This window comes from Oncorhynchus tshawytscha, linkage group LG10 (genome assembly GCF_018296145.1).
Source record: "Oncorhynchus tshawytscha isolate Ot180627B linkage group LG10, Otsh_v2.0, whole genome shotgun sequence".
NCBI lineage: Eukaryota > Metazoa > Chordata > Actinopteri > Salmoniformes > Salmonidae > Oncorhynchus > Oncorhynchus tshawytscha.
Window position 1 is genome coordinate 14,637,993 of NC_056438.1, and position 71,441 is coordinate 14,709,433.

Here is a 71,441-nt window from a genome sequence, read left to right on the forward strand (position 1 = left end):
TAAGATCCCGCCCACGGCTCTGGCGTTGGCTGGGAGGAGCCGTCAATCATCTGTTGGCTCTGTTTCGGAACACTTCTGAGGCTGTTATCTGACAAGGGACTTTGAGAGATACTTCTGAAAAATACTACCTGTGTTGATGGACAGAACCAATGACATAAGCATAAAAGTTAAATTAAGATTTTGTATCCAGATTTGGTAGAATTGATTCTTATATTTCATAGCTTAATGCAAAACAGGTGTAACTAAAAATCACCTTGAGATTGTTTTCTTACTAGCTTTCTACATTTTGAGGAGAAAGAAAGAAATGAGAGGATAGAGAGAAAAGAAAGGAGTGTAGAACAGGTAGCCGGTTGCGGGCAAAACAAAACAGACGTTGTATGTGATGCTCGTGTATGTGATATGATTAAATGTCTGTTTGAACACAGGGGTTCCCTGAGAGAGAAAGAGAGCAGGGTTAGAAAGAGGGAAAGGAGGGAGAGAGAGATGTGAATGAGAGAAAGAGGGCAGGGTTAGAGAGAGGGAAACGAGAGTGAGGAAAGGAGGGAGAGAGACAGAGAGGTGTGAGAGAGCGCGAGGGTGGGGTGTAGAGAGCATGTGAGAGAAAGAGAATGCTAGACAGGGAGGGAAAAGTGAGAGAAAAGAAACAGAAAAAGGAGTAACTTCCTCGTTGCTACATGAAAACATAGAAATACAATTTATTGCAAAGGTAAGATTTAAGATTTAGATTTGAACTGTTGTAAAGTTTTAATTCCCAATGTTGTATCCTTAATTTGATCAAAATTGGTAATGTGGGGATAATGTTTTTGAAGACATTATTGTTATGATCATAATAGCATATTTCTGTCACTTTACTGCTCTGTTTGATTAACATCTTTCTGTAAAAAACTCACTTTGTGAATAAAGAGAATTTTCCCCAAGGTGCAAGTAGCCTTCTCTAGGATTGTACATTTGTACGTTTTTAAACAATGTACTTCTATGGTGGAGTCAGATAAAGTCACCCAGATATTATCTTTACAATCCATTAAGTTCCAAGGACATTAGTAATATAGACCAGTGGATGCAGTTTGGTGCAATTTCATATATACATGAATATATGGAATTGCCTACATGCTTGAATACACGCACAATAGTGTGTGCGGCACTATACTGTGTGTGTGTGTGTGTGTGTGTGTGTGTGTGTGTGTGTGTGTGTGTGAGCACATGTGTGTATGTGACGGGAGTGTGTATCCCACAGATGGTTGCTCAGTAGTGATGATGCATTCCTTTCCTCCCCCCTCCTCTCCTCCCTCTCTCATCCTCTTCTTCCCTCTCCTCCTTCTTGCCTCCCCTCTTCCTGTGTCCAGATGGCTTCGATAGCCTCAGCCACCTCCCCCCTCCCTCCCTCTCTCTTCAAGCCAATCCATTAGCTCATTTCTTCTTCAACCTCCTCCTTCTCTCCTCTGCATCCCTCACTTATATCTCAATCTATACAGCCTGTACAGTAGATGCTACTCATTAGAAGCTGCTTTAATATCATTACTTAACCCTGACATCAAACTATAAATTCCATCAATGCATTTAATTTCGGCCTGCTTCCAGGGTCAGTTTAGAATACTATGATTCTAAGACTATAGACTATCTTCCTCTGTAAATCAGAGTTCATTGTCAATCTCTCTTCTGAAGGGTTATTTAAGTGATAACGCCAGAGAAGCCGGTGTTTGGAGGATATGTTGGCATGGGTTAGGCCCGAGACGAGTCGAGGGTCGGCAAACCATGCCAATACTCTGCATCGTCCAAACACCGGCTTCACTTTTTCCACGTTTTGACAAGTTACAGCCTTATCTAAAATGGATTCAATAAAAGAAAATCCTCATCAATCTACACACAATACCCCATAATGACGAAGCAAAAACAGTTTTTTTTTGTCATTTTGGAAATGTATAATAAAAAAACAACAGAAATACCTAACAACAGAAAAAACGTTTTTGCTTCGTCATTATGGGGTATTGTGTGTAGATTGATGAGGAAAAAAATGTATTGAATCCAAAGACCTGTGTCTTTAATGGGGGCTGAGTTGAAAAACTACAAAACTCAGATTTTCCACTTCCTGGTTGGATTTTTCTCCGGTTTTCGCCTGCCATATGAGTTCTGTTAAACTCACAGACATCATTCAAACAGTTTTAGAAACTTCAGAGTTTCTATCCAATACTAATAATATTATGCATATATTAGCATCTGGGACAGAGTAGGAGGCAGTTCACTCTGGGAACACTATTCATCCAATAGTGAAAATGCTGCCCCCTATCCCAAAAAGGTTAACATAAGAATTCAGACCCTTTGCTATAAGACTCCAAATTGAGCTCAGGTGCATCCCGTTTCCAAAGATCATCCATGAGATGTTTATAAAACTTGATTGTAGTCCACCTGTGGGAAGTGCAATTGATTGGACATGATTTGGAAAGGCACACACCTGTCTGTATAAGGTCCCACAGTTGACAGTGCATGTGAGAGCAAAAACCAAGCCATGAGGTTGATGGTATTGATCTGTAGAGCTCCCGAAACAGGATTGTGTTCTGGCACAGATCAGGGTACAAAGACCTGTATTTCGCATTGAAATTCCCCAAGAACACAGTTGCCTCCATCATTCTTACATGGAAGAAGATTGGAACCACCAAGACTCTTCCTAAAGCTGGCCACCCAGCCAAACTGAGCAATCGGTGGAGAAGGGCCTTGGTAAGGTAGGTGACCAAGAACCCAATGATCACTCTGACATAGCTCCAGAGTTCCTCTGTGGAAATGGGAGAACCTTTCAGAAGGACAGCCATCTCTGCAGCACTCCACCAATCAGGCCTTTATGGTAGAGTGGCCAGACAGAAGCCACTTCTCAGTAAAAGATTGCCAAGTGCTAGGTAAAGGATGCTCAGACCATGAGAAACAAGATTCTCTGATCTGATGAAACCAAGATTGAACTCTTTGGCCTGAATGCCAAGTGTCACGTCTGGAGGAAACCAGGCACCGCTCATGACCTGGCCAATATCATCTATGGTAAAGCATGGTGGTAGCATCATGCTTTGGGGATGATTTTCAGCGGCAGGAACTGGGAGACTAGTCAGGATCGAGGGACAGATGAATGGAGCAAAGTACAGAGAGATCCTTGATGAATACCTGCTCTAGAGTTCTCAGGACCTCAGACTGCGGCGAAGATTCCTTTCACAGCCAAGACAATGCAGGAGTGGCTTCAGGACAAGTCTCTGAATGTTTTTGAGTGGCCCAGCCAGAGCCCAGATTTGAACCCGATCAAACACCTCTGGAGAGACCAGAAAATAGCTGTGCAGCGACGCTCCCTATCCAACCTGACAGAGCTTGAGAGGATATGCAGAGAAGAATGGAAGAAACTCCCCAAATACAGGTGTGCCAATCTTGTAGAGTCATAACCAAGAAGACCTGAGGCTGTATTCACTGCCAAAGATGCTTAAACAAAGTACTGTGTAAAGGGTCTGAATACTTATGTAAATGTGATATTTCCGTTTATTTATTTTTTTTGCAAAAAAAAACTGTTTTTGCTTTGTCATTACTGGGTAGTGTGTGTAGATTGATGAGGGGGGAAAATAATTTCATCCATTTTAGAATAAGGCTGTAACGTAACAAAATGTGGTCAAGGGGTCTGAATACTTTCCGAATGCACTGTATCCATAAAAATGATGCCATCTTATTCATGACTTCGACAGGCTGAGAAAAGCTGCGTGCCTGTCTGTCTCATCCCAACTCCCGACACGTTCATTACTATGGGACAGCTGGAGATTGTAGTTTAAAATTGAAACAATTTTACATATGTCGGAGAGACAGAAAGCAAGGTTTATACAAATCTGCACTGTTGAAAACTAAATGTTAGTCTAACAGAAATGGGAGATAATGTCTAGATGCTTATCATAGGGGAGATCAAGTTTATAACTTCTCTGACTGGGCTGATGGATTGTGCTGTGAGATGAAACAGAGTAAATAGGCATTTTAACATCATAGATTTAGACGGTGGTAGCTTGTGGCTAGAATGTGGCTAGAATGTGGATTAACCAATCAGCATCAAGGATTAAACCCAGCTGTTGTATAAATCTAGGATACTCTTGTTCATGATGTATTAGATGACTACAACAAGTGCATATACAGTGGGGAGAAGTATTTGATACACTGCCGATTTGTAGGTTTTCCTACTTACAAAGCATGTAGAGGTCTGTAATTTTTATCATAGGTACACTTAAACTGTGAGAGGCGGAATCTAAATCAAAAATCCAGGAAATCATAGTGTATGATTTTTAAGTAATTAATTTGCATTTTATTGCATGACATAAGTATTTGATACATCAGAAAAGCAGAACTTAATATTTGGTACAGAAACCTTTGTTTGCAATTACAGAGATCATTCGTTTCCTGTAGTTCTTGACCAGGTTTGCACACACTGCAGCAGGGATTTTGGCCCTCTCCTCCATACAGACCTTTTCCAGATCCTTCAGGTTTCGGGGCTGTCGCTGGGCAATAGGACTTTCAGCTCCCTCCAAGGATTTTCTATTTGGGTTCAGGTCTGGAGACTGGCTAGGCCACTCCAGGACCTTGAGATGCTTCTTACAGAGCCACTCCTTAGTTGCCCTGGCTGTGTGTTTTGGGTCGTTGTCATGCTGGAAGACCCAGCCACGACCCATCTTCAATGCTCATACTGAGGGAAGGAGGTTGTTGGACAAGATCTCGCGATACATGGCCCCATCCATCCTCCCCTCAATACGGTGCAGTTGTAACGGATGTGAAATGGCTAGCTAGTTAGCGGTGGTGTGCGCTAAATAGCGTCACTTTCTCTGAGACCTTGAAGTGGTAGTTCCCCTTGCTCTGCAAGGGCCGCAGCTTTTGTGGAGCGATGGGTAACGATGCTTCGAGGGGTGACTGTTGTTGATGTTTGCAGAGGGTCCCTGGTTCGCGCCCGGGTATGGGCGAGGGTACGGTCTAAAGTTATACTGTTACATTGATGCTGTTGACCCGGATCACTGGTTGCTGTGGAAAAGGAGGAGGTCTAAAGGGGGGTGAGTGTAACAGATGTAAATGGCTAGCTAGTTAGCGGTGTTCGCACTAAATAGCGTTTCAATCGGTTTCAATCAGTGATGTCTAAAGTTATACTGTTACACAGTCATCCTGTCCCCTTTGCAGAAAAGCATCCCCAAAGAATGATGTTTCCACCTCCATGCTTCACGGTTGGTATGGTGTTCTTGGGGTTGTACTCTTCCTTCTTCTTCCTCCAAACACAGAGAGTGGAGTTTAGCCCAAAAAGCTCTATTTTTGTCTCATCAGACCACATGACCTTCTCCCATTCCTCCTCTGGATCATCCAGATGGTAATTGGCAAACTTCAGACGGGCCTGGACATGCGCTGGCTTGAGCAGGGGGACCTTCATCTTGAACTTCTTCCATTTTCTAATAATTGCGCCAACAGTTGTTACCTTCTCACCAAGCTGCTTGCCTATTGTCCTGTAGCCCATCCCAGCCTTGTGCAGGTCTACAATTTTTTCTCTGATGTCCTTACTCAGCTCTCTGGTCTTGGCCATTGTGGAGAGGTTGGAGTCTGTTTGATTGAGTGTGTGGACAGGTGTCTTTTATACAGGTAACGAGTTCAAACAGGTGCAGTTAATACAGGTAATGAGTGGAGAACATGAGGGCTTCTTAAAGAAAAACTAACAGGTCTGTGAGAGCTGGAATTCTTACTGGTTGGTAGGTGATCAAATACTTATGTCATGCAATAAAATGCAAATGAATTACTTAGAAATCATACAATGTGATTTTCTGGATTTTTGTTTTAGATTCCGTCTCTCACAGTTGAAGTGTACCTATGATAAAAATGACAGACCTCTACATGCTTTGTAAGTAGGAAAACATGCAAAATCGGCAGTGTATCAAATACTTGTTCTCCCCACTGTATTTATCTACTACAGGGTCAAGGTTGGGGAGGACCACCTGACCACCTGACTCCACAGCTCCCAACTGACAGAGGGACAGAGAGAGATGCACACCTGTTCATTTGGAACACTCAGACATGTGTTACTAATCTGGTAACACAGGTTGGGGACCTGGACAAGTTTGGCTGCAAGAGGGGTTGGATCAAAGCCACAGCCCAAAGGTGGGTTCCAAGGGATCGGGCATCTACCATCCACTATTCAGATTCAGTGGGTTTGGATCAATTGACCCTCTGAGTTTCAACCTTCTCACAGATTCTGGAAGGATTTAAACTATGATTTAGCGTGGTTGAGACAAGAAGACTGCAAAGACAGACATTGGTTTCCTGGAATTTGTCATATCTTCACAAAGGATCGTTTTTTTTACTGAAACTGTGTGTGGAAACTGACATTTTCAATTGTCAAAACAGATAAACTAACATCCCCAGAACACCCAAGAGTTCACAACCATTTCAGACAATATGCACTGCCTTCCTCTTCCTTGTTCATCTTTGCCCCGCCCCATAATGTCCGTAAGCCCCACCTTGTTCCTTGGACTAATTCTGTTCCTCCAATTTGGTCCCCCGAGGGCCAGGGCTCAGAATGACACTGAGCCAATCGTGTTGGAGGGGAAGTGCCTGGTGGTTTGTGACTCCACCCCCTCATCGGAACCTTCGGGTAACGCTCTGGGGATGTCGGTGCGGTCGGGGACTGGTCGAGTGGCATTCTCCGCTGTCAGGAACACCAACCACGAACCCTCAGAGATGAGCAACCGTACTATGACCATATATTTTGACCAGGTTAGTGAGTGTGACAATAAAACATTAACATCCAGGATACTGAATACCTATACTGGCCAAAAGTGAGCGACAAATTTCACCACCAACTGTACGTCAATGAGAGGTTAAGGTAAACTGCTACACCAACTGATTCACCATCTCTCTCTTTCTCTCTGCCTCCGCCTGCTCCCTCTTTCTCTCTGTCTCTCTCTCCTTTACATCTTCTCCCCCCACCCCTCTCTGTCTCTCTCTCCTTTACATCTTCTCCCCCACCCCTCTCTGTCTCTCTTCTTTACATCTTCTCCCCCACCCCTCTCCGTCTCTCTTCTTTACATCTTCTCCCCCACCCCTCTCTGTCTCTATCTTCTTTACATCTTCTCCCCCACCCCTCTCCGTCTCTCTCTTTCTCTCCTTTACTCCTTCTCCCCCACCCCTCTCCGTCTCTCTCTTTCTCTCCTTTACTTCTTCTCCCCCACCCCTCTCTGTCTCTCTCTTCTTTACATCTTCTCCCCCACCCCTCTCCGTCTCTCTCTTTCTCTCCTTTACATCTTCTCCCCACCCCTCTCCGTCTCTCTCTTCTTTACATCTTCTCCCCCACCCCTCTCCGTCTCTCTCTTTCTCTCCTTTACTTCTTCTCCCCCACCCCTCTCCGTCTCTCTCTTTCTCTCCTTTACTTCTTCTCCCCACCCCTCTCTGTCTCTCTGTTCTTTACATCTTCTCCCCCACCCCTCTCTGTCTCTCTGTTCTTTACATCTTCTCCCCCACCCCTCTCCGTCTCTCTCTTTCTCTCCTTTACATCTTCTCCCCCACCCCTCTCTGTCTCTCTCTTCTTTACATCTTCTCCCCCACCCCTCTCCGTCTCTCTCTTTCTCTCCTTTACTTCTTCTCCCCCACCCCTCTCTGTCTCTCTGTTCTTTACATCTTCTCCCCCACCCCTCTCTGTCTCTCTCTTCTTTACATCTTCTCCCCCCACCCCTCTCCGTCTCTCTCTTTCTCTCCTTTACATCTTCTCCCCCACCCCTCTCTGTCTCTCTCTTTCTCTCCTTTACTTCTTCTCCCCACCCCTCTCTGTCTCTCTCTTCTTTACATCTTCTCCCCCACCCCTCTCTGTCTCTCTCTTCTTTACATCTTCTCCCCCACCCCTCTCTGTCTCTCTCTTTCTCTCCTTTACTTCTTCTCCCCCACCCCTCTCCGTCTCTCTCTTTCTCTCCTTTACTTCTTCTCCCCCACCCCTCTCTGTCTCTCTCTTTCTCTCCTTTACTTCTTCTCCCCCACCCCTCTCCGTCTCTCTCTTTCTCTCCTTTACATCTTCTCCCCATCCCTCTCCGTCTCTCTCTTTCTCTCCTTTATTCTTCTCCCCCACCCCTCTCCGTCTCTCTCTTCTTTACATCTTCTCCCCCACCCCTCTCCGTCTCTCTCTTTCTCTCCTTTACTTCTTCTCCCCCACCCCTCTCTGTCTCTCTGTTCTTTACATCTTCTCCCCCACCCCTCTCTGTCTCTCTCTTCTTTACATCTTCTCCCCCACCCCTCTCCGTCTCTCTCTTTCTCTCCTTTACATCTTCTCCCCCATCCCTCTCCGTCTCTCTCTTTCTCTCCTTTACTTCTTCTCCCCCACCCCTCTCTGTCTCTCTCTTCTTTACATCTTCTCCCCCACCCCTCTCTCTCTCTCTTCTTTACATCTTCTCCCCCACCCCTCTCCGTCTCTCTCTTTCTCTCCTTTACATCTTCTCCCCCACCCCTCTCTGTCTCTCTCTTTCTCTCCTTTACTTCTTCTCCCCACACCCCTCTCTCTCTCTCTTCTTTACATCTTCTCCCCCCACCCCTCTCCGTCTCTCTCTTTCTCTCCTTTACATCTTCTCCCCCACCCCTCTCTGTCTCTCTCTTTCTCTCCTTTACTTCTTCTCCCCACCCCTCTCTGTCTCTCTCTTCTTTACATCTTCTCCCCCACCCCTCTCTGTCTCTCTCTTCTTTACATCTTCTCCCCCACCCCTCTCTGTCTCTCTCTTTCTCTCCTTTACTTCTTCTCCCCCGCCCCTCTCTGTCTCTCTCTTTCTCTCCTTTACATCTTCTCCCCCACCCCTCTCTGTCTCTCTCTTTCTCTCCTTTACATCTTCTCCCCCACCCCTCTCTGTCTCTCTCTTTCTCTCCTTTACTTCTTCTCCCCACCCCTCTCTGTCTCTCTCTTCTTTACATCTTCTCCCCCAACCCTCTCTGTTTCTCTCTTCTTTACATCTTCTCCCCCACCCCTCTCTGTTTCTCTCTTCTTTACATCTTCTCCCCCCACCCCTTCTGTCTCTCTCTCCTTTCTTCTCCCCCACCCCTCTCTGTCTCTCTCTTCTTTACATCTTCTCCCCCCCCCCTCTCCGTCTCTCTCTTTCTCTCCTTTACTTCTTCTCCCCCACACCTGTCTGTCTCTCTCTCCTTTACTTCTTCTCCCCCACCCCTCTCTGTCTCTCTCTCCTTTATTTCTTCTCCCCCACCCCTCTCCGTCTCTCTCTTCTTTACATCTTCTCCCCCACCCCTCTCCGTCTCTCTCTTTCCCTTTCTCTCTCTCAGATCCTTGTGAATGTGGGCAGCCATTTTGATCCAGCACGGAGCATCTTCGTGGCACCTCGAACAGGAGTCTATAGTTTCTGTTTCAACGTGGTCAAGGTCTATAACCGACAGACCATTCAGGTGAGACAAACACGAGGACACAAATACAAAGTTGATGCCCTACACAAAACAATGTCAGGGTGTGCATAGGAAGGTAAGGTAATTTGAAAGACCATGATTAATCTTGTTCCTTGTCTCCTGCCCCCTCTATCTCTCTCTATTCTATATCGCTCTCTCTCCCTCTCTCCCTCTACCCCTCCACCTCCCTTTCCCCTCCCCCTCCCTCTATCCCTTTCTTTCAGGTGAGTCTGGTTTTAAATGGACATCCGATCATCTCAGCCTTTGCCGGGGACCAAGACGTGACCAGGGAAGCAGCCACCAATGCTGGCTTGGTCACCATGGAGAGAGGAGATAAGGCTTATCTCAAACTGGAGAGAGGGAACCTGATGGGGGGATGGAAATACTCCACCTTCTCTGGGTTTCTGGTGTTTCCTTTGTAAGAAGGGATGGGGGAAGGGGAGGGAGAGACGAGGGGGAGGAATGTGGGGAGATAGGAGTGAGAGAATAAGAGATGGGTAAGCAAGTGAGTAATTGGACAGATAGAGAGGATGTGAGAGATAGAGAGAGAGAGAGAGAGAGAGGATAGGATGGGAAAGAGATAGAGGACAAGACAGACTGAGGAGGAGTTCGTATAACAAAGGAGGAGGAATTTGTATTACAAATGAGGAGTTTGTATCACAAAGGGGGAGGGGTTTTGTATTACAAAGGAGGAGTTTGTATCACAAAGGGGGAGGGGTTTTGTATTACAAAGGAGGAGTTTGTATCACAAAGGGGGAGGGGTTTTGTATTACAAAGGAGGAGTTTTTATCACAAAATCCTGAATGGTACCATTTTGCAATAGACTTTTTTCTATACACTGCTCCAGCATATGAATGATACTGTAGATCGTACAGTAGGTGTCATGCTTGTGTAGTTATGTATTGTGGATCATATTCAACTTCCTTTGATGCATGAAATGCTAATAATGACATAATAATAATAATAATTACATAGAAATAATAATTGTTCTAAAGGTAATAAAAGACAATGGAATCTTTGTAGGTAAAGATCAATCAAGGACAGGCTTAACTGAATGAACAACAGAGACAGAATGTAATCTGGCATTTTATTGTATAGTTTTGGGGTATGGCCTCGTCGCTGAGGAATGCTACTTGGAGCAAGATGATGATGACAGGTAGCCCTATGATGGGCAGCTGGCATCGAACCACCCCACCCCCCTACTCTGATATACTTTATGAATGCAGGCCCAGATCACAAATGTAATCATAAGGGTGACACTGTAACTGTATAATAGAAGTTGACCTTACCACAGATCTAGGATCAGATTCTATGATTCTATGCTCCCTATGATAACCTCAACTGTTCGGGAGATCACATAAAATCTAACCCTGAATCAGTATTGAAAGGGATTACTTCCACCTTCTCCAAAGCTGTGCATGTGTTTGTGCTGTAAATAGTGCGGACACCTTCAACGCTTCGAGTGGAGGAGTCTGGGTAAGGACTCCTGCAGTTCACCCTGGTGGATCCGGCGGCAGATGGTATTTTTGGCGAGGTGTGTGTGTGTGTGTTGCCTATGGGTTTCATACCGTACACTGTCACAACCAATTTCTCTCGCTGCTTGAATACCGAGAGGAGGCATGTAAGAATATATAGGAGGGGGTGTTGGTTTATTCTTTAAAGATGTGTGTGTTTATAGAAGTGTTAATATAAGATTATAAGCTTAATATGTACTGATATACAGTTGAAGTCAGAAGTTTACATACACCTTAGCCAAATACATTTAAACTCAGTTTTTCACAAATCAAATCAAATCAAAATCAAATTTTATTTGTCACATACACATGGTTAGCAGATGTTAATGCGAGTGTAGCTAAATGCTTGTGCTTCTAGTTCCGACAATGCAGTAATAACGAACAAGTAATCTAACTAACAATTCCAAAAAAAAAAACTACTGTCTTATACACAGTGTAAGGGGATAAAGAATATGTACATAAGGATATATGAATGAGTGATGGTACAGAGCAGCATAGGCAAGATACAGTAGATGATATCGAGTACAGTATATACATATGAGATGAGTATGGCATAGTGGCATAGTTAAAGTGGCTAGTGATACATGTATTACATAAGGATGCAGTCGATGATATAGAGTACAGTATCTACGTATGCATATGAGATGAATAATGTAGGGTAAGTAACATTATATAAGGTAGCATTGTTTAAAGTGGCTAGTGATATATTTACATCATTTCCCATCAATTCCCATTATTAAAGTGGCTGGAGTAGAGTCAGTGTCATTGACAGTGTGTTGGCAGTAGCCACTCAATGTTAGTGGTGGCTGTTTAACAGTCTGATGGCCTTGAGATAGAAGCTGTTTTTCAGTCTCTCAGTCCCAGCTTTGATGCACCTGTACTGACCTCGCCTTCTGGATGACAGCGGGGTGAACAGGCAGTGGCTCGGGTGGTTGATGTCCGTGATGATCTTTATGGCCTTCCTGTAGCATCGGGTGGTGTAGGTGTCCTGGAGGGCAGGTAGTTTGCCCCCGGTGATGCGTTGTGCAGACCTCACTACCCTCTGGAGAGCCTTACGGTTGAGGGCGGTGTAGTTGCCATACCAGGCGGTGATACAGCCCGCCAGGATGCTCTCGATTGTGCATCTGTAGAAGTTTGTGAGTGCTTTTGGTGACAAGCCGAATTTCTTCAGCCTCCTGAGGTTGAAGAGGCGCTGCTGCGCCTTCCTCACGATGCTGTCTGTGTGAGTGGACCAATTCAGTTTGTCTGTGATGTGTATGCCGAGGAACTTAAAACTTGCTACCCTCTCCACTACTGTTCCATCGATGTGGATGGGGGTGTTCCCTCTGCTGTTTCCTGAAGTCCACAATCATCTCCTTAGTTTTGTTGACGTTGAGTGTGAGGTTATTTTCCTGACACCACACTCCGAGGGCCCTCACCTCCTCCCTGTAGGCCGTCTCGTCGTTGTTGGTAATCAAGCCTACCACTGTTGTGTCGTCCGCAAACTTGATGATTGAGTTGGAGGCGTGCGTGGCCACGCAGTCGTGGGTGAACAGGGAGTACAGGAGAGGGCTCAGAACGCACCCTTGTGGGGCCCCAGTGTTGAGGATCAGCGGGGAGGAGATGTTGTTGCCTACCCTCACCACCTGGGGGCGGCCCGTCAGGAAGTCCAGTACCCAGTTGCACAGGGCGGGGTCGAGACCCAGGGTCTCGAGCTTGATGACGAGCTTGGAGGGTACTATGGTGTTGAATGCCGAGCTGTAGTCAATGAACAGCATTCTCACATAGGTATTCCTCTTGTCCAGATGGGTTAGGGCAGTGTGCAGTGTGGTTGAGATTGCATCGTCTGTGGACCTATTTGGGCGGTAAGCAAATTGGAGTGGGTCAAGGGTGTCAGGTAGGGTGGAGGTGATATGGTCCTTGACTAGTCTCTCAAAGCACTTCATGATGACGGATGTGAGTGCTACGGGGCGGTAGTCGTTTAGCTCAGTTACCTTAGCTTTCTTGGGAACAGGAACAATGGTGGCCCTCTTGAAGCGTGTGGGAACAGCAGACTGGTATAGGGATTGGTTGAATATGTCCGTAAACACACCGGCCAGCTGGTCTGCGCATGCTCTGAGGGCGCGGCTGGGGATGCTGTCTGGGCCTGCAGCCTTGCGAGGGTTAACACGTTTAAATGTCTCACTCACTTCGGCTGCAGTGAAGGAGAGACCGCATGTTTTCGTTGCAGGCCGTGTCAGTGGCACTGTATTGTCCTCAAAGCGGGCAAAAAAGTTATTTAGTCTGCCTGGGAGCAAGACATCCTGGTCCGTGACTGGGCTGGGTTTCTTCCTGTAGTCCGTGATTGACTGTAGACCCTGCCACATGCCTCTTGTGTCTGAGCCGTTGAATTGGGATTCCTGAATCCCAATTCCTGAAATTTAATCCTAGTAAAAATTCCCTGTCTTAGGTCAGTTAGGATCACCACTTTATTTTAAGAATGTGAAATGTCAGAATAATAGCAGAGAGAATGATTTATTTCAGCTTTTATTTCTTTCATCACATTCCCAGTGGGTCAGCAGTTCACATACACTCAATTAGTATTTGGTAGCATTGCCATTAAACGTTTTGGGTAGCCTTCCACAAGCTTCCCACAATAAGTTGTGTGAATTTTGGCCCATTCCTCCTGACAGAGCTGCTGTAACTGAGTCAGGTTTGTAGACCTCCTTGGCTCGCACACGCTTTTTCAGTTCTGCCCACAAATTTTCTATAGCATAGAGGTCAGGGCTTTGTGATGGCCACTCCAATACCTTGACTTGTTGTCCTTAAGCCATTTTGTCACAACTTTGGATGTATGCTTGGGGTCATTGTCCATTTGGAAGACCCATTTGTAACCAAGCTTTCACTTCCTGACTGATGTCTTGAGATGTTGCTTCAATATATCATCATAATTTTCCTACCTCATGATACCATCCATTTTGTGAAGTGCACTAGGCCCTCCTGCAGCAAAGCACCCCCACAACTGCTTCACAGTTGGGATGGTGTTCTTCGGCTTGCAAGCCTCCCCCTTTTTCCTCCAAACATTACAATGGTCATTATGGCCAAACAGTTCTATTTTTGTTTCATCAGACCAGAGGATATATCTCCAAAAAGTATGATCTTTGTCCCCATGTGCAGATGCAAACCGTAGTCTGGCTTTTTTATGGCGGTTTTGGAGCAGTGGCTTCTTCCTTGCTGAGCGGTCTTTCAGGTTATGTCGATATAGGACTCGTTTTACTGTGGATATAGATACTTTTCTGTCAAGCAAAGAGACACGGAGTTTGAAGGTAGGCCTTGAAATACATCCACAGGTACAACTCCAATTCACTCAAATTATGTCAATTAGCCTATCAGAAGCTTCTAAAACCATGACATCATTTTGGGAATTTTCCAAGCTGTTTAAAGGCACAGTCAACTTAGTGTATGTAAACTTCTGACCCACTGGAATTGTGATACAGTGAAATAATCTGTCTGTAAACAATTGTTGGAAAAATTACTTGTGACATGCACAAAGTAGATGCCCTAACCAACTTGCCAAAACTATAGTTTGTTAACAAGAAATTTGTAGAGTGGTTGAAAAACAAGTTTTAATGACTACAACCAAAATGTATGTAAACTTCTGACTTCAACTGTATGAACCATACATACTTCATATCAATGTTATTGGAATGCCAATATATTCATAAATTCTATTGTCTCTGGATAAGGGTTACAAAAACACGATAAAGATTATAAAAGGGAAAAATAGACTTGTTCTAGTGGTAAGACAGATGAAAACACTGATGGTCATTCTGTAAATCTGAGCTTTTTATTGACTTTCCTGAAGCTCAACAAATTGAGAACTTTTTTAATGCAAAGATATTAAAGATAGTCTCTTTAGGATGTCAGTGCAGACCAGTCCCTCGTGGGCAAATTTAACAGAGTAAAAAGGACAAAGATGGATCAATCCATGCTTTCTAGCTGCACAGGATTTCATCATTCAAAATGTTACAAAAAAGTAATAAAAAAAGATAATTATCATTTATGGTTTCTTTTTTTTTTTTAAGGAGAGTGAATCTCAATATTTTGTGTTTTTATTACAGACAGACTATAAACAGAGGGGCTGACAGGTTAAGATGAGAGACAAAGAGTGAACCTCGGTCTCTGGCAGGGATTCGTACACGGGCATAGGGCTGGGAGTGTTGGCGACTTCACCATGGTTCTGGAGCTTTAGGGTTCCTTGGCTTCACTGGTGTGAAGTTAACTCTAGATGGGGCTGTGGGGTTTCTGTGGCGTTTACTGAGATGTGGCGACCTGATGAACATGTTGTTATTGTCACCAAACTGCAGTCCTTCCACATTGCTCATGTTGATGGAGAATCCCCCTGGATGAGAAAGGGGTTATGGGTGTATATTAATAGTCTGTCCTTGGTTCCTCACGTCATCCACAACAAGCATTGGAGAAGAAGGTCCCATGTCCCTCCCCTCAGACCTTCTCCTCCAATGCGTGCTTAGGAGGCAAGTAATAAAGGAAATACTTTTGATATTCACCCAGCTCTATCTCAATTGTCACTCATTTCTTCCTTTTCAAAATGTCTTCAAGAAGAGGAAATTCTTCCTTCTGACACTTAGCAGCATGGAAAGACTTGGGAAAAAGCCACAGATATTTTTAAACACCTCTTAAAGGGATGGTTCACCCAAATTACAAAATGGCGTATTGATTTCCTTACCTTGCAAGCAGGCTATGGACAAGATATGACAGCAATCAATGCTTTGGTTTAGTTTCCCTGGCACTGTTTCCACATGCTAACGTTTTAGCATTTGTGTCACAAATCCAATTCAAGTCATGGTACTGATATTAGCATTTTTCTGGCATCATGTCCAAATCATTCGACAGATTCTAAATTGATAGTGAAGCTCAAAAAAGTAACTTATTGATGATTTGAACATGATGCGCAGAAAATGCTAATATCGGTCTCATGACTTGAATGGTATTTGTGCCACAAATGCTAAAATGTTACCACGTGGAAACTAAACCAAAGCATGGATTCCTGTCATACGTTGTCCATGCAGTGCCTTCAGAAAGAATTCAGACCCCTTGACTTTTTGTGCATTTCGTTGCGTTACAACCTTATTCAAAAATGTATTCAATAGTTTTTTCCCCTCCTCAATCTACACACAATACCCCATAATGACAAAGCAAAAATAGGTTTTTAGAAATGTTAGCATTTTTATTACAAATAAAAAACTGAAATATCACATTTACATAAATATTCAGACCCTTTACTCAGTACTTTGTTGAAGCACCTTTGGCAGCAATTACAGCATCAAGTTTTCTTGGGTATGCTGCTACAAGCTTTGCACACCTGTATTTGGGGAGTTTCTCCCATTCCTATCTGGAGATCCTCCCAATCTCTGTCAGGATGTATGGGGAGCGTTGCTGCACATTAATTTTAAGGTATCTCCAGAAATGTTTGACCGGGTTCAAGTCCGGGCTCTGGTTGGGCCACTCAAGGACATTCAGAGACTTGTCTCAAAACCACTTCTGAGTTTTCTTGACTGTGTGCTTAGGATCGTTGTCCTGTTGGAAGTTGAACCTTCACCCCAGTCTGAGATCCTGAGCGCTCTGGAGCAGGTTGTCATCAAGGATCTCTCTGTACTTTGCTTCATTCATCTTTCCCTCAATTCTGACTAGCATCCCAGTCCCTGCCGCTGAAAAACAACCCACAGCATGATGCTACCACCACCATGCTTCACCGTAGGGATGGGGCCAGGTTTCCTCCAGGTATGACACGTGGCATTCAGACCAGAGTTCAATCTTGGTTTCATCAAACCAGAGAATCTTGTTTCTCATAGTCTGAGAGTCTTTTGGCAAACTCAAAGTGGGCTGTCATGTGCCTTTTACTGAGGAGTGGCTTCCGTCTGGCCACTCTACCATAAAGGCTTTATTGGTGGAGTGCTGCAGAGATGGTTGTCCTTCTGGAAGTTTCCACAGAGGAACTCTAGAGCTCTGTCAGAATGGCCAAAAGGGTTCTTGGTCACCTTCCTGACCGAGGCCCTTCTCCACCGATTGCTCAGTTTGGCCGGGTGGCCAGCTCTAGGAAGAGCCTTGGTGGTTCCAAACTTCTTCCATTTAAGAATGATGGAGGCCACTGAGTTCTTGGGGACCTTCAATGCTGCATAAATGTTTTGGTACCCTTCCCCAGATCTGTGCCTCAAGACAATCCTGTCTTGGAGCTCTACAGACAATTCCTTTGACCTCGTGGCTTGGTTTTTGCTCTGACATGCACTGTTAACTGTGGGACCTTATATAGACAGGTGTGTGCCTTTCCAAATAATGACCAATCAATTTAAATTACCACAGGTGGCCTCCAATCAAGTTTTAGAAACATCTCAAGGATAATCAACGGAAACAGGATGCACCGGAGTTCAATTTCGAGTCTCATAGCAAAAGGTTTGAATACTTATGTAAATAAGGTATCTCTGTTTATTATTTTTAATACATTTGCTAAAATGTCTAAAAAACAGTTTTTGCTTTGTTATTATGGGGTATTGTTTGTAGATTGTTGTGGATTGTTTAATTATTTAATCCATTTTAGAATAAGGCTGTAACGTAACAAAATGTGGAAAAAGTCAAGGGGTCTGAATACTTTCTGGAGGTACTGAAGTCACTGCTTCCAGGGTAAGGAGACCGATATGTAACTTGGGTGGACTATACCTTTAACCAATAGACACATAGCAAGTAAATAGACTGAAGTATACCTGTGGGATAACTGGATGTGGTAACTGGAGTGGAACACAGGCGCTGAAAGGAGAAATTAGAGAGTAAATATTATCATTTTTATGTATTTTATTAGGGAGTCATACTGAGACCAAGGTCTCTTTACAGATGAGCCCTGAATTACATCAAGTATAGAAAATACACACATCAAAATGTAAATACAAAATGTAAGCAGAAAGAAAAACAGGGTCATAAAAAACAAACACATTCATCAAATGTAAGAACATTTCGAAGATTGTTCCACAAAGGAGGTGCAAGAAATATAAAAGCTGATTTGCCTAGCTCAGTAGTTAGGTATCTCTGAGAATGGGTGTGGTAACTAACTCCTATGTCTAAAGTTTAGAACTTGGTCACATTGTAGCCTATGACCTGAGCTTTAGACATGACATTGGTTTCTTTGGTGTCAATGATTCAGCAGAGTACTCACTTCACTGTTCTATTATAACGGTTATTTTGGGAACACGTTTCCATACAGAAACATGACTCTGTACCTGAAAATTGACCGCTGAACTTTGATTAGATGCAGAGCGGGAAGCTGTTGTTTTGCAGTCATGATTGAATACAGGGGGGAACATCTTTGGTTTGTGATTGGTTGAAGAAGTAACCTGATCTGCATCTGGCCATCTCATTGGCTGGGTTGTGTGCTGAAGGGTTGGATATTCTATGAGGGAGAAAAAAATTAACAAAGAATCTTGTGAAAGGATAATACATTTTGGATTCAAACATTAGGGGCCAGTAATCTTTCTCATTTCAACCTCATTGGTTACTAAGCAACCACCCACGACAATCCCTCATTGGTTACCAGAAACCCTCCCATGACAACCTCTTGTTGGTTACCCGCGACAACTTCCTTGCGTATACCTTTATATTTCTGTTTCGAGGTCAATCTCCCAGACGTTTCCTGTAGCAAACACAAGAACAGGAAGTCAAGTTTTTTACCTTGGTCGATTATACTGATGTGTTCTGACTTCAAAACTTGAAAATATGAAGTATCTGTATTCATGTCACTGAGGGAGAGAGGAGAATGTAGAACGTTTACATTCTGTCAGAATATGTTATTGTTTGACATCAGGGATCCTATGGAAAGGAAAATGGCCACAGTCTGGTACAAGTCAACAGGACAGCCATGAGTTGGGGAGGAGTGAGGAATTTGGGCTGAGGTCAGGTCAGATAAAGTGAGGAAGAACAGATATCACTAAAGTTCTGTCTAGCAACAGAGATGTATTGGCTGTTCAGTGATGTTAGGAGGTTTAAATACCAGTGCTTGTGTGAATATGTCTTGGTCTAATGCAGCTGTGTGACCCAGTGGGTGAATAAACTTGGTTTGAGCTTTACTAAGTGTCCATGTGTTTTCTACTCTATTTAGAATCTAACAATACCCATAACACCACCAACTGTTATTCTACATGTTACACAAGAATGCAGACTCATGTTACTCTGTGTAGGCCACTCTGTTTTCTCATACACAACATGTTTTTCCTTGAATATAGCAAAAAGAAAATAGGTCCTGAATAATGTTGTATAATATTTTTTTATTTATATTTATCAGACATTTTCCAATTTTCCATTTTCCTATTTGAGCATCTGGTGCAAAATATCTCAAATTATTAACTTTAGACCCATACCTGGTTCCACGGGGGAAGTTTCCCCTAGGTACTGATTTAGGATCAGCGTCCCCTCCCCCAATCCTAACCATAACCATTACTGAGGAAAATTCAAAACCAACCAGTGTTAAACGCCAACTTTACCATACATCGCATACCTGTGTTGGGGGAGGTTCACTCTTCACACGATCAGAGATTTTCACTTTGTGTTTTTGAATTCCTGTGAAAGGTGAATAAATAAATGAATGGATGGATGAATGGATGAATGAACGGATGAACGCACAAACAAATTAATGAATGAATGATAACTGCAGTGGTAATTTAAGATGTTTGGAAAATGTATCGAGTTATAAAGGGTTGTACCTGATGGCTGTGAGATATGAAGGGCAGCAACAGAGGATGTAATACTCTGCTCACTCTCTGAGTCCTGGAGAGAGAGAGAGAGAGAGTGAGAGACAGCCAGACAAACAAACAGAGGTCGGAGTGAGAATGCGAGGTAGACATAGTTGTTTAATAAAGTTGACTAGTGCTACGGTGCTACTGCTACGGTACTGAAAGCTTTGAATGACAGGGTCATCTTCAGTACCAGTTTTTTCTGCACTTGATGGACGGCATCATTTATCCCTTGTTTGTGTTTCTCGTACATCTTCTCTGTCACAGCAAGGCAGTCTGAACACCAAAAAAATAGAGCCATGGGTCACAAGAAAATATGGGTTAAAGATGTACATTGGGATCATGAGCACAAAAAAAATCATAACATATTGCACAAATTTGATTTGTAACATATCCACTCCCCTCCAGACTCTTGTCTTACCCAGGAATGTGGGTCTCAGGGTGGGCTTTGTATCCCAGCATCTCTCCATGAGGTCCACCAGTTCCCCCAGCCCTTCGACCTGGTCCCTGTCCAACGCATCCAGAGAGGGTCTATCCCCCTCGGGAATCCGGAACCGCACCAAACTGGACCGGGCGTCTAGGGGGACGGGAGGGGGAGGAGAGGGAGGGTTGTGAATTAGAGGGAAGTGGGTATATCTTTGATGGACAAATGTATTTAGGTTTGTGTGTTAGGACTAGTCACTCACTAGGATATGGCTCTTTTCCCGTGATAATGGACCACAGTAGTATGCCATAGCTGTTAGAAAGAGAACAATAATCATCATGATAGCCATGTAGCGTATCTTTCTCTTACTACAGTGCCATCAGAAAGTCTTTTCCGCATCTTGTTGAGTTACAAAGTGGGATTAAAATGATTCAATTGTCATTTCTTGTCAACGATCTACACAAAATACTATGTAATGTCAACTTGGAAGAAACATTCTTAACCTTTGTAAAAAAAAATGGAATAACAACTTTAATATTAATTTTCAAAACAAAAATATTTTGATTAGATAAGTATTCAAGACCCTGAGTCAATACATTTTAGAGTCACCTTTGGCAGCGATTATAACTGTGAGTATTTCTGGGTAAGTCTCTAAGAGCTTTCCACACATTTGGACTGTGTAACATTTGCCCATTATTAATTTCCAAATTCTTCAAGCTGTGTCAAATTGGTTGTTGATCATTGCGAGACAGCTATTTTCTATGGTCTTGCCATAGATTTTCAAGCAGATTTAAGTCAAAACTGTAACTCGGCCACTCAGGAAGATTCAATGTCTTCTTGGTAAGCAACTCCAGTGTATATTTGGCCTTGTGTTTTAGGTTATTGTCCTGCTGAAAGATGAATTAATCTCCAAGTGTGTGGTGGAAGCAGGCTGAAACAGGTTTTCCTATAGGATTTTGCCTGTGATTAGCTCAATTTCATTTTTTTTAAATCCTGAAACTCGCCAGTCCTTAACGATTACAAGCATACCCATAACATGTTGCAGCCACCACTATGCTTGAAAATATGGAAAGTGGTATTCAGTAATGTGTTGTATTGTATTTGCCCCTGATGAGTTCTGACTCTAAACTTGAAATATTGTTAATTATCAGGTATTTTATTGGAATATTGAGTGCCATAGTCTGGTTTCTACACCAGAAGTTAATGGTTATATGTAGGCGGAATGTATATAGTGGATGCAATTCAGCTTGGAATGTACTGAGTTAAAAAAAAAGGCAATCACATGTTTACAGGCACTGATAAGCATGGAGAGCATGGAGAGGTCATATTAAGGGAGAAGGAACAGTTTATTGCCTGCATTACTTAACTTCCTGCCTTGCAATAAATATATAATGTTTAGACAGAAGGAGGAGACTCCTCCCAAATTGGGGTATACATAATACCACTGGTGGAAATATGTCTTTGTCTTATGCAGCTGTATAAGACTGACCCAGTGCGTGGATAAACTTGGTTTGAGCTTTATTAAGAATCTGTGAGTTTTAATCTGTTTATTTAGAACCTAACACCACAAACATAACACTTGTATTCAGGGCAAAAAGTGAATTGCTTTTCCACATTTATTGCAGTATTACTAGGCTTCCTTCTTTTCACATGGTCAGTTAGGTTAGTATTGTGGAGTAACTACAATGTTTTTGACCCCTCCTCAGTTCTCTTATCACAGCCATTGAAGAGCGGCAGGTAGCATAGTGGTTGTTTGAATTCAGAGCTGGCAAGGTGGAAAATACTGTCGTTCTGCCCTTGAGCAATGCTGTTAACCACAACAACTGCTCCCTGTGCACCTATAACATGGATGCTGATTAAGGCAGCCCCCCGCACCTCTCTGATTCTCTGACTCTCTGGTTGAATGCTTTCAGTTGTGCAACTGACTAGGTATCCTCCTTTCCCATTAAACTCTGTACCTGTTTAATAAATCACCATTGGCCTCATGGTGAAATCCCGAGTGGTTTCCTTCCTCTCCGAGTTAGGAAGGATGCCTGTAACTTTGTAGTGACTGGGTGTGTTCATACACCATCCAAAGTGGAATTAACAGATGAGGTAGTCATTCAAAAATTATTTTAAAACACTCACAGTGTATGACTTATATGACTATGTAAGAACATGTTTACTCCTGAACTTATTTAGGCTTGCCATAACAAAGGGTTTGAATACTTCTTGACTCAAGACACTTCAGCTTTTCATTTTTTATGAATTTGTAAACATTTTGAATTCCACATTGTGTGTAGGCCAGTGACACAAAATGTCAATGTAGTCCATTTTAAGGCTGTAACACAACATAATGTGGAAAAAAATCGGAGTTTGAAAACATTCTGTAGGCACTATATGTATCCATTCAGTTCACAAGCATTTCGCTGCACACTTTATACCTGCTGTAAACTGTTTTATTATTCTGAATGATGCCTTGAGAAAGAGTGAAATGTCAATTGTATCAATGGTGTATACTTACCTGTAGATATCCGAGGCGTGGGTGGGCTTGTATGTCATGTCAAAAGCCTCTGGTGGCATGTAACTTAATGTACCGCCATCCTCTCCCGTGTACTTCCTGTTCGCTTTAGAAATGCTGTGGTAAACCCTGGCTAGGCCGAAATCTGTCAGCTGGAGAGAGAGAGAATAATGTCACAATCATTGGTGAAATTGCCAAGGGAGGAGCATGGGGGGCACATACAGTGCCTTGCGAAAGTATTCGGCCCCCTTGAACTTTGCGACCTTTTTCCACATTTCAGGCTTCAAACATAAAGATATAAAACTGTATTTTTTTGTGAAGAATCAACAACAAGTGGGACACAATCATGAAGTGGAACGACATTTATTGGATATTTCAAACTTTTTTAACAAATCAAAAACAGAAAAATTGGGCGTGCAAAATTATTCAGCCCCCTTAAGTTAATACTTTGTAGCGCCACCTTTTGCTGCGATTACAGCTGTAAGTCGCTTGGGGTATGTCTCTATCAGTTTTGCACATCGAGAGACTGACATTTTTCCCATTCCTCCTTGCAAAACAGTTCGAGCTCAGTGAGGTTGGATGGATGGAGAGCATTTGTGAACAGCAGTTTTCAGTTCTTTCCACAGATTCTCGATTGGATTCAGGTCTGGACTTTGACTTGGCCATTCTAACACCTGGATATGTTTATTTTTGAACCATTCCATTGTAGATTTTGCTTTATGTTATGGATCATTGTCTTGTTGGAAGACAAATATCCATCCCAGTCTCAGGTCTTTTGCAGACTCCATCAGGTTTTCTTCCAGAATGGTCCTGTATTTGGCTCCATCCATCTTCCCATCAATTTTAACCATCTTCCCTGTCCCTGCTGAAGAAAAGCAGACCACCATGTTTGACCGTGGGGATGGTGTGTTCAGGGTGATGAGCTGTGTTGCTTTTACGCCAAACACAACGTTTTGCATTGTTGCCAAAAAGTTCAATTTTGGTTTCATCTGACCAGAGCACCTTCTTCCACATGTTTGGTGTGTCTCCCAGGTGGCTTGTGGCAAACTTTAAACGACATTTTTTATGGATATCTTTAAGAAATGGCTTTCTTCACCACTCTTCCATAAAGGCCAGATTTGTGCAATATACGACTGATTGTTGTCCTATGGACAGAGTCTCCCACCTCAGCTGTAGATCTCTGCAGTTCATCCAGAGTGATCATGGGCCTCTTGGCTGCATCTCTGATCAGTCTTCCCTTGTATGAGCTGAAAGTTTAGAGGGACGTGCCAGGTCTTGGTAGATTTGCAGTGGTCTGATACTCCTTCCATTTCAATATTATCGCTTGCACAGTGCTCCTTGGGATGTTTAAAGCTTGGGAAATCTTTTTGTATCCAAATCCGGCTTTAAACTTCTTCACAACAGTATCTCGGACCTGCCTGGTGTGTTCCTTGTTCTTCATGATGCTCTCTGCGCTTTTAATGGCCCTCTGAGACTATCACAGTGCAGGTGCATTTATACGGAGACTTGATTACACACAGGTGGATTGTATTTATCATCATTAGTCATTTAGGTCAACATTGGATCATTCAGAGATCCTCACTGAACTTCTGGAGAGAGTTTGCTGCACTGAAAGTAAAGGGGCTGAATAATTTTGCACGCCCAATTTTTCAGTTTTTGATTTGTTAAAAAGTTTGAAATATCCAATAAATGTCGTTCCACTTCATGATTGTGTCCCACATTGTTGTTGATTCTTCACAAAAAAATACAGTTTTATATCTTTATGTTTGAAGCCTGAAATGTGGCAAAAGGTCGCAAAGTTGAAGGGGGGCCGAATACTTTCGCAAGGCACTGTATCTCTGCACCAGCCGTCCCTGAATATGATTGGCCTCTATTGGTGCCCCCATTCTCATTGGGTCAGAGCGCTGTCAATCTGGCTCAAATTGAAAAGGTTCTGGTTTTCCCGTTGGCTGAGAAACATTTTTTGGGCAGCTCCGTGAATGCTGACAGAATAGAATCAGGAGACAGACTCGGGAGTTGGGATCAACATTCAACAACACAAGTGTAATAATTACTCTTTGGTGTGTGCTTATATTTGTCCTATTTCACAGATGTACAAGTATGTATTATACATGTGAAATAGTTTTCATATACATGAACACTATGAAATAAAGCATATGGAATCATGTAGAAATCAAAAAAGTGTTAATTAAATCAAAATATATTTTATATTTGAGATTCTTCAAAGTAGCCACCCTTTGCCTTGAAACCAGCTTTGCACACTCTTGGCATTCTCTCAACCAGCTTCATGAGGTTGTCATCTGGAATGCATTGCAATTAACAGGTGTGCCTTGTTAAAAGTTCATTTGTGGAATTTCCTTTGAGCCAATCAATTGTGTTGCGACAGGGTAGGGTTAGTATATAGAAGATAGCCCTATTCATTTAACTAGGCAAGTCAGTTAAGAACAAATTCTTATTTACAATGACGGCCAAACCCTAACGATGCTGGGCCAATTGTGCGCCGCCCATGGGACTCCCAATCAAGGCTGGTTGTGATACAGCCTGGAATCGAACCAGGGTCTGTAGTGACGCCTCTAGCACTGAGATGCAGAGATGCAGTGCCTTAGACAGCTGCGCTACTTGGGAGCCCAAATAAGCAAAGAGAAATGACAGTCTATCATTAATTTAAAACATGAAGGTCAGTGAATTCTGAAAATCTCAAGAACTTTGAAAGTTTCTTCAAGTGCAGTCGTAAAAACCATCAAGCACTATGATGAAACTGGGTCTAAATCAGGACCGCCACAGGAAAGGAAGACCCAGAGTTACCTCTGCTGCAAATCGGCAATTAACTGCACCTCAGATTGCATCCCAAATAAATGCTTCACAGAGTTCAAGTAACAGACACACCTCAACATCAAATGTTCAGAGGAGACTGCGTGAATCAAGCCTTCATGGTTGCTGTGAAGAAACCACTACTAAAGGACACCAATAAGAAGAAGAGACTTGCTTGGACCAAGAAACACGAGCAATGGACATGAGACCGGTGGAAATCTGTCTTTTGGTCTGATTTCAGTCCAAATTTGAGATTTTTGGTTCCAACCGCTGTCTTTTTGAGACGCAGAGTAGGTAAACGGAAGATCTCCACATGTGTGGTTCCCACCGTGAATCATGGAGGAGGTGTGATGGTGTGGGGGTGCTTGCTGGTGACACTGTCCGTGATTTATTTAGAATTCAAGGCACACTTAACCAGCATGGCTGTCACTGGCTGTATAATATGATTTTGTTACCATCTAATGCACATTCAGATGTCATAAATCAGCACTGCAGAGCTCTCCCTGTCCTCTGTCGTACCTTGATTGTATTACTGTTGATGAAATCTGAAATGTGCATGTAACACTAGAAGCTAATTTCCTAAAATGTATTAATTGAAAGTGTGGGTTCACAGCTCCAATCCAGATGTGTTGGTCATTACTAAGACGTGGTTAATTAAGGAAGAGTGTTTTGAATACTGATGTTAACCTTTCTGGTTATAACCTTTTCGGCAAGACAGATCTTCCAAAGGTTGGCAATCTTTACCAAGGATCACCTTCAGTGCTCTGTTGTCTCCACCAAGTCTGTCCCCAAACAATTTTATTTGCTGGTTTTAAGCATTCAACTTTCAAATAGCTTTTCGTTGACTGGGTGCTATCATCCTCCATCAGCACCGGCCTGTACCCTATCTGCCAAAAACGCTCTCCTGGCTCCTTACACTAAGTCTGAATTTGTCCTGCTAGGTGACCTAAACTGGGACCTGCTTAAACCACCTGACCAAGTATTTGAAACTTATTTGGTACATAATGTTTGTTGTTTTTCTATCTCTTAATTTTTTACTTCAGTTTATTTTAGGAAATACTTTTCAAACAATTACAGTGCCTTGCGAAAGTATTCGGCCCCCTTGAACTTTGCGACCTTTTTCCACATTTCAGGCTTCAAACATAAAGATATAAAACTGTATTTTTTGTGAAGAATCAACAACAAGTGGGACACAATCATGAAGTGGAACGACATTTATTGGATATTTCAAACTTTTTAACAAATCAAAAACAGAAAAATTGGGCGTGCAAAATTATTCAGCCCCCTTAAGTTAATACTTTGTAGCGCCACCTTTTGCTGCGATTACAGCTGTAAGTCGCTTGGGGTATGTCTCTATCAGTTTTGCACATCGAGAGACTGACATTTTTTCCCATTCCTCCTTGCAAAACAGTTCGAGCTCAGTGAGGTTGGATGGAGAGCATTTGTGAACAGCAGTTTTCAGTTCTTTCCACAGATTCTCGATTGGATTCAGGTCTGGACTTTGACTTGGCCATTCTAACACCTGGATATGTTTATTTTTGAACCATTCCATTGTAGATTTTGCTTTATGTTTTGGATCATTGTCTTGTTGGAAGACAAATCTCCATCCCAGTCTCAGGTCTTTTGCAGACTCCATCAGGTTTTCTTCCAGAATGGTCCTGTATTTGGCTCCATCCATCTTCCCATCAATTTTAACCATCTTCCCTGTCCCTGCTGAAGAAAAGCAGACCACCATGTTTGACCGTGGGGATGGTGTGTTCAGGGTGATGAGCTGTTCAGGGTGATGAGCTGTGTTGCTTTTACGCCAAACACAACGTTTTGCATTGTTGCCAAAAAGTTCAATTTTGGTTTCATCTGACCAGAGCACCTTCTTCCACATGTTTGGTGTGTCTCCCAGGTGGCTTGTGGCAAACTTTAAACGACATTTTTTATGGATATCTTTAAGAAATGGCTTTCTTCTTGCCACTCTTCCATAAAGGCCAGATTTGTGCAATATACGACTGATTGTTGTCCTATGGACAGAGTCTCCCACCTCAGCTGTAGATCTCTGCAGTTCATCCAGAGTGATCATGGGCCTCTTGGCTGCATCTCTGATCAGTCTTCTCCTTGTATGAGCTGAAAGTTTAGAGGGACGGCCAGGTCTTGGTAGATTTGCAGTGGTCTGATACTCCTTCCATTTCAATATTATCGCTTGCACAGTGCTCCTTGGGATGTTTAAAGCTTGGGAAATCTTTTTGTATCCAAATCCGGCTTTAAACTTCTTCACAACAGTATCTCGGACCTGCCTGGTGTGTTCCTTGTTCTTCATGATGCTCTCTGCGCTTTTAATGGCCCTCTGAGACTATCACAGTGCAGGTGCATTTATACGGAGACTTGATTACACACAGGTGGATTGTATTTATCATCATTAGTCATTTAGGTCAACATTGGATCATTCAGAGATCCTCACTGAACTTCTGGAGAGAGTTTGCTGCACTGAAAGTAAAGGGGCTGAATAATTTTGCACGCCCAATTTTTCAGTTTTTGATTTGTTAAAAAAGTTTGAAATATCCAATAAATGTCGTTCCACTTCATGATTGTGTCCCACATTGTTGTTTATTCTTCACAAAAAAATACAGTTTTATATCTTTATGTTTGAAGCCTGAAATGTGGCAAAAGGTCGCAAAGTTCAAGGGGGCCGAATACTTTCGCAAGGCACTGTATTTTTCTTAAAACTGCATTGTTAGTTAAGGACTTGTAAGTAAGCATTTCACTGTAAGGTCTACAGACCGGTTGTATTCAGCGCATGTGACTATTTTAAATTGGATTTGATTTGGAAGGGTTATTTGACCAAGAATGTGAGTGATGGAGTGCTGCATCAGATGACCTGGCCCCCACAATCACCCGACCTTAACCAAATTGAGATGTGTCACACCGTGACCTTAGAGATCCTTATTATTCTCTATGTTTGGTTAAGTCAAATTAAAATCAAATCAAATCAAATGTTATTTGTCACATACACATGGTTAGCAGATGTTAATGCGAGTGTAGCGAAATGCTTGTGCTTCTAGTTCCGACAATGCAGTAATAACCAACAAGTAATCTAACTAACAATTCCAAAACTACTGTCTTATACACAGTGTAAGGGGATAAAGAATATGTACACAAAGATATATGAATGAGTGATGGTACAGAGCAGCATAGGCAAGATACAGTAGATGGTATCGAGTACAGTATATACATATGAGATGAGTATGTAAACAAAGTGGCATAGTTAAAGTGGCTAGTGATACATGTATTACATAAGGATGCAGTAGATGATATAGAGTACAGTATATACGTATGCATATGAGATGAATAATGTAGGGTATGTAACATTATATTAGGTAGCATTGTTTAAAGTGGCTAGTGATATATTTTACATCATTTCCCATCAATTCCCATTATTAAAGTGGCTGGAGTTGAGTCAGTGTCAGTGTGTTGGCAGCAGCCACTCAATGTTAGTGGTGGCTGTTTAACAGTCTGATGGAAGCTAGATAGAAGCTGTTTTTCAGTCTCTCGGTCCCAGCTTTGATGCACCTGTACTGACCTCGCCTTCTGGATGATAGCGGGGTGAACAGGCAGTGGCTCGGGTGGTTGTTGTCCTTGATGATCTTTATGGCCTTCCTGTAACATCGGGTGGTGTAGGTGTCCTGGAGGGCAGGTAGTTTGCCCCCGGTGATGCGTTGTGCAGACCTCACTACCCTCTGGAGAGCCTTACGGTTGTGGGCGGAGCAGTTTCCGTACAAGGCGGTGATACAGCCCGCCAGGATGCTCTCGATTGTGCATCTGTAGAAGTTTGTGAGTGCTTTTCGTGACAAGCCGAATTTCTTCAGCCTCCTGAGGTTGAAGAGGCGCTGCTGCGCCTTCTTCACGATGCTGTCTGTGTGAGTGGACCAATTCAGTTTGTCTGTGATGTGTATGCCGAGGAACTTAAAACTTGCTACCCTCTCCACTACTGTTCCATCGATGTGGATAGGGGGGTGTTCCCTCTGCTGTTTCCTGAAGTCCACAATCATCTCCTTAGTTTTGTTGACGTTGAGTGTGAGGTTATTTTCCTGACACCACACTCCGAGGGCCCTCACCTCCTCCCTGTAGGCCGTCTCGTCGTTGTTGGTAATCAAGCCTACCACTGTTGTGTCGTCCGCAAACTTGATGATTGAGTTGGGGGCGTGCGTGGCCACGCAGTCGTGGGTGAACAGGGACGACAGGAGAGGGCTCAGAACGCACCCTTGTGGGGCCCCAGTGTTGAGGATCAGCGGGGTGGAGATGTTGTTGCCTACCCTCACCACCTGGGGGCGGCCCGTCAGGAAGTCCAGTACCCAGTTGCACAGGGCGGGGTCGAGACCCAGGGTCTCGAGCTTGATGACGAGCTTGGAGGGTACTATGGTGTTGAATGCCGAGCTGTAGTCGATGAACAGCATTCTCACATAGGTATTCCTCTTGTCCAGATGGGTTAGGGCAGTGTGCAGTGTGGTTGAGATTGCATCGTCTGTGGACCTATTTGGGCGGTAAGCAAATTGGAGTGGGTCTAGGGTGTCAGGTAGGGTGGAGGTGATATGGTCCTTGACTAGTCTCTCAAAGCACTTCATGATGACGGAAGTGAGTGCTACGGGGCGGTAGTCATTTAGCTCAGTTACCTTAGCTTTCTTGGGAACAGGAACAATGGTGGCCCTCTTGAAGCATGTGGGAACAGCAGACTGGTATAGGGATTGATTGAATATGTCCGTAAACACACCGGCCAGCTGGTCTGCGCATGCTCTGAGGGCGCGGCTGGGGATGCCGTCTGGGCCTGCAGCCTTGCGAGGGTTAACACGTGTAAATGTCTTACTCACCTCGGCTGCAGTGAAGGAGAGTCCGCATGTTTTCGTTGCAGGCCGTGTCAGTGGCACTGTATTGTCCTCAAAGCGGGCAAAAAGTTATTTAGTCTGCCTGGGAGCAAGACATCCTGGTCCGTGACTGGGCTGGTTTTCCTCTTGTAGTCCGTGATTGACTGTAGACCCTGCCACATACCTCTTGTGTCTGAGCAGTTGAATTGAGATTCTACTTTGTCTCTGTACTGACGCTTAGCTTGTTTGATAGCCTTGCGGAGGGAATAGCTGCACTGTTTGTATTCGGTCATGTTACCAGTCACCTTGCCCTGATTAAAAGCAGTGGTTCGCGCTTTCAGTTTCACGCGAATGCTGCCATCAGGGTGTGACTCGGGTGGGAAAGTCTATGTTTTCTATTTCTTAGTTTTTTGCTGAGTGTGGTTCCCAATCAGAGGCAGCTGTTTATCGTTTTCTCCGATTGGGGATCATATATGAGTTGTCATTTTCCTTGAGGGTTTTGTGGGGTCTTGTTTTCTGTTTAGTGTCTGTACCTGACAGAACTGTACACTTTCGTTTTCGCATTGTTATTTTGTTCGAGTATTTTTTTGATAATAAAAATCATGAACACTTTCCAGGCTGCGCTTTGGTCCACTCCTTTCGACAAGAGCCGTTACAGAAGACCCCACCACCAAAGGACCAAGCAGCGTGGCCAGGAGGAGCAGGGATCCTGGGCCTGGGAGAAAAGAGAGTGGAGGACATCCTGGACCTGGGAGGAGGTAATGGCAGGGGACAAGACCCTGCCATGGAAGCAGGCAGAGGTAGAGAGAGAGGAACGGCGACGCTACGAGAGTTGAGACAACAACGGAAGCCAGAGAGGCAGCTCCAAAAACATTTTGGGGGGGGCACACGGGGAGATTGGCGGAGTCAGGATTTAGACCTGAGCCAACTCCCCGTGCTTCCAGTGGGGAGCGTGTGACCGGTCAGGCACCGTGTTATGGGGTGATGAGCACTGTGTCTCCAGTGCGCATTCACAGCCCGGTGCGCTCTGTACCAGCTCCCCGCAGTTGCCGTGCTAGAGTGGGCATTCAGCCAGGACGGATTGTGCCGGCTCAGCGTTCCTGGTCTCCAGTGCGTCTCTTCGGCCCAGGCTATCCTGGTCCCAAGTCCGGAGCCTCCAGCGACGGTCCCCATTCCGGAGCCTCCAGCGACGGTCCCCAGTCCGGAGCCTCCAGCGACGGGGGGGTACTGTCACGCCCTGACCTTAGAGATCCTTATTATTCTCTATGTTTGGTTAGGTCAGGGTGTGACTCGGGTGGGAAAATCTATGTTTTCTATTTCTTAAGTTTTTTGCCGAGTGTGGTTCCCAATCAGAGGCAGCTGTTTATCATCGTCTCTGATTGGGGATCATATATAAGTTGTCATTTTCCTTTTGGGTTTTGTGCGGTCTTGTTTTCTGTTTAGTGTCTATATCTGACAGAACTGTGCGCTTTTGTTTTCGCTTTGTTATTTTGTTTGAGTAATAAAAATAATAAATAAAATAATAAAAATCATGAACACTTTCCATGCTGCGCTTTGGTCCACTCCTTTCGACGAGAGCCGTTACAAGATGGTTTGGGATGACTTGGACCGCAGAGTAAAGCAAAAGCAGCCAACAAATGCTCAGCATATGTGGAAACACCTTCAATACTGTTGTAAAAGCATTCCAGGTGATTACCTAATGAAGCTGGTTGAGAGAATGCCAAAAGTGTGCAAAGCTGTCATCAAGGCAAAGGGTGGCTACTTTGAAGAACCTCAAATATAAAATATATTTAGATTTGTTTAACACTTTTTTGGTTATTACATGATTCCATATGTGTTATTTCATAGTTTTGATGTCTTCACTAATATTCTACAATGTAAAAAATAGTCAAATATAAAGATAAACCCTTGAATGTATAGGTGTGTCCAAACTTTTGCCTGGTACTGTATCAAACCAAGAATCCTGGGACTTGCCTTGGCATGGAGGCTGTCATCCAGCAGCACGTTACTGGGCTTGAGATCCAGGTGCAGCAGGGGCGGATCGAGGTGGTGGAGAAAGTTCATGCCCAGAGCCACCTGGTGGGCCAGGCGGAAGGACAGGGGCCAGGGTGGGGGGCCGGAGAGACGTTCCTGGAGGGTCGCCAGGGACCCCCTCTCCATAAACTGTAGAAATATTACAAATAAAGGAGAATAAATACCCACACATTGTATATGCTACTAATTACCACCCGTGCATGAGTCAATAAGTCAGACTTATTCACAGTAGGTATTATTTACCTCCATGACCAGCCCCAGGTGGGTGGAGGGGCCGGAGCTTGGGGGCCGTCCCTGGTACACCCCTAGGATCCTGAGGACATATGAGCTCCCCCCCTGGCGCATGAGGTCTGCCTCTCTGAGCAGAGATGAGCTGGAGCTGGTGTGTATGTGTGTGTGTGTGATGGGTAGGTAGAGGTAGGTGTGTGTGTGTGGTGTGGTGTGTGTGTGTGTGTGTGTGTGTGTGTGTGTGTGTGTGTGTGTGTGTGTGTGTGTGTGTGTGTGTGTGTGTGTGTGTGTGTGTGTGATTTGTAGGTGGGTAGAGGTGTGTGAGTGGAGGGACAAAATAATTGACAGAGATATAGGCAACATGTTATTGAGGAAAATTTGGAATTTTCCTGGGTCAGTACTCGAACCCGGGTCAAACGACTGTCGTTACCCCAAGAGATCCGAACCCCTTGATGAAATCAATAGGTGTTGGGTTAACAATGGTCGCTACAATATGAATATGCACTCAACTCAAGAAAGTACTTTTAAGCAAAGTTGTGAAATAGACCATACTTACCCGTCATCATAATGCAACAACTTGATGGCCACGTCCAACCCCCACTCTACATGTCTGGCCTTGTGGATCTGTCCAAACCCTCCTGAGCCAATCACACACCATTTCTGCAGGCTGTCATCACCAATCAGCAACGGAGCCGGACAACTGGACAGTTCCATCTTTCACCAGGAGGCCAAGGAGAAATACTGCAACTAAACCACAAATGAAACAATGGATTGTTACAGCATGTGTGATGATTTACAAAAGAATGTACAGAATGTAGGCTACAATACTGCACAAAGTAACTGATTTACTGTAGCTACTGTGCCAAAGTGAGAAGAACAGACCATCATAAAGAATACCCTCAAGACAGAAATAGAAAAAAGACAAAGGAGGGAGAGCGAGAGAGAAAAAAAACAATCCAATTCCGATCAACTCCCATATCTACTGGGTGAAAAACCACAGTGTGCCATCACAGCAGCAAGATTTGTGACCTGTTGCCACAAGAAATGGGCAACCAGTGAAGAACAAACACTATTGTAAATACAACCCATATTTATGTTTATTTATTTCCCCTTTCGTACTTTAACTATTTGCACATCGTTATAACACTAATATGACATTGGAAATGTCTTTATTACTTTGAAACTTTTGTGAGTGTAATGTTTACTGATAATTTTGGGTTGTTTATTTCACTTTGTTTATTATCTATTTAACTTGCTGTGGCAATGTAAACATTATGTTTCCCATGCCGATGAAGCCCTTTGAAATGAATTTAATTGAAAGAGAGAGAGAGAGAGAGAGAGAGAGAGAGAGAGAGAGAAAGAGAGTAAAGACTCAATCTCTCAACTATATTAATATTTTCCTTCATACTCTTTTAACTTCCTCAATTATAATTTACCATTCAATAAAAATAAGAAAAAAATCACAGAACCAAACAGAACCATGCTTACCTTTGTGGTTTTCATGCTCTGTATAACAACAGGTGTTATTAAAACACTATTTTGCAATGAAATGGCAGCGAAAATGATCAAACCCGTTGTGTTAAAAATATGTCAGTTCATTTACTGCGAGATATCTTTTCTAATGGCGGTGTACTTCTCATAAACTTCTTTCACTTCCCATCAAGAATTGGCAGAATCAGAGGGATGACGCCCCGATTGAGTGACAGAGCAGGGGCGCCTCACCTGGCTGCGAAATAGAGTGAAGGTGAAGATAACCTGATTGGTGACAGTTGTAAAATGTTTTCGTAAGCTAAATAGCCGTTTCTTCGAATCATTGGCAATGACATGTTTTTATTATAACGAGCAATTTTAGAAAAATGTCCTAATGCGGTGTGTTTTGAAAATATCGTTTATTTTTTTGAATAATTGTTTTAAATTCCACTACATAACCTATTTTAGGCATATTATGATTATGTCCCAATTGTGTATTGATATGGACTTAGGCTACTTGAGCTGACAACCATTATTATTGACTGAATACTAGATTGTTGCAATTAATTACAAGACGATGTTAATTTTAGTTTACAGCTGTACCACCTATCTATAGAAAGGGAAGTTTTTATGTTGCACGTGACGTAAATGGAATTTCCCTGATCGCTCGGTTTATTTTGGTTTCCGCTAGATAGCACAGCTTCAAAGTCAAAATGGACTATATCGTAAAAATCAATGAAAACTAAAATCTGCTTTTTGGTCTTAATTTGACGTTATAGTTAGGCATTCGGTTACCAGTGTGGTTACGGTTAGAGTAAAGGTAAGGTTTTTTAAGTAAAAATTTAAGGAGATAAATTGTAGAAATAGGCAGGGTCTGTGACTTTGTGGATGTGGTAACTAGTGACGACCGTTAATTCTTGTTTCTTTTTATCGTACAGCCTGGTGTATCTGCGCATTTATGTTCTTTCACAGAGCTAGGGATTTTACGATAGCATGTTGTTGTTATGTACAAGTGTGTTCAGTCACTTCGAATCTGATATTTATGTAGGTCTATAACACATTATTCGAAAGCACCAAAGATATTTAATAAAGTATTAAAAGTGTCGGTGATATTACCGATAATAACCTATTTAAATCGTGCGTGTTAATCTGCCTACATGATTACGTATGTCGCAGATACTCCAGCCTTTATGTTGTTGTGTCTGTATAGTGTCTGTTTTAAAGCCCACATAACTTCAGACAGTACTTTCTACAGTAGCCTAACTCTGTTGCTCAATTCACAAACTTTCTTGTATAATATTACCAACCTTTGCTGTCGCTCGTTCACGTCGTTTTTTGTGTCACGGTACTTGTGAACTTTGGACTGCATTGTTCTATGATTACAGAAGGCAAAACCAAGTTATTCAAATACTAGAAATCGAAACTGAGAGAAGCAACTTCGGGAAAAGGATGAATGAGGTTAGAGAATTATTTTGTTGAGTTTGTTCATAATATTATTTAAATATAGCCTACAATTAACTTTGTAAATTAATTAAACTATTATAGCTGTGGACGATGCTGGACGATGGACGATGCTGTGTTTAGAGAGTGTGTTAGTACCTGTTATAATTCTGTGTTCATAACCAAGTGGTGGTAGGCCTTATTATTTAAGGTGTAAATAACAATTGGATGCATTCACGTGGTTTAAACTCGTTGAGAAACGGCGACTGGCTAATGGCCAACAACAAGCTGGGTCAAAGACAAACTAAAATTACATTTTCATGGATGTAAACGAATTATAGTTTTCATAAACTGTTAATAGATTGCTGTTTATAAATAATGTTTTGTTGTTGTATTTAACTGCCGAAATCCTGTTATCGAGGTAATTTCCTTAGTAAGTGACTTCAAAAAAGTTTCAAGTCAAAGATCCTCCAAGTCAGAGTTACATGTGGGAAACAAAATTGTTTTGCCCGAGTTGTGACGTATCACCACAGACCTTTGACCTTTACAACCAACAGATGACAACAAATTCGTTTTTGACAACTACAATATGGATAATCAATATGGATAATTTAGCTAGACCATATTGTTAATGTTAAGCAAGCTAGCAAAGTGTATTATTAGCAACGTAAATAAATACAATAAAATCTTATTGGGTGAGGAATTGTTCCGACTTCAAAAGCACTTGAACACAATCATGTTGCTCAATCATGTCACACACGAGCATGCCCATTTTTCTCGTGAAGGTGAAACCAACAGGAGCTCAGGTATGATAAACGACTTTCCAACGTGTGACTAATGCAGGGGACTTTAATGCAGGCAAACTTAAATCAGTTTTACCAAATTTTTACCAGCATGTCACATGTGCAACCAGAGGGAAAAAATCCTAGACCACCTTTACTCCACACACAGAGATGCATACAAAGCTCTCCCCTTCCCTCCATTTGGCAAATATGACCATAATTCTATCCTCCTGATTCCACAAGCTCAGAAATGATAGACGACTTTCCCACTTGTAGCATGTAAATCTTTGTGGGGCAAACAAAAATTGACCAAATTATTAGGGTGAGGCACATGGGCTACTAACAGCTTACTACACAACATACACTTTGAATTACACTTAGAGTTATAGATGGCACCCAAGAACATGGTTGACGTTTTACATTCTCCCAACCAATTGTGCTATTCTGTTAGTATTTTTTTGCGTTTTGTGTAACTTCTTTTTAAACTTATTTTGTACATAATGTTGCTGCTACTGTCTCTTATGACCGAAAATAACTTCTGGACATCAGAACAGCGATTATTCACTGCAGACTAAATTAAACTTTTTTCTTTAATGAGTCAGACGAAAAGGATATACTGCTTTCACTGGAAAAGACACTGATCCCCGTCATTTGCTTGAAGAAAAGACACAGGAAAAGGAGCCGCAGATCAGGCAGCCTTCTGAGAATCCGTAGGCGAGCGGGTAAACTCCCACTACCATCCGTTCTTCTTGTTAATGTGCAAACATTGGAAAATAAAATTGACGACCTACGATTAAGATGATCTTACCAACGGGACATTAAAAACTGTAATATCTTATGTTTCGCCGAGACGTGGCTGAATGAAGATACGGATAATATAGAGCTGGTGGGATTTTTCATGCACCGGCAGAACAGAGACTTAACATCTGGTAGAGAATAAGAAAATGCTCACCTAGAAGCAGCACTCCTATTGTCTGGGGACTTTAATGCAGGCAATCTTAAATCAGTTTTACCAAATTTTAATGGCATGTCATATGTGCAACCAGAGGGAAAGAAATCCTAGACCACCTTTACTCCACACACAGAGATGCATACAAAGCTTTGCCCGGCCCTCCATTTGGCAAATCTGACCATAATTCTATCCTCCTGATTCCTGCTTATAAGCAAAAACTAAAGCAGGAAGTAAAGCAGTGACTCACTCAATACGGAAGTGGTCAGATGACGCGGATGCTACACTACAGGACTGTTTTGCTAGCACAGACTGGAATATGGAATATGTTCCGGGATATGGAATATGTTCCGGGATTCATCCAATGGCATTTAGGAGTACACCACCTCAGTCATCGGCTACATCACTAAGTGCATTGACGACGATGTCCCCACTGTGACTCTATGTACATATCCCAACCAGAAGCCATCGATTACAGGCAACATCCGCATCGAGCTAAAAGCTACAGCTGCCGCTTTCAAGGAGTGGGAGACAAATCCGGACGCTTATAAGAAATACCGCTAAGCCCTCAGACGAACCATCAAACAAGCAACGTGTCAATGCAGGATGACGACTGAATCCTACTACACCGGCTCTGACGCTCGTCAGATGTGGCAGGGATTGAAAACTATTACGGACTACGAAGGGAAACCCAGACGCAAGCTGCCCTGTGACGCAAGCCTACCAGACGAGCTAAATGCCTTTTATGCCCGCTTCAAGGCAAGCAATACTGAAGCATGCACTGAAGCATGCACTGTTCTGGAAGACCGTGTGATAACGCTCTCGGTAGCCGATGTGAACAAAACCTTTAAACAGGTCAACATTCACAAAGCCGCTGGGCCAGACGGATTACCAGGGCGTGCACTCAAAGCATACGCGGAACAATTGTCAAGTGTCTTCACGTCTTGAACCTCTCCCTGACCGAGTCTGTAATACCTACATGTTTCAAGCAGACCACCATGGTCCCTGTGCCCAAGAATGCGAAGGTAAACTGCCTATATGATTACCGCCCCGTAGCACTCACTTCTGCAGCCATGAAGTGCTTTGAAAGGCTGGTCATGGCTCACAACAGCATCCTCCAGGACACCATAGACACATTCAAATTCGCATAACGCCCCAACAGATCCGCAGATGATGCAATCTCAATCACACTCCACACTGCCCTTTCCCACCTGGACAAAAGGAACACCTATGTGAGGTAATGAAGGTAATGAACCTAATGCTGTTTATTGACTACAGCTCAGCGTTCAACATCATAGTGCCCACAAAGCTCATCACTAAGCTAAGGACTCTGGGACTAAACACCTCCCTCTGCAAATGGATCATGGACTTCCTGACGGGCTGCACACAGGTAGTAAGAGTAGGCAGTAACATGTCTGCCATGCTAATCTTTAACACTGGGGCTCCTCAGGGTTGTGTACTTAGTCCCCTCCTGTGCTCCCTGTTCACCCACAACTGTGTGGCCAAACACAACTCCAACACCATCATTAAGTTTGCTGACAACACAACAGTGGTAGGGCTGGTCACCGACAACGATGATACAGCCTATAGGGAGGAGGTCAGAGAACTGGCAGTGTGGTGCCAGGACAACAACATCTCCCTCAATGTGAGCAAGATAAAGGAGCTGATTGTGTACTAAGGGAAAGGCGGGCCGAACAGGTCCCCATTAACATTGACGGGGCTGTAGTGGAGGGGGTCGAGAGTCTCAAGATCCTTGGTGTGCACATCACCAATGAACTGTAATGGTCCAAACATACCAAGACCGTCGTGAAGAGGGCACGACAAAACATTTTCCCCCTCAGCAGACTAAAAAGATTTGGCATGGGACCCCAGATCCTTAAAAGGTTCTACAGCTGCACCATCGAGAGCATCCTGACCGGTTGCATCACCGCCTGGTATGGCACCTGCTTGGTGAATGGCCCAGTACATCACTGGGGCCAAGCTTCTTGCCATCCAGGACCTATTTAATAGGCGGTGTCAGAGGAAAGCCCATAAGTCACCTAAGTTATAGACTGTTTTCTCCTCTACCGCATGGCAAGCGGAACCGGAGCGCCAAGTCTAGGACTAAAAGGCTCCTCAACAGCTTCTACCCATAAGACTCCTGAACAGGTAATCAAATGGCTACCCGGACTATTTGCATTGTGTGCCCCCCCAACCCCTCTTTTTACGCTGCTGCTACTCTCTGTTTATCATATATGCATAGTCACTTTAACTATACATTCATGTACATACTACCTCAATTGGGCCAACCAACCAGTGCTCCCGCACATTGGCTAACCGGGCTATCTGCATTCTGTCCCACCACCCGCCAACCCTCTTTTACACTACCTAGCAATTGCCATACCAGGCAGTGATGCAACCAGTGATGCTCTCGATGTTGCAGCTGTAGAACCTTTTGAGGATCTCAGGACCCATGCCAACTGTCTTGGTGTGTTTGGACCATTCTAGTTTGTTGTTGATGTGGACACCGAGGATCTTGAAGCTCTCAACCTGTTCCAGTACAGCCCCGTCAATGAGAATGGGGGTGTGCTCGGTCCTCCTGGTTCCTGGTTCTACATTTTTTGAACGGGGCATGCTTATTTAAGATGGTGAGGAAAGCACTTTTAAAGAATAACCAGGCATCCTCTACTGACGGAATGAGGTCAATATCCTTCCAGGATACCCGGACCAGGTCGATTAGAATGGCCTGCTCGCTGAAGTGTTTTAGGGAGCGTTTGACAGAGATGAGGGGTGGTCGTTTGACCGTGGACCCATTACAGACGCAGGCAATGAGGCCGTGATTGCTGAGATCCTGGTTGAAGACAGCAGAGGTGTATTTAGAGGGCAGGTTGGTCAGGATGACATCTATGAAGGTACTCGTGTTTACGATTTGGGATTGTACCTGGTAGGTTCCATGATAATTTGTGTGAGATTGAGGGCATCTAGTTTAGATTGTGGTGTTAAGCATATACCAGTTTAGGTTACCTAACAGTACAAACTCTGAAGTTAAATGGGGGGCAATTAATTCACATATGGTGTCCAGGGAACAGCTGGGGGCTGAGGGTGGTCTGTAACAAGCGGCAACAGTGAGAGACCTATTTCTGGAAAGGTGGATTTTTAAAAGTAGAAGCTCAAACTGTTTGTGCACAGACCTGGATAGCATGACAGAACTCTGCAGGCTGTCTCTGCAGTAGATTGCAACTCCACCCCCTTTGGCAGTTCTATCTTGGTGGAAAATGTTGTTGTTGGGGATGGAAATTTCTGAATTTTTGGTGGCCTTCCTAAGCCAGGATTCAGACACAGCTAGGACATCAGGGTTGGTGGAGTGTGCTAAAGCAGTGAATAAAACAAACTTAGGGAGGAGGCTTCTGATGTTAACATGCATGAAACCAAGGCTTTTACGGTTACAGAAATCAACAAATGATAGCGCCTGAGAAATAGGAGTGGAACTGGGGGCTACAGGGCCTGGGTTAACCTCTACATCACCAGATGAACAGGATAAGGGTAGTGCTAAAGGCTATAAGAACTGGTCGTGTAGTGTGTTGGGGACAGAGAATAAAAGGAGCAGATTTATGGGCGTGGTAGAATAGATTCAAGACATAATTTACAGACAAGGGTATGGTAGGATGTGAGTACTGTGGAGGTAAACCTATGCGTTGCGTGATGATGAGAGAGGTTTTGTTTCTGGAGGCATCAATTAACGTAGGTGAGGTCTCTGCATGTGTGTGGGGTGGGACAAAAGATCTATCTAATTCATTTTGAGCAGGACTGAGTGCTCTACAGTGAAATAAAACAATAAAAACTATCCAGGACAGCAGTAGTCAAGGCATATTGACGTTAGAGAGAGGCATAAACCAATCACAGGTGTTGATCAGGAGAGCTAAGACAACAACGGGTAAATGGCGATGAATGGGCAGAGCGGGTCAGTTAGGTACATACAGGACCTAAGTTTGAGGCTGGGGCCGACAGGTAAACTAATTGGGGTACTGTGTTATTGAAACATTCGAGGGGGTATCAGCTGTGTAGCCGATTGATCATAGTGTCAAAAGAGCAGCAATAGGTAAGTCCGGGTGTTGTTCGGTGGTCACTACTACGGGCGAGCAGGGGACACAGCATTCAGAAAAGCTAGCGGGCCGGGGCTAATAGATTGTTCTGCGGCAATATCGTAACAGAATAGCCTCTTGAGACCACATCGGGCGATCACGTCGACAGTCCAGTCATGGTGGATCGGCAGGGCTCCGTGTCGACAATAAAGGATCCAGGCCAATTGGCAAACGAGGTATAGTAGCCCTGGAATTAGCTTGTATATGGGCCTAGCTCGAGGCTAACTGGTGCCTGCTTTGGGACAAAGGCGTTAGCTAACAGTAGCCACTCGTTTGCAGCTACTTAGCTGCGCTGATCCAGAATAATGATTTGGTGTAATGATCCAGAGCGGCAGGAATCCAGTGATATGGTAGAGAGAAGCTGTTCGATATGCTCTGGGTTGATATCGCGCTGTGCAAGACTGGCAGGCGTTGTCCGAGCTAAGGCTGGCTGATGCCGGGGAAAAAGGCGATGACCGCTAGCTGTGGCTAACAAAGACTAGTAGCTAGTTAGCTGGCTAGCTCCTGATGGAAGTTCCAGTTATGAGCAATAAAAATAGCAGATCCATACCACATTGTGTGAGGCGGGTTGCAGGAAAGTATATTTAGTTCGTAGATAGAAAGTGAGATTAAGATATATACGAAAAAGACTGGCTATTTACAAGGGATAAGACACGGGATAAGACAAAGGCAGATATACACGACCTACTGCGCTGCCATCTTGGATTAGAAGTATATATACTCCACCACAAGTATATATACTCCAATTTAGGTAGACCTCCTTCTCTCCAATCCTGGTATCTGTTATGGAAGACGAAGTGATAGGGTAATAACCATTGTTTCTCCCTTAAGGGGATCTGACCTGACCTCAACCCCCTTGATGCCTAATCCAAAGATCTCCACCCATATCCCCTATAGCAATCCTGCGACTTCCTCCTGTCCACCCAACACATTCCAAAGCCATCTGCCTCCTATAGATAACCATTAACTTCTGATGTAAAAACCAGTCTCTTTCACTCCTTAGATACTGTACTTAGTATAACAATGTTCCACGTTTAACCCAGAATCTAACACCTTGTGGTGCTGTGCTCACTTGAACAGGAAGGTGGCAAGTTTTGTCACCAAAGTCTGGCATTCTCTGGATGTATGGTGCTTTCCAGACAACTAGGAACTGGGGGGGGACAAGGTCAAATCATGCCACCAGTGAGCTTCAGCTCGGAGCTCTAGAGTGAGGCTAGAGTTCCCGACCTGGAATTCCGAGTTGGATGACCATTCAAAATGTATTTTCCCAGTCTGAGCTAGTTTTTTTCTGAGTTCCTAGTTTTCTGAGTTCCTAGAACTCACTGAAGTCTGAGATTTCCCAGTTCTGAGTTTCCATTTGTTTTGAACGCGGCAGAAGTCATGCTGGATTGACAGCATGGCCAATGTTGAATGTTAATCCTTTTAAGTTTTGAAAATATACCATTAAACCCAGACACGGACCACACACCAACTCCACTGAATAGCAGGCTAGTGATTGCTTTGGCAGTTAGCCACTGATTCCTTCCAAACCGCTCATTGTTGAATTTGCTATTTCCAACTTGTGTAATGTTTACTTCCAATGGCACGATGAGCAACGATACGTTTTATCTATAATATCTCATCATAATTTATCTTCATATGTCAAGGATTGAAAAGGATTTGCCGGCAGATTGTCGACTTGATTCATGATGATGACTGCTAGCTTGCTAAGATATTGAAAGTATGATGTTGACATGATCAGTTCAGTCAAAGCTACGGTAGATATAACATGATTTGACGTAAGTTTACCTGTGGCCAATGACCTTGAGCCTTCTTGGATGGGCACATCTAATGTAACTCTATGGCAGCACCCAAGGGGCTTGAATTTTCAAGCTCTCCTCATAGATTTTATGGCGATGTAATGTCCCCATGAGTGACAGAACACTGAGCCAATCATGGCGCAACTAGAGAACATTACCAACCTCTATGCTTTGTATATTCCGCTGGCTGCCCCACCACCACAGAAATCGCTGAGCTAGGCTGAAACACCTACATTTTGGAGCTGCCTTACACAAGAAAGCGAAAAAGAGACCATGTTTGTATGCAGCTTTATTAACCTGTTTGCAAACTGATATGTGACATGTATTAATGTGAAAATAACATGCAAAATAGGCACACACAAAAAAGTGTTAAATAAATCAAATATATTTCAGATTTTAGATTCTTCAAATTTTAGATTCTTCAACCCTTTGCCTTGATGACAGCTTTGCACACTCTTGGCATTCTCTCAACTAGTTTCACCTGCAATGCTTTTCCAACTGTCTTGAAGGAGTTCATACATATGCTGTGCACTTGTTGCCTGCTTTTCCTTCACTCTGTGGTCCAACTCATTTCAAACCATCTGAATTTGGTTGAGGTTGGGTGATTGTGGAGGCCAGGTCATTTGATGCAGCACTCCACTCTCTGATGCATCACTCTCCTTCTTGGTAAATTAGCCCTTACACAGCCTGGAGGTGTGTTGGGTCATTGTCCTGTTGAAAAACAAATGATAGCCCCACTAAGCACAAACCAGATGGGATGGCGTATCGCTACAGAATGCTGTAATAGCCATGCTGGCTAAGTGTGCCTGAATTAAAAATAAATCACTGACAGTGTCACCAGCAAAGCACCATCACACCTCCTCCTCCATGCTTGATGGTTTTTGCGACTGCACTTGAAGAAACCTTCAAAGTTCTTGAAGTTTTTGAAATTGACTGTCTTAAAGTAATCATGGACTGTAGTTTCTCGGCTTATTTGAGCTGTTCTTGCCATAATATGGACTTGGTCTTTTACCAAATAGGGGCTATCTTCTGTATACCACCCCTACCTTGTTACAACACAACTGATGCTCAAACACATTAAGAGAAGAAATTCCACAAATGAACTTTTAACAAGGCAGACCTGTTAATTGAAATGCATTTCAGGTGACTACCTCATGAAGCTGGTTGAGAAAATGCCAAGAGTGTGCAAAGCTGTCATCAAGGTAAAGGGTGGCTACTTTGAAGATTCTCAAATATAAAATAGATTTTGATTTGTTTAACCCTTTTTTTGCTTACTACATGCATTATTTCGTAGTTTTGGTGTCTTCACTATAATTCTACAATGTAGAAAATACAAAAAATAAAGAAACTCTGGAATGAAGGTGTGTCTAAACTTTTGACTGTTACTGTATATATATATATTAGTGATGCACCGATATGATGTTTTTGGCCGATACTGATATGTGATATTTTCCTTGCCAAAAAAACGATTACCGATAGCGATAACCGATATATAAACAATTTTAGCGGCCTTTTAAGCATTCTGGTTAAATAGTTAACACACACATGGACGCAGCGGTCTAAGGCACTGCATCTCAGTGCAAGAGGTGTCACTACAGTCCCTGGTTCAAATCCAGGCTTTATCACATCCGGCCGTCATTGGGAGTCCCATAGGGCAGCGCACAATTGTGTTGGACGGGGTAGGTCATCATTGTAAATAATAATTTGTTCTTAACTGACTTGCCTAGTTAAATAAAGGTTACACACACACACCACATTGACCAAAATGTTATTTTGTTGGCATTTATATATGTCCCCATTACCAGTAAAACATCATCAAAACCTATTTCTTTCACTTACTTGCTGTGCTATTTTATTGTTAATTTGTTCAGTCGTTTCATTCTCAACCAGGATTTCATCATACATGTCAAGCAGTGCAGTTTCAGCTCTGTCTGTCCGTGGCCTCTTCCTCGGTGCCCACTGTCACTGTGTCCATTTCCATCTTGTCCAGCTGTGTATGTAACATTTCACTTTAACTCGGTTTCTTGTCTTTATCAAAGTAGCAGTCCTTGTACATAGCATTGAGCATGGTGGCGACACAGTAAAGAGAGAATGCCACCGAATCGCTTGTTCACAGCCTGTGTCAGCAGTTTTGTTGAGCAGGCTTTTCAATGCCATGACAGAGGGTATCACATCTGCTGCAGGCACAGTTGATGAGCTTATTTCTCAAGTCAGTTGTTTGTCAGCTAGTGTGTTCATGTTTCCGAGTTTCAAACATGTTCTCAAATGCGATTGAAATGGCAGCAGTGGTATGACAACCAGCACATTCATGAGCATACAATATGACTTTCCTCAGTACGAAATCCTCGACGACCCACTGTGCTGTGCTGTCGGTCCAAATGTCAGTCGTGAAGCTAATAGCAGTGACACTATTACTGTGTAACTCCGGTAGGGCAACATCTGAAAAATAGCGCACATGCTGCTCAACCAGTCTGCAAAAGCCAACATCACCCATGACAGAGAACGGTTGATTGTCAAGGGCAATGAATTCCATTATCTTGGCGTTAATGGATTTCGCCTTTGAATTTTCTTACTCTTTCAAATGACTGCTCGACAAGTTGACTGCTCGAGCCACACAGCAGACATTGTGGGCTAGGTTAGGAATGCTGTGTTCTACGTGCAGAGAAACATTTTACGTGGCGTCATTACTTCATGTACCTACGTTATATAGGTATGCACGTCAACTTTGACATCGGTTTTACACATCAGCGTTAAATTAGACATCGGGTCGATGCCGATGTTGGCATTGTTAGCTAATATCAGCCGATTCCGATATGTTCCCCGATATATTGTGCATATATGTAAATATATATATATATATATTTAGCTAAACAGGTGGGGCCACCTGCCCTGAATAACGGAACATCACTGGTAATTACCAGTTGGAGGGTCGTTCAAGTGGGGTTTTCCTAGTTGTATGCGGTAAATACCAAAGTCCCACTTGGGTTATGAATACTGCTTAATTACCTAGATGAGTCTTGCGAGGCCATCCTTCCAAATCTCATCTCGTTGACCTATAGATCTATGCTGATATGGTTGTCATTGGCTGACATGGGCAAATCAAAGTTTATTGTTCATGTACACAGATTTGTAGATGTTTTCACAGCGAAATGCTTGTGTTTCTAATTACACACATAATCTAGAAAATAATAATAATAAATATATTAAGTTATTCATATTTTATATTAAATAAACAGACATGGTTCACTCTCTCGGTGTCTTCTCTCTCAATTTTCAAATTCAGTATCAAAATGCTTTATTTGCATGTCAAAAATTCCATGTGTATTGTCTCTCATTCTCTCTCTCCCTCCCCCTCTCTTTCTTTCTCTGTCTCCCACCATCTCAGTGAGTTTTGACATCTACCCAGTCCCATGGCGTCTGCCCTAAGCCATCTCTCTCCAATGTCTGTAAGAGTGAGAGAAGGATGGAGTGATAATGGAAGAGCAGAGGAGCAGGTGGAGGATGAATTTGCGTGTTCCGGAGTGCTACGCGGTGCCCTGTGGTCCTTCCATCCCTCAGTGGAGAGGATATTTGGGGTGTCCTTTACGATCGGTAGAGAGGAGGATGCTGTGTTACCCCATGATGGACAGATCTGGCTCAAACTAAAAGGAGAGAGGAAGGACGCGGTGGCTGCCAAAGTAAGAAATGGCGCTTATTGTTGTTGTTTTTAACTCCATGTTTTTAATGTTATGTTAACTTGTTTTGAGGTTGAGGTTAACCTTATGTGTTTTGCATTAATGCAAGGTGGTCATTTCTTATATGTGTCTCAACTTGGGCCATGCGGTTTTTCTGATCACGTCATCTGACCAGGGAAAACTCCAAAACTTACTCTATGTTGTAACATAATATAGTATTAAATCTTTCTCTCTCTCCCCACTTCCTCCTCTCTCTCATTCTCTCTCCTCCAGTTGTTTGTGAAGGGAGTTGTGAACCAGGAGGCCCAGCAGGAGGTTCCATATCCAGGTGTCCTTCACTGTGTGTTCTGTGGAGCCCGAGGGCTGTTCATGGAGTGCCTGATCAGAAACACCTCTGCTTACATACTGGTAAGAATAGACAAATAGACAACACACACACACATACAGGCTGCACACACACACACACACACACACACAAACACATAGGCACGTAGGAACACACACACAAAGTTGATCAGATGGATGATGTAAAGGAAGGAAATGCACATTAGAGGAGATGGAGGTTGTGGGTTTGAGTCTTTATTTATTTGATTTTTTATTTAGCTAGGCAAGTCAGTTAAGAACCAATTCTTATTTACAAAGACGGCCTACCCCGACCAAACCTTAACCAGGACAATGCTGGGCCAATTGTGTGCCTCCCTATGGGACTCCCAATCACGGCCGGTTGTAAAACAGCCTGGAATCTAACCAGGGTCTGTATTGGCGCCTCTAGCTCTGAGATGCAGTGCCTTGGACCTCTGCGCAACTCGGGAACCCCTAAGTCTCTTTAGAGAGATGGCAAGAATAAGGCTAAAGTTAAGATTATCTCAATTTCTTCCCATTTCCTTTCCTCCAGGTGGGTTCCCCAGGCTTCCTACTCATCTCAGGACTGGCAGAACCAGTGGTCAGGGCCTATTCCCTCATCACAGACCTGGTGAAGAACTACGAGGTCACCCAGGGACGAAGAACCGAGCCTGGCGACAGAGGATCAGGCGAGACCCTGGATTCCCGTCGGGCCTTCAAATCCCTGGTGGAGAGATGGGAGGACAGGCACACTCTGGATCTGCTGGTGCTACCAGGGGTGGTGAAGGAGACTCTACTGGATCTGGTGAGGGAGTCTGGGCTGGGATCCAACCCCGGTCCTGGGGGCTCGAACCTCAGTCTTGGGGGGTCTAGAGACAGAGCGGGTCTAATGGACACTGATAGCCAGAGACGATGGGACAACCAGTCAGGCTTGGACATACTAAAACTTATGGATACCAGAGTAGGGACCAGAGCTGGAGAGGCTAGGGACATAGAGGGAATGCAGGGGATTTCCACATCAAGGAGAAAACCTCCTGTAAATTCCACCCACAACCAAGACCCTGGTCTACAGAATATTGGGCAGCTTTCTCAACAAAAGACGTTCACTAGCTTACATGTACAAGAACGAGAGATGGGCAAAGATGGGTCACAGAGAGCGATAGAGAAAGACGCAGCACCTCGACTTCCCATCTTCCACTCTTTCCTTCAAACCGAGGAGGAGGGGCAAGGATGTTCCCAACAGGAGGTAGAGGATGAAGAACAGGGGGAGGAAGGAGAGGGGGAGATGTTGTCAGTAGGGAGTAGGGAGGAGTTTGGGCTCTTGCTGAAGTTCTTCACGGCTATGGGCTATGCAGAAGATGTGGTAATGAGGGTCCTGGCCCAGACCGGACCCAGAGAAGTCTCCCAGATTCTGGACCTGGTCCAGCAAGAACATGACCGGACCGGTCTGGCCATGAACCGCCCAGTGGAGATGGAGGACACAGAGGTAGAGGAGAGGGAAGGTAAAGGAGTGAGAGGAAAGAGAAGCGGTATAGATGGAGGGATGGGAGTGGAGCTGGAGGGAGGTGTGGAAGAAGGGGCGGGGAGTAGAGAGGAGGGGAGAAAAGGCAGGGAAAGTGGAGGGTCTACCGCTAACCTGTCTGAGGATTCACTGAAGGAAGGCAGGGAGAGGGTCGAGGGCGGCATGGAGGGAGGCGAATGGGGGAACGAGGAGGATTTTGTCCTGGGAGTTGTGAAGAGGGCCGCAGCCAGTTGTGGATACACAGAGGAGAAGGTAGCAGAAGTGTACAGTATGTTACCTGAACTGTCCACACGCCAGCTACTCCTGGAGCTACAGAGGGAGGGAGCCAGAGAGACAGAAGCTGCATCCCAGGACCAGGTACGAGACGGACCAAGAGAGGTGGATGAGGCTGTCTCAGAGCTACATAGAAAGGACAGAGCAGGAGACAGGAAGGAGGAGAGAGGTAGAGAGATGGAGGCACCAGCACCGCAGTCCACTGCTACTGAGAAGAGAGGAGAAGAAAGAAAGAGTGTGAAAGGAAAGAGTGAAAGGAAGACCAATGAGGTAGGAGTGACCGCGCCGAACCGAATCGGCGATGGTGCAGTTAAGGTTGAACCAGATCTGGCTCAATGGAATGCCATGACAAACCAGATTCCGTTCCCGATTCACAGTCACCAGAAGAATCCCACACAGACACACACCCCCCATCGAGCCAGCCCCCCTTTAGTCACAGGGCCGCCTCAGCCTACCTACCCCAACACACTCCCCCCACAACCCACCTACCCTAACACACTATCCCCACAACCCACCTACCCCAACACATTACTCCCACAACCCACCTACCCCAACACATTACTCGCACAACCCACCTACCCTCTCTTATTTCCCCATCAACTCGTTTACCCTCCCACCCAGCCACCCCAGACCCCCTTACCCCCCACCCTTACCATGAATAACTCCTCAACAACCAGAGCGAAGGAGGAACGTGGTCTCTTTCCCCTAGCAGTAGAGGGAAGGGATCTCCCAGCCCTAACAGCGATGGCTGTTGATAGACGAGGTCCCTCGACCATGGCAGCAGGGGCTGTGGTGACAGGGCAACAGCGCTTCATGGAAGGCCTCCAGACTCCATTTGACCTCAAGCTGACCGACCAACCAGGAGACCCGGGACTCAGGATGGTCATTATCGACGGGAGCAACGTTGCGATGAGGTGAGTATGAGGGAATGTGAGAACAAGAGAGGTGAGAACGAGGGAATGTGAGAACAAGAGAGGTGAGAACGAGGGAATGTGAGAACAAGAGAGGTGAGAACGAGGGAATGTGAGAACAAGAGAAGTGAGTACGAAGGAATGTGAGAACAAGAGAGGTGAGTACAAGGGAATGTGAGAACAAGAGAGGTGAGTACGAGGGAATGTGAGAACAAGAGAGGTGAGAACGAGGGAATGTGAGAACAAGAGAAGTGAGTACGAAGGAATGTGAGAACAAGAGAGGTGAGTACGAGGGAATGTGAGAACAAGAGAAGTGAGTACAAGGGAATGTGAGAACAAGAGAGGTGAGTACGAGGGAATGTGAGAACAAGAGAAGTGAGTATGAGGGAATGTGAGAACAAGAGAAGTGAGTACGAAGGAATGTGAGAACAAGAGAGGTGAGTACGAGGGAATGTGAGAACAAGAGAAGTGAGTATGAGGGAATGTGAGAACAAGAGAGGTGAGTACGAGGGAATGTGAGAACAAGAGAAGTGAGTACGAAGGAATGTGAGTACGAGGGAATGTGAGAACAAGAGAGGTGAGTACGAGGGAATGTGAGAACAAGAGAGGTGAGTACGAGGTAATGTGAGAACAAGAGAGGTGAGTACGAAGGAATGTGAGAACAAGAGAGGTGAGTGAGAGCGGATGAAGGGATAAAAGAAATATGTAGAAAATGTAACCACAGACAAGAATAGCAGGCAAAATGTTGCGGTTATTCATTCGATCATTAATGTAGTTATTTATGTTAACACTTTCATTGAAAGCAGTGTAGAAAGAACAGCAGCATACATACCTGTGTGGCCCCTGCAGTACTTGAATCCACAGCTGTTTTAGTGGTAATGCTATGCTCTACCTGAAAGCTAGCTATAGTTTACATGATTCAAAGCACATACTTAACTATACAAAGTATCAGTATTATACAGTATTTAATGAGGTTTTATCCCACTCCTTCTCTATAGTCACGGGCTGGGCCATTTAATGAGGTTTTATCCCACTCCTTCTCTATAGTCACGGGCTGGGCCATTTAATGAGGTTTTATCCCACTCCTTCTCTATAGTCACGGGCTGGGCCATTTAATGAGGTTTTATCCCACTCCTTCTCTATAGTCACGGGCTGGGCCATTTAATGAGGTTTTATCCCACTCCTTCTCTATAGTCACGGGCTGGGCCATTTAATTAGGTTTTATCCCACTCCTTCTCTATAGTCACGGGCTGGGCCATTTAATTAGGTTTTATCCCACTCCTTCTCTATAGTCACGGGCTGGGCCATTTAATTAGGTTTTATCCCACTCCTTCTCTATAGTCATGGGCTGGGCCATTTCTTTTCGTGCCGAGGCATCGCCCTGGCGGTGCAACACTTCTGGAACCGCGGGCATCGCAGAATCAGTACCTTCCTGCCCCAGTGGAGGCAGAAGAGAGACCACCGGGGCAAAGGTAACACTATATGTCTGTCTGGAAATCCAGGCTTCACATCCACCTCTTTCATGTCATCAGTTGTATCAATTCAGTTTTCAATTAAGTTACTTCAGGAAGAATGTATATGTATTTTTCTTTAGAATAGACCCCCAACCCTGTTTAGCCCCCTAAGTCATTGATTAATGGTGGTAAATGTGTGTGACTGTGTGTACTACATTCATAAAGGAGAGGTTGGTGTGTCTGTGTTATTTTCAGAGCAGCACTACCTTAGTGAGCTCCAGAACCTGGGTCTGCTCTCCTACACCCCCTCCAGAGAAGTCCAAGGGAAGAGGATCAACTCATACGACGACAGGTTGTTCTAGTCGCTCTCCTCTGTCATACAATAGATCTGCTAGTAAACTGCTCTCATACTAAATATATATATTGTTTGTAAACAGCTTAAACTTTATCAGAAAATATCTACCTTTGAAAAGCTTATAAACGTTATCTGCTTATAAACTGCTTATGAACTTTAAGGTCTACTTATAAACAGCCAAAAACAGTGTATAAACAACTTATTTTAAAAAATGAAAACATTCACATTCAACAGACAGCTGCAGTAAGGGATTAATGAACGTTATCTCAGTTTGTTACAATTATAAATTTACAGTAGAAGGCTTGTTAATATTCTCTAAACGGATGAAGTGACCTCCCCTTTACACTTTTCCTTCATCCCTCTTCCTTCATCCCTCTTTTCCTTCATCCCTCTCTTCTCTGCAGGTTCATGCTGCAGCTGGCCCAGAAGACCGATGGAGTGATCGTGACAAACGACAACCTCAGAGACCTGCTGGATGAGTCTCAAGTATGGTGCGAAATCATCAAGAAAAGGTGAAAGAAAGAAATAATGAGATGGAGAAGATACAATGGGCACGGAATATGATTTGTAATTTAGTATGTTAGGAATTGTCTAAAGAAATCAGAAACATTTTCATAAATAGATTTTGGATAGATTTTTGCCTAACGTTAGAGTGCAACAATATCATTGTCACTACCTTAGTGGATTTGACCACTAAGGTAAACCTTGTGTATGAACCAACACCCCTTTGATTTGAAATGTATCCAGTCAAGTTGGTCTCATATCTGTCCGTAACCTCAGTTTCTGTTCATTACCCAGACTCCTCCAATACACGTTTGTGGGGGATCACTTTATGGTACCGGATGATCCGCTGGGCCGAGGAGGACCCCACCTAGATGACTTCCTACACTCCCAGCACAGGTAACAAACACACATAGAGTCATACACTCATACACACACAAACCCATACATGCACACACACACACACACACACCCTTCATGAAACTTTCTTACTCTCTTCATTTCTCCCATATTAAAGAGCAACTGCTCCTAAAAAGCAACTTCTCTTTTTGAAATGTGTGTATTTGACATCTATATGAGTCAGAAACATTCTTGTATTAAAATGTACTACAATGTGTAAATAGAATCATTTTGGTCATAAAGTCAGTCTTGACCAAAATGTAGATTTGCGAGATGAGAGGAAAAAATGGTATGTCACAGAATGAAGGGTACCGTAACAGAACGAAGGTTACCTTAACAGAATGAAAGGTACCGTAACAGTTTTCCATGGGTTGGGTTTATTTCAATCCTGCCTACAACTTGCAGCATCCAAGTAATCATCAGTTCGGAGCAAAGCTGCATGCGACTTGATCGTAATGCCCGTGGTCAATTTGGTTTGACATTCCATATCCCTACCACTTTTGAGAAAATGGCCTGTAAATGTTTTTGGTACACCTACTGGAGAGCTCTTCTTTGTCTACACCCATTCAGCATCATTCACATCCTCTTAAGCCTTAGCCCCACCCATCTCTAAGGATTTACTGTGTAGTAAACAACCAAAGATCAAGACTAAAAGTGGTGAAAGTGGTAGCAAAAAATACGCTTTATCTAGTCCTTGGCCTATATCCTAATCTAATTTTGGTGCAGGTCATGTTGTTCTTCACATTACCCTCTATGGTAAACATACACTATATCAGATCAAATCTGAGTTTATTTGTCAAATGCGCAGGATACAGAAGGTGTAAACGGTACTGTGAGATTGGTTACTTGCATAGTGGTGTCTTTTGTTTAGACATGTAGCTAGCTAAATAATGAACCATAATCCCAACTCGTATTACCATGATCTATGCATGAATCTGCTGGCAGCTAGCTAAAGCTAACCAATTATGTTCAATGATAGCCTGCTGACATTAGGCTATAACTAGCAATGCAAATGGATTTCAGAGATACAAAAAAATATTACTACACAGATCATACACGTAATGTTAGCGAGCGAGACAACCAACTAACATTAGCTAGCTAATAGTACGCTTTAAATTAAAAGGACTTTCTGACTAAATTAGAAACATATAATATCTGAAAATGTAGCTAGACTCTTACCTGTATACCAGAATGAACGTTTCTCCCTCTGTCATGGATGCCATGGTTGCCCTTAGTTAGAAGATGTAATCCAGAGACAGGTGTTTTATACAACAGCCTCATGTGTTCTCTTTTTGACTCTTTTCGTATTTGGCAATCATCTCTTGGCTTCCACCGGGCATTCCACTGATTTCTAAACTCGGTCAAATTATTCCATTTCAACAACACTATTGATCACTGTTTCTTCTGTTGACAGTGATGGGAGAAGTCTACAATGTCTGGTTCAATTCAAATGTTTTTACCTAAATCAGGAATTCCATTATCGTCTGATTAATTTTCAGAGTCAACATGGCATAATCCTCCAGATTATAGTCCACCACTACTTTTTCCCACTGATCTTTTCCGATGGCACTATTAACTTCAGGGCAGCAATGCAACACTTTTTCAGTTCTTCATGATATCTTTAAAAAAAATGTGATAGAAATGATTATCCACACATACTGAGCAGGTCATGTTATAGACAGAAGCATGCTACATGGCAGACCAATCCAAACTCATCTCTCAGCATGTCTAGCCCATCCATTATCTCAGCCAATCATGGCTAGCGGGAGAATTCCTGTATTCTTCCGTGGCTAAACCAACTAGGCTCGTAATTTAACAATTGTATTTGCAGATGCCATACAAGTTTGTTATTTAAGGCACTTTAAAGTTCACCTGTTCCAGAAGGCATTTCTGCCAGAAAATGTATTTTGATAAAAAATATAAATAAAACGTTCAAATGCCTCTCCTGTGAAGTAGTGATGTGCAACATACGCCTAGCTTCTTGAAACGGGTCACAGTTGGAGAAATTAATTTACAAATATTGAAAGCATTTTAATGAGGCAACTAACATGTGTATCATGAAAATATTGTCCCATTCACATTGTGTTATTTGAAGGTCAAACCAACTTTTCCACAGTCACACACCAGCTGGCTGAATTGGCTGAACAATTTTGCAAACTCTTCCCACCTGCAAATACACACAAGAGACACCCACATCAAACCACACCCCAAAACTAACTCACATTTTAATTAATAAGGATCCGCCCCTTTTGTTTAAATGTTCACCTAAAATGACATACCCAAATCTAACTGCCTGTAACTCAGGCCCTGAAGCAAGGATATGCATTTTCTTGGTACCATTTGAAAGGAAACACCTTTGAAGGTTATGGAAATTTGAAAGGAATGTAGGAGAATATAACACAATAGATCAGGTTAAAGATAATACAAAGAAAAAAACAACTGTTCTTTTGTATTTTTTGTACCATCATCTTTTAAATGCAAGAGAAGACTTTAGTGTATTATGGCAGATGGCAGAAGGGTATGTGCAAAGTTTTATACTGATCCAACGAACCATTGCATTTATGTTTTGTATCAAAACTGCCCAAATGTGCCTAATTTGTTTATTAATAACTTTTCAAGTTCAAGACTGCACTCTCCTCAAACAATAGCATGGTATTCTTTCACTGTAAAAGCTACTGTAAATTAGATTAGATTAGATTAACAAGAATTTAAGATTTCTGGCATTATCAGATAGGTCTATGTCCTGGGAAAGAATACTTTAGCTCAACTGTCCCGTTACGATCCCGAAGAAGTTTAAGTCATGGCCGCTAGAATTTCTTTATAAACCACATCTAAAACAATGTCAAATCAGGAAACACGATCACCCTTTAACAGGTATACATCCCTCTCTATCTCTCTCTTTTCTTCTCTCAGGCCTCCTGTCCCAGGCAGTCACTCATTTGCAGGTGTGGCATCCTCCTTCCACTCTCCCCGAGCTCCAAGGGCCCAGACAGAGGTCCTTCAGTTCCGTGACTGGACACCAGGGGTCGGTGTGGAGCCAGAGCCCAGCCAGGCCAGGGGGAATGGGCAGGCTAGGGCTGGACGCGGTGGCCCAGGGATGGGCCTTGGTCTGGGGCTGGGAGTGAAGAGGAGTGCAGAAGAGACCTCCAGGCTTAGGGAGAGCCTATCCCAGGTGTTCCCAGGACAGGATAGCATGGTTACTCTGGTGCTGCAGTGTAATCCTACAGTGACTGACATCAATTCATTGTCACACTTTATACTGGAGCAGGAGAGTGTAGACTGAGAGTAGTGTTGTGTGTGTGTGTGTGTGTGTGTGTGTGTGTGTGTGTGTGTGTGTGTGTGTGTGTGTGTGTGTGTGTGTTCCAGAGAAGAAGATGTATTAATGTATTTTATTTCAGTGTTTGATTGATAAGTCTCAGTTTATAGACCGACGGGGCTAAACATTGTTTCTTAATCTATTTCTATCGAATTAAGTTTGAAAACAGGACCAAAAATCGAACCATATTAATCTTATGGACAGGGGCGCAACTTTCACTGTTTTTTTAAATAATTGCACTGTTTTATCGTTGCAGTGTGATACAAAACGTGGTTCCAGTATGCTTTACGGTCATGCAAAAGCCTCACAGCTGTCGGCTAGGCTGTTTTCTGGTTTCAGCTAGCTGGATTTCGGTCTGCACAGTCAACACAGAGCATGCAGACAGCATGTATGAAGGCAAATCTTCTGAAAGGCTGGCATATAGGACCAGCACAGGAGAGATGAACAGAGGCAGCTTCTGTCTCTGTTGCACTTTTTCTAAGAGTTGTAAAAACAAGCAGAACAGAAACTGGCAACTCCTTAGATGACTGATCTAGCTGTGAATGTAACTGCTGTTTGACAGAAATAATATTCTCAGTGCAGCTAGTAGTGTAACTGGCATGTTACGTTAGCTAATGTTTCATCACCTCTTGACTGAAGTGAATGAACTGCTAGCGGCTTGTTAGCTCGCTAGTATCTCCCACAGCCAGTTCAGCTCTAGCTAGCCTCTAGCTATCTGTCAGGTAGCAGTATCTAACAGCTGTTGTTTGTTTGGAAATGTTTTGTAGCTTTTGTTATGTCCCGTTTCAACAGAAGTACATTAAACTATGTACTATTCTACCATTAGTTAGCAGAGCTAGCCAAAAGTTGGCTAATGTTAGCTAGCTAGCTTTTTTTTGCCTAAATCACAGTAGTCTTGAACCAACCGATGAAATCAGCGGCCAAATGATTGACGACAGATATTGTGATGTTTTTTCAGCACATTGTATGTTTTTATTAGTCAGTACAGCAATGTAACGTTATTGATCTGTCCGTTTCCCTAGCTAATTCCCTACTTTTCACACTGACACAGTATAAACAGCTCTACAGGCTGCACTGTCATGGTGCACAGTCAGTACACAATACTATGCTCATCATGTCTTAGCAGGATCAGATGGTGACAGGTGTCCCTGCAGCGTTAGACAGCCATGGAAGACTAGTCTAGAGATCTCAGGTGTATTTTGCAGTATATTTTAACAATCAGTGAATAAATACAGTTCCATCTTGAGTTGATGAGTAGGCTAGTCTGGGATCTGGGAATAATGGTAATTTCAATTGTTTAACCATTGATTCTATTCCTGGTATATATATCATGTATAAATGTACCCCAATGTAATTCTTTGTCATGCCTCATCTGAGCGGGATCAGATGGTGACAAGGGTCTCATCAGGGTCAGGTAGCCAGGGAAGACCAGTCTGTGACGGAGCTGAGGTGATTTATTGCAGATACATGACTTCATTTTCTCTGTGCAGCAAACACTGGACAAGCAAGACGCTTCAAAGATTATAACTATTCTAAGACAGTCTGACAAGCCTTTAAAGTTGATTTCCAAACTGTATCAAGTGTTGATAGAGGCTTTTCCCAATGACACAAAATGTAAATGTATGTAATGCATGTAAAACAGAAATGTGAGGAGGCCTTAGAGACGCTATTGATGATGATGACTGGATACAGATATGTTAGAATGCTCCAGGGGTCGTTGTGGAGCCAGAGCCCAGCCAGGCCAGGGGGAATGGGCAGGCTAGGGCTGGACGCGGTGGCCCAGGGATGGGCCTTGGTCTGGGGCTGGGAGTGAAGAGGAGTGCAGAAGAGACCTCCAGGCTTAGAGAGCCTATCCCAGGTGTTCCCAGGACAGGATAGCATGGTTACTCTCTCCGTCACGTTCATTTCATTTCAGACAGAAAGTACTGCACTTTAAGACCATCCGTGGAACGTACTATATGTCAATGAAACTGAATATCATGCACTCAGAAATGTAATTATTCTGCTGGAGGTGTAAAACACAAAAGGGGACATATTTGCTTATGTTGTAGTCTTGTGAAGGCTGACTGAATTCTGGCAATGACTATGTTCTTTTATCTCAGGATGTCTACAGATTCTCACTTGTTTTTGTTTGCTTGGAAATGTTGATACTGGAGACTATTGTCAGAAGAAACTGTAACCTAGCATTTATAGTGGCTAAGAAATGCTTTGACATTCATTGGAAGGTTGGTTATCCTCCCGAAATTGATGGAAGACATGTCAAGTTATGTTTCACTAGATTGGATTTATTAAAAGATTAAGGGTATACTGTGCAACTTTCATAAGGTCTGGATGCCTTATATGGAATACTGACAAAAGGAGTCTGTATTGAAAGCATGCCCACATCAGGGGAGATACCTACTTAAGTCAACCCTAGCTGCTAGGCTGCTCAGTCCTGGCCCTGGGGGTCTGCCGTAATGTTGGTTGTCACTCTGGCCTTGGGCTAACATAGCTGAAACCTATAATGAATGTTTCCTAAAGCTGAGTGGAGTGTGTTGGTTTGGGGCGCAGCCGGATGGTGGACCCCTAGGGGCAGGACCGGGTGACCCAGCTATATTGTGTGCAAGTAAAAAGAGCTCTACATCACTATTAGACCTTTTTTTTTTTTTACTAGGTAAGTCTGTTAAGAACAAATTCATATTTACAATGACGGAAAACTCCAGCCAAACCCGGACTACACCCTATGGGACTCCCAATCACAGCCAGATGTGATATAACCTGGATTTGAACCAGTGACACCTCTTGCACTGAGATGCAGTGCCTTAGCTTTAGATGCCCCCAAAAATGAGAGGACCACCAAGTTATGCCCCTGCCTAAGGATATTACTGCAGAAATAGTTTGTACCCTATTATTTTAATGCTTAGGTCACTGTTGTATTTTGTGGATGTGATGACTAGTGTTGCTAAATTCAATGTACTTTGCTTTTATTTATTAAACATAATATTACAGTATGGTAATATAAAGTTGCTGATGCTCAACTTCAAATCAAACATTTCGGACTGAAAATTTAACCTCTCAACTTTCTAGAGTTTTCCCAGTTAGTTAACACTATCAACGTTTCCCTTTACTGTGGGAATTGTGATCAAATCAATGCAATATTAGACACTTTCACTACAAAATAACAAAACATAAACTATGCAAGAGATTTTGGTAATAATGGTATGGAAATAATAATGCATTTTCTTTTGTAAAGTGGTGTCTTGCATCAGTCACCTTGTCTGAAGGACAAGTGGATAAACTGGTTAATTTCAAGCCCTGCATGTTTTTTTCCCCCGAAAAGTCTCATGGAATGTAGGTCTACATTGAACACCACACATTGGCTGCTTCTGTAGGCTGAACGATAGAACAGCCATTTCCATGTTAAAATGTTATTGGATGCTTTGTCTCCATTGTTTTTGGTAGGCCTACATTATGATCAATTCGCCACAGTAGCCTACTTGACCACTTAACTTAAAGAGGGTACAGCCTCAGTGTTCATGTTGGAGCGAACCATTAAGGAGAGCTGAGCATTAAATAGGTCTAGTTGCCAGGCTGAAGTAGCAAGGACATGCACATTAAGAGAAGACACCCAGGTTATACTCTATTTATGAAAGAGTACATTAACCAAGACCATACGTACATTTATGACAGCTGGACGTACTATGGTCAGCAGGATACAGGAAGAAAGATGGAAACAAGATAACTGATGACTAACACGTGAAACAAGCATGCAATGCATACATTATTTTTAGGGCGTGAAAAGGGTTCTACCATTGTTATAACCTAACCAAAAGCAGGTATGAGCGTTAGTGGGCGTGAACAAGCTCTGAGATGAGATGAAAATAATGGAGAAAGGTCAAGGGAAGCTATTTTCATATAGAGGGAGGGGACCCTATTCGTTATGCAAAGACAGAATCCTATAAAGGCAGGACTCTGTAATATGAGAATGTAGTCTCTTTCCATGGAGGGGCTCGGCCGTGTTATGTTTGTGATAGGGTCCTTCCATGGAAGGGCTCAGTTTTGCTACTTTGTATTAAAGTGTATATTGAATTCACAAGTTCTTGTAAAGAGTGTTATATTTCTGAGACAATTCTCCACGACATTCACAGTAAACGCGCGCCGAAAGTTGCACAGAATTTTCACAATGCTCAAGTCTGCGCTCAGCAGATATGAAATTTGCCCAGTGATAAAAAAAAATAATTGAAGGAACAGTTTTCATAACTGACCTTAATTGCCTACCGTCTGTAAGCTGTTAGTGTCTTAACGACCGTTCCACAGGTGCATGTTCATTAATTGTTCATGGTTCATTGAACAAGCATGAGAAACAGTGTTCAAACCGTTTACAATGAAGATCTGTGAAGTTGTGGATTTTTATGAATTATATTTGAAAGACGGTCCTGAAAAGGTATGTGGACACCTCTTCAAATGAGTGGATTTGGCTATTTCAAGCACTCCGTTTGCTGACGGGTGTATAAAATCAAGCACACATCCATGCAATCTCCAGACAAACATTGGCAGTAGAATGGCCTTACTGAAGAGCTCAGTGACTTTCAACGTGGCACCGACATAAGATGCCACCTTTCCAACAAGTCAGTTTGTCAAATTTCTGCCCTTTGCCCCAGTCAACTGTAAGTGCTGTTATTGTGAAGTAGAAACATCTATGAGCAACAGCTATGAAGTGGTAGGCCACACAAGCGGACGAATCTGGGTTTGGCGGATGCCAGGAGAACGCTACCTGCCCCAATGCATAGTGCCAACTGTAACGTTTGGTGGAGGAGGAATAATGGTCTGGGGCTGTTTTTCATGGTTCGGGCCCCTTAGTTCCAGTGAAGGGAAATCTTAACGCTACAGCATACGATGACATTCTAGACGATTCTGTGCCTCCAACTTTGTGGCAACAGTTTGGGGAAGGCCCATTTCGGTTTCAGAATGACCCCTGTGCACAAAGCGAGGTCCATATAGAAATGGTTTGTCAAGATCGGTGTTTAAGAACTTGACTGGCCTGCACAGGGCCCTGACTTCAACCCTATCGAACACCTTTGGGATGAATTGGAACGCCGACTGCAAGCCAGGCCTAAACGCCCAATATCAATGTCTGACATCACTAATGCTCGTGGTGGATTACTACATTATGAATATTATTACAATAAACCAATCAATTACATAATTAATCGATAAATTACATAAATCATGAAGTTACTCATTTTCTCCCTATGGCGACTGTGCCCATTAAACCTACTTGAGTAAACACAGAGATGCATCCATTTCCCCTTTAACCCAGAATGTAAATAGAAACACACACTTTTCATGTTATGATAGTTTACACTTAGAAACTGAGAAGAAAAAAAAACATTGAACCAATAACAAGAAAGCTGAAACATTTAGACATATCTTGGAATTATTGTTTGAACAACAAGTGTGAAAACAATCCAGAAGCAATTTGACATTATAATGTATCAGTAATATTTAACTGTTGTTGGCTACTGCGTATAAAGAACAGGATATATACAGTACCAGTCAAAAGTTTACACACCTACTCATTCAAGGATTTCTTTATTTTTACTATTTTCTACATTGCAGAATAATAGTGAAGACATGAAAACTATGAAATAACACATATGGAATCATGTAGTAACCAAAAGTGTTAAACAAATCAAAATATATTTTATAATTTAAGTAGACACCCTATGCCTTAATGACAGCTTTGCACACTCTTGGCATTCTCTCAACCAGTTTCATGAAGAATCTTTTTCCAACAGTCTTGAAGTAGTTCCCACATATGCTGAGCATTTGTTTGTTGCTTTTCATTCACTCCGCGCTCCATCTCATCCCAAACCATCTCAATTGGGTTGAGGTCGGCTGATTGTGGAGGCCAGGTCATCTGATATAGCACCATCACTCTCCTTCTTGGTCAAATAGCCCTTACATAGCCTGGAGGTGTGTTTTTGGTCCCACTATGCACAAACCAGATGCAATGGTGTATTGCTGCAGAATAATGTGGTAGCCATGCTTGTCAAGTCGGCCTTGATTCCTAAATAAATCACAGACTGGGTCACCAGCAAAGGACCATCACACCTCCTTCCCTCATGCTTCACGGTCAGAACCAAACATACGGAGATCATCCGTTTACCTGCTCTGCGTGTAAACAAAGCCACGGCGGTTGGAACCCAAAATCTCTCATTTGGACTCATCAGACCAAAGGACAGATTTCCACTGGTCTAATGTCCACTGGCCGTGTTTCTTGGCCCAAGCAAGTCTTCTTATTATTGGTGTCCTTTAGTAGTGGTTTCTTTGCAGCAATTCAACCATGAAGGCCTGATTCACGCAGTCTCCTATGAACAGTTGATGTTGAGATGTGTGTGTTACTTGAACTCTCTGCTACCACACGGCAAGTGGTTCCGGAGCACCAAGATGTAGTTGTGATGGTCGTTATAAATGACAGGTACTACACCTGTAGTCAATTGTATATATATATGGCCAGATACTGCAGTAACCCTTTTTCACTTGTACTAAAGTGGATCTAATCTCTCAAATGAGGAAGAGAAGGTGAGATTCACCTGCTGCAAGATGGCTTCCTGTACGTCAGGATCAGTCAGGTCCATGTTCTGGTCAGCTTCACGCTCACCACCTGCTGTGTCTTCTTCACTAAGACTAACAGAGACAGATGTAGGATCTTAAATTTGAGCTAGTTTGCTACAGCAGGAAAATAATCTTGCAGCAACAGGAAATGTGAATTATTATCTGGATTTTGTAGGGTTGATAAATTTTTTGTAAAGTCAAAGGGGAAATTACAGTAGCTATAGATAATGCTGTCTAACCTATCTGCATGATGAAACAATCCGTAGTAAACTATTGTTTTGATGGTGGACTGATTGTATTATTTAGTTTTATGCAGCACAAACTTTCTATCCAAGCTGCGAGAGAGCGAGAAGAGAGCTAAGGATGGCTGTAGGCCTACAGGGCAGATGTTTATTAAAAAAATAGATTGGTTAATGATTGGTATACTGTTTCATTGAAAATGTATTTTACAATCTGCAATGCTTGAATTTTCCAATACGTAATTGCCGCCAACCAACATTCTAAATAGCAATATTGCGACACCGTAGAGCTATAGCTTTGTGAAACAAACATTAGTCTTAACATGAGAAAATTAAATAAAAATGAACATGTATCCATTAAAGCAAAGCTATAGGCTAATACCAACCTGGACTCAGGGGTAAACGTAACATAGTAAATGTAAATCTGGGACATTAATTAGTGTGATATTGTAACGGTTCTCTTGTGATGCAGGAGAGTCGGACCAAAATGCGGCGTGTAAATTGCGATCCATGTTTAATAAACAAACGTAAAACACGAAATAATACAAACACTACAAAAACAAAGAACGTAACGAAAACAAAAAACTAACAAAGACAGGAACAACGACACTAAGGACAATCACCCACGAAACACTCAAAGAATATGGCTGCCTAAATATGGTTCCCAATCAGAGACAACGATAAACACCTGCCTCTGATTGAGAACCACTTCAGACAGCCATAGACTTAACTAGAACACCCCACTAAGCTACAATTCCAATACATACACACCACATACAAAAACCCATGCCACACCCTGGCCTGACCAAATAAATAAAGACAAACACCATATACTTTGACCAGGGCGTGACAGATATGTTACATTTCGTATGGTATGTATTAATTTGTGGATCATCCATTCCATATGATATGTTACGAATTACAATTTGTACAATGCAACTCGTACAAGATAGAAAAATGTATGATATGTTACGAATTACAATTTGTTGTGCCTAACATTAGCTTGGTTGCTAACGTTAGCTAGGCTAAGGGTTGAAGTTAGGGTTAGGTTAAAAGGTTAAAGGGTTAGCTAACATGCTAAGTTGTTGCAGAGTAGTTAAAAAGTAGTATGTCGCTAAATTAAATTAAATGCTAAAGTTGTCTGATGAGATTCGAACACTCAATCTTATTTGCTTGACATTAGTATTATACGCCCACCCATCCACACCAACTACTAGCACTAGCACCACATAATTTAATAGCCTATCGATAGGCAGCCGTGTGGGCGTCACAATTTCAGAACCATGGACAGCGATCAGTAGGCTATTCTTTGTGAGTGGCTGACGCATTAGAGGGTTTTTTTTTTGGGGGGTTCAGAGAAACAGCGCTATGCCAGTGACACACACACTGTGTCATGTAACTCACCACCGTAGCAGCAAAAGGGAAGTTTTGTTCCACATGTGTAGTCTGCCCATTTGCCTGATTTACCAAACACCGACACACAGTTCCCGTAACGATTATTGGGTGCTCTAGAACGCCAGTATCTGAATGAAGAGTTACTCTGGTCCGACCAGCTCCAGTCTCTGAACAGGCCGATCCACACCCAGTTTCCCTTCGGTACAATGTTCCCTATCTTCCTGCTCTCAGCCAGGTTCCTCACACTGGCCATGTCTGTGTAGTGCTGTCTGCAGTAGCTCTGCCCTTCATCCCACGTCATACTTTCATTTGACAAGATGAACCTCTCAGAAATGTTTGTTGTCTTTCCTGCAATTATTGAATGCATTCTTGATGTCAAGGTAAATATTTCACAAGAAATCTATACTTGTTTTCAATCATGTTTATATGGTGTCACTGCATATGCATGTTAGAGTATTTGTTAAGTTATGATGTCATTTCCTATTTTAAAAATGTTCTGATAGTACAAACAGAGCTGTAAACACAAAGAGTAACATTTTCTCACCGTTGTAGCAGACCGAGTAGTATTTTATGATGCAACGGTCATCCCACCACGTCCCATACTCTCCTGTCACTACACAGTGGTGATCAGGCAATTTACCATCTGAACTGTCCCAGTTCTTAAACTCAGCCTCTCCATAGTAGTCCATATCTTCTAGAGACCACCTCCAGCTGTTAACACCATTATACAACCCTATCCAGGCTGATCCATTATAACCACTGTCTACAGTGTTGATCAGCCTCTTCATATCCTCCATGTTTTCTATGGTGACCAGGTCAGTGTACTTATCTCTGCAGTAGGCTTGTGCTTCAGTCCAGTTCTTGCCCATGTTCACAAAGTGATACTCATGAGCAAGGCATGAGGAGAGAGTGTAGAGCCCTGTGGAGAAGTCCATTATCTCATTCATATTTTCACTGTAGTGTCTATGTGAAGAACGTTATCGACATGTTGGTTCACCCAGTGAGGACAATTAAACCTGCAGTAGCAGTGGTTTAACAGTTAGCGTTAGGAGTGACCGGGGTTGTTCAGTCGCACACTTTAACGCTGCGCAAAACGTCTGTGCACGGCCCTGTCCAGGGCAGCATACCTCTCCATATAAATGTCCTTAGCAAACAAATGATGATATTTTCTAACTACTGTAGCCTATAGATATCCGTTCCAGCGCAATATGTGAAAATACTTGTAAATGGAAAATTCTGCCAGATAAATGTTGTCAACTAAAATCTAAAATCTGGATTTAAAACCAAAACCTTAATAAAGACACTGACCAGAGAGAAACAGGACCAGCACCTTCTTGTTCATGATGTAATAACAGACCTCTTGTACCTACAGACCAAAGGTGAATACATTTAGACACGATTGTTGTCATTCTCATCACCCTTAAAATATGATACATTTTATGAATTATGTGGTTATCACTTTTTTAAAGAAAACCTGCTAGCTTTCCTCTGTACTGGTGAAATGTCCTTACCTGATCTGGTACTGTGGAATCTGTTCATCTGAGCCTCTCTCTGAATGGAGCACTGTCTAGAATCCCTGTCCAAATAAAGGGTCTGATAGTACACCTATTCATCACTATGTTTATTCTATTTTATAGTGCTTAAAGAACACGTCACTGTACCACCAGTTTACAACAGAGATAATCAAATGAGTAATGAATATGACAGACCTCTTGTACCTACAGACCAAAGGTGAATACATGATACTCGAATTGTCATTGTAGTCATCCTCATCATTAGTGGCTTAGTACCAATATCAATAATGATATGGTTTGACATCGATATGAGAAAGTTATATTGTGATATCGGTTTATCCTTGCTGTTGAGCTACACTATTATGTAAAATAGCATACATGACTGTTCCCACTGGCACAGAACCCTCACAGTGACTCCACTTAACAAAGATAACTGCATGCTGATGGGCCTTCAACTGGCTTCCCATCATATTCTAACTGGTTGGGAAGCTTAGAACATTCACAACTGGTCCATCAGGCAATCAGCAAGCAGTTCTCTGAGCTTCACAAAGACGTGAAAGTGAAGTCCACACAGTTGCAATGTAATTAATTCATACAACTGACAACAACTGACAAGGATATTCCATACCAGTGCCCATCACTAATTGTCATCACCAGCAGTAGAATCACCACCATCACCACCAGCAGTAGAATCACCACCATCACCACCAACAGTAGAATCACCATCACCAGTAGAATCATCTGGTGATTCACTAGAATCACTACTGCAGCATAAACACTGGAGGCTGAGACAGGAGGGGTCGGGAGACGGTGGTGTTGACATTCTTCAGCTTGCAAGCCTCCCCCTTTTCCCACCAAACATAGTGATTGTCATTATGGCCAAACAGTTCCATTTTTGTTTCATCAGACCAGGGGACATTTCTCCAAAAAGCAGGATCTTTGTCCACATGTGCAGTTGCAAAAAGTAGTCTGGCTTTTTTTATGGCGGTTTTGGAGCAGTGGCTTCTTCCTTGCTGAGCGGCCTTTCAGGTTATGTCGATATAGGACTCATTTAATGTGGACATAGATACTTTTGTACCTCCAGCATCTTCACAAGGTCCTTTGCTGTTGTTCTGGGATTGATTCGCACTTTTTGCACCAAAGTACATTTCTCTAGGAGACAGAAAGCATTTCCTTCCTGAGCGGTATGACAGCTGCATGGTCCCATAGTGTTTATTCTTGCGTACTATTGTTTGTACAGATGAATGTGGTACCTTCAGGCATTTGGAAATGGCTCCCAAGGATGAACCAGACTTGTGGAGGTCTATAATTTTCTTTATGAGGTCTTGGCTAATTTCTTTGGATTTTCCCATGATGTCAAGCAAAGAGGCACTGAGTTTGAGGGTTGGCCTTGAAATACATCCACATGTACAGCTCCAATTGACTCAAATGATGTCAATTAGCCTATCAGAAGCTTCTAAAGCCATGACATCATTTTCTGGAATTTTCCAAGCTGTTTAAAGGCAGTCAACTTAGTTTATGTAAACTTCTGACCCACTGGAATTGTGATACAGTGAATTATAAGTGAAATAATCTGTCTGTAAACATTTGTTGGAAAAATTACTTGTGTCATGTACAAAGTTGATGTCCTAACCAACTTGCCAAAACTATAGTTTGTTAACAAGACACTTGTTGAGTGGTTGAATAGCAAGTTAATGACTCCAACCTAAGTGTATGTAAACTTCCGACTTGAACTGCAACCCAGGCATCTATTTCCTTAATGCACACATTTGCATAGTTAATTGTTTAATTCCAGTATTTTAATCAATTTCCTGCACTAATGTGTTATCATTTACACACTGTCACATTTCTTTTGTATCAGAATGCCTCTATTAAAAACAATCCTTAACAGAAAAATAGAGAGGAGGGGATATAGAGAAGGGGGGTAAGGGGAAGAGAGGGAGAGAGAGAAGGGGGTGGTGGAGAGAGCAAATTATATTATTTTACAGAGGTTGGGTGGGGGACAGAGTGGAGGGGTGAGAGAGATGGAGAGGGGGTTGGGGAGAGAGGGGGTGGGGAAGAGAGCAAGAGACATTACTATTTTACAGAGAGCAACATACATGACTATTGTATTACAGTACAATGTTATTTATTCTATTTCACTACTCACCTGGGGTTGCTGATGCTGTTGTTCTCCAGTGAGTTACCGATGTGGATCTCAGCACCATCAAGCCTCTCAGGAACAACATCTCCTCTGTTGGTGATGTTGACAGCTGTCACTGTACAGATCCAGCAGGTCCACTCTCCACCAGGGGTTGGTCTCCTGTTCAGTGTGGATGCAGGATCCTAGGTGATAGTTTGATTCTGTTCTCATCAATGGCATTGTGAGCCTGGCCATCCCAATTCAGTGATGACCGGCTGGCCACTCCTTTCAAAGCGACATTAACTACAGGGACATAGAATGTTTTAATACAGAAATGACATTTGACATGTTTAAAAGATGGGGGGGTAGTAGGGTCTGAAATAAGAGTTCAAGAATTCAGTTATTATTACAATCTCTATACAAGGTATAAATACAACATTAAAAGTGTGACTGCAGAAGCAAGTCACACTAATAAGAATATGACAGAAATCTAGAGTGATGTTCCTGTTAGCAAGCACATTACTTATACTTCCAGAACATTGATGTTCTGATATATAAGCGTAACGTAAATGTTACTTGAGGATGAATGTGAAGAGTGATGACAGTTACAGATGATTACCTGCAGGAGTGCCATATACTTCCACCTCACACAGAGTGAGAATCTTGTTCTGTTCCAGGGATGACCACAACAACATAGCGACCGTCCATCTCATTACACTGGAAGGTGTAGGTCTCTCCTGCTGGGATGTGGGATATGACATCACATCTGAAAGAGAGAGCGAGGGAGAGAGGGGGAATGAGGACTCTACAATGTACCATAGAGAATACAGTCATTCTGTTAAATATATAACTGCTGAATAGCTACAGAAGCATGAATCAAGACCAATGTATCCAATCTCCTTCAAGACTGGACATAAAAATGTACTGATGTCTATTTGTCACCTGGAGTTGTTGATGCCGTTGTAATACAGACACAGAACAGCTCCAGAAGAATGAAGAATGAAGATCATATCTGAACACCGACAAGAGAATAAATAAATATGTACAAATGTCTACAGTATGTGTCACCTGGGGTTGTTGATGCCGTGGTTCTCCAGTGAGTTACCAATATGGATCTCAGCACCATCAAGCCTCTCAGGAACATCATCTCCTCTGTTGGTGATGTTGACAGCTGTCACTCTGTACACATCCAGCAGGTCCACTCTCCACCAGGGGTTGGTGTTAAATGCAGTGCTGCTGCAGGATCCACCATAGTTATAGTTAGAATTGTGGTTTCCATCGATGAGTTTACTTGGACTATTTTCCCAATAAAAAAGGGAAGACTGAGCAGTCACTCCTCTCAATGCCACGTTGTCTGTTTGAGTGACAGAGACAGATATAATACACAGGTTTATTCATGCAAACCGTAGCCATACATTTTGCAACTGAAAACGTTTGACAGGTCAGTTCAGATTAGTCCCTCCCTGTTTCGGCCATTTTGTTCCGTTTGGTTCCTAGTGAAAACACCTCAAATATATAGAAATACCCCCTGCACACACACCTGCACCAACATTATCAAATGTAATTAGTAACCGTTGATTGGGACAATAACTGAACAAAATGTATTATTAGGCCTAGGTTCTGTCAGTGGCCAATACTGATAGTTAATTCATTGATTAGTTGATTTGGTTTGTTTGTTTTTGTCTGTTTGTCTGCTTTATTAAAAATGCATTTACCTATCTGCATGGTGACCCTCAGAGTAGAGAGTAGGAAGATCCCTGTAAAACAACAATATTATGAATGAATAATATTATGAATTTGTCATAGAGAATAATATTGTGAATACACTTTAACATTATATGACAAATTGTGTAACATGCTATAGGGTAATGCTGATCATTAAAGATCTCTGACTTTTAGATGGAAGGGTTGGGGTCAACTCAATTTCCATTTCAGTCAATTCAGGAAGTACACTGAAATTTGAATGATCTTTTCAATTCTGATTGGTTCATTTGAAAGCTACAGGACTTGTCTTTTTGCAAATGGAACTAAAATCTTCCTGCTGACAATGTCATAAGAATCTCTTAGAGTTTAACAGGTTAATTGGAATGTGGTTTATGTTCTGATTTGACAGGAACTGAAATAGAATTGACCCTAACCCTTGTAGGGATTTAGTTCTCACCAGAGACAGGGATAGCTCTCCTACTCCACTCCATGGATCTGGGATATAGCAACATATTCATCAGTCAATATGAATTAATAACATTAAACATTTCCCCCTTTTAATTATATTTTAATAAGATCTATTTCTGGACATCCAACACCTGCCATGTATAGGGTGTGGATGTACTATTCTTGTCCTTTCAGCATTTCCATGTCACACATACCACAACAACAATAACCTTTAAATAATGTGATAATAATCTATTTATTTACTTATATCATCATTCTTTTTATAGTATTAGCCAAGGTTTTGAACAATAAAACAGTATATCCAAACATAAATAAAGAAACCTGTATTGACAGGTCTATCTTGTCCTCCGGTGACTTCTTCGCTCCTCTCAGTGTGTCAATGGTGTATTGGAGGCGAAGTCAGGTGCAGGAGAGCAAAGTACAATGAACAGGCGCACTTTTATTATAGTTCCAAAAACGAGAGCACTCCATATATCAAAACATGCTCAAAAAATGTAACATAAAAGTACAGCGCAGAACATGAAACAATTACACACAAATGGATATATGAAAAATGGAGCGGGGATGGCTAGAAAGCCAGTGATGTCGATCGCTGAAAGCCGCCCGAACAAGGAGAGGAGCCGACTTCGGCGGAAGTCGTGACACAGTGTGTGTGATGGATCTTCTTCTCGTTCTCTTATTATTCCCTCTGTCCGGACAACATTCAAACCTGGGTCATGTTCATTAGGACACACAGCAGAAAAAATGTAGCAACTTTATGCAAAGGGGATTAAAAAAAAGTGTTTGTTATTGGATAAGATCAGGTAGTAACTCACTCACTGTTTCAATCTGGTTTCTTTCATTTGGTGCCTTATGAATACAACCCTGTATTAGCCAATCAATGGGAAGGTAAGGTAAGGTTTATTTGGTTAGCAGTGGTCCATAGCCCACCATCCCGTGTGTGTGTTTGTATGTGTGTGTGTGTGTGCGTGCGTGCTTATGTGTGTGTGTGCATGTGTGGTGTTTCCTGGGGGGATTTGGTTAGCAGTGGTCTGTAGCACACCATCCCGTGTGTATGTGTGTTTGTATGTGTGTGTGTGTAGTTTCCCGGGGGGATTTGGTTAGCAGTCATCCACAGAACCTCATCTACTACCTGAGGTGAAATATGTAAACTGGTTTATTTAACAACAGTGCTTTTACTCAAAATACATCTTACTTTAAATCATTACAATCAATCTATTATTCAAATGTATAATGCATATTAAACTTTTAAGTGTATTTATTTGTATTAAACTTCTACTTTCAAACATGCACTGTACCTTAGAGGTGATATACACTTGAAGACAGAACCAGACAGATAAACAGAAACATCCATAATAATTTATGAAGTTATATATGCTTTCTCCCAGCAAGAAAGAAAAACATTTATATAAACAGAAATTCAAAATAGATATAATGAACTACATTTATTATAAATTCAGTTCAATCTAAAACTATTTTGTCTCCCTGGAGTGTTTTAGTACTGGGGTCTCACATGTCCATAACCCACCACCTCAAGAGTGTGTGTGTGAGAGAGTGTCCTTTTCCAGAGACATCAAACCTGAC

The 71,441-nt window shown here is 42.9% G+C and overlaps 4 protein-coding genes across 7 annotated transcripts in view; 3 read left to right on the forward strand and 1 right to left on the reverse strand.

Annotated features, from left to right (window-relative positions):
* LOC112259739 (zinc finger protein RFP) overlaps window positions 1–917 on the forward strand; it is a 9,222-nt gene extending 8,305 nt beyond the window's left edge. The window contains exon 9 of the mRNA XM_024434362.2: window positions 1–917. This exon is cut by the window's left edge and continues 389 nt beyond it. Within this exon, the coding sequence (XP_024290130.1) occupies window positions 1–79 (79 nt within the window). The 3' untranslated portion in view covers window positions 80–917.
* A 4,963-nt stretch (window positions 918–5,880) lies between these two features.
* Window positions 5,881–11,185, forward strand: LOC121847612 (cerebellin-1-like). The gene is made up of 3 exons (XM_042329532.1): window positions 5,881–6,747; window positions 9,283–9,402; window positions 9,624–11,185. The coding sequence occupies exons 1-3, from the start codon at window positions 6,430–6,432 to the stop codon at window positions 9,819–9,821; spliced, it is 636 nt and encodes a 211-aa protein (XP_042185466.1). The 5' UTR covers window positions 5,881–6,429; the 3' UTR covers window positions 9,822–11,185.
* Window positions 11,186–14,695: 3,510 nt separating this feature from the next.
* Window positions 14,696–35,405, reverse strand: ripk3 (receptor-interacting serine-threonine kinase 3). Of its 2 annotated transcripts, none has more exons than XM_042329496.1 (14): window positions 35,288–35,405; window positions 33,067–33,257; window positions 32,526–32,661; window positions 32,223–32,411; window positions 22,594–22,742; window positions 20,353–20,402; window positions 20,088–20,243; window positions 19,860–19,942; window positions 19,637–19,700; window positions 19,432–19,493; window positions 18,531–18,570; window positions 18,161–18,330; window positions 17,651–17,693; window positions 14,696–15,273 (listed from the first exon to the last, which is right to left on the reverse strand). In XM_042329496.1, exons 2-14 carry the CDS (start codon window positions 33,222–33,224, stop codon window positions 15,101–15,103), a joined length of 1,473 nt encoding a protein of 490 aa, XP_042185430.1. In that variant the 5' UTR covers window positions 33,225–33,257; window positions 35,288–35,405; the 3' UTR covers window positions 14,696–15,100. The 2 variants fall into 2 exon arrangements, with proteins under 2 accessions (XP_042185430.1, XP_042185429.1); XM_042329495.1 differs by lacking the exon at window positions 35,288–35,405 and adding an exon at window positions 33,999–34,182.
* LOC112259733 (NEDD4-binding protein 1) lies at window positions 35,300–59,893 on the forward strand. 3 transcript variants are annotated; one of them, XM_024434355.2, is made up of 10 exons: window positions 35,300–35,438; window positions 46,457–46,748; window positions 47,019–47,153; window positions 47,641–49,796; window positions 51,135–51,265; window positions 51,503–51,599; window positions 52,007–52,114; window positions 52,401–52,502; window positions 55,416–55,559; window positions 57,564–59,893. In XM_024434355.2, the coding sequence occupies exons 2-10, from the start codon at window positions 46,482–46,484 to the stop codon at window positions 57,694–57,696; spliced, it is 3,273 nt and encodes a 1,090-aa protein (XP_024290123.1). In that variant the 5' UTR covers window positions 35,300–35,438; window positions 46,457–46,481; the 3' UTR covers window positions 57,697–59,893. The 3 variants fall into 3 exon arrangements, 2 of the variants coding, with proteins under 2 accessions (XP_024290123.1, XP_042185406.1); XM_042329472.1 differs by having other exon boundaries at window positions 55,416–59,893; XR_006084450.1 differs by lacking the exons at window positions 52,401–52,502; window positions 55,416–55,559; window positions 57,564–59,893 and having other exon boundaries at window positions 51,508–51,599; window positions 52,007–52,051.
* Window positions 59,894–71,441: the final 11,548 nt, after the last annotated feature.

Bases quoted from the DNA above. Each gene is read 5' to 3' on its own strand.
- LOC121847612 (XM_042329532.1), top strand. From the start codon at position 6,430: ATGCACTGCCTTCCTCTTCCTTGTTCATCTTTGCCCCGCCCCATAATG. The intron at 6,748-9,282 runs GTTAGTGAGTGT...TCTCTCTCTCAG, and splicing joins TGACCATATATTTTGACCAG to ATCCTTGTGAATGTGGGCAG. The intron at 9,403-9,623 runs GTGAGACAAACA...CCTTTCTTTCAG, and splicing joins ATAACCGACAGACCATTCAG to GTGAGTCTGGTTTTAAATGG.
- ripk3 (XM_042329496.1), bottom strand. From the start codon at position 33,224: ATGGAACTGTCCAGTTGTCCGGCTCCGTTGCTGATTGGTGATGACAGC. The intron at 22,743-32,222 runs GCAAGTCCCAGG...CTCTCTCTCCAG, and splicing joins ATGACAGCCTCCATGCCAAG to CTGACAGATTTCGGCCTAGC. The intron at 19,494-19,636 runs GTACAACCCTTT...CACCTTTCACAG, and splicing joins TCATATCTCACAGCCATCAG to GAATTCAAAAACACAAAGTG.
- LOC112259733 (XM_042329472.1), top strand. From the start codon at position 46,482: ATGGCGTCTGCCCTAAGCCATCTCTCTCCAATGTCTGTAAGAGTGAGA. The intron at 51,266-51,502 runs GTAACACTATAT...TGTTATTTTCAG, and splicing joins GAGAGACCACCGGGGCAAAG to AGCAGCACTACCTTAGTGAG. The intron at 51,600-52,006 runs GTTGTTCTAGTC...TCTTCTCTGCAG, and splicing joins ATCAACTCATACGACGACAG to GTTCATGCTGCAGCTGGCCC.